The 71,010-nt window shown below is 48.5% G+C and overlaps 1 protein-coding gene and 1 long non-coding RNA gene across 2 annotated transcripts; both read left to right on the top strand.

Annotated features, from left to right (window-relative positions):
* Positions 1–22,179: 22,179 nt before the first annotated feature.
* HAND2 (heart and neural crest derivatives expressed 2) lies at positions 22,180–26,949 on the top strand. The gene is made up of 2 exons (XM_054990232.1): positions 22,180–23,253; positions 26,601–26,949. The coding sequence occupies exons 1-2, from the start codon at positions 22,663–22,665 to the stop codon at positions 26,697–26,699; spliced, it is 690 nt and encodes a 229-aa protein (XP_054846207.1). The 5' UTR covers positions 22,180–22,662; the 3' UTR covers positions 26,700–26,949.
* A 13,917-nt stretch (positions 26,950–40,866) lies between these two features.
* LOC129336435 (uncharacterized) lies at positions 40,867–70,629 on the top strand. Its single transcript, XR_008597714.1, has 2 exons — positions 40,867–40,998; positions 70,159–70,629. It is a non-coding gene; the product is annotated as an uncharacterized LOC129336435 (long non-coding RNA).
* The last annotated feature ends 381 nt before the right edge of the window (positions 70,630–71,010 follow it).

Below are 71,010 nucleotides of genomic sequence, written 5' to 3'. Positions count from 1 at the left end.
GACCCAAAATTTCCCTCCAGAGTCCCTACACTGCTTAAATACCACGGCTCTGTTTGGTCTCCTTGATCACCATGAATGTAAATCTTTAAGTCTTCTGCAGGACTTTTTTCTGGGAAAAGAGGTGGTGGAACTCAGGACCGCATAATGACATCTCTTTGGGTCAGCTAGAACAAGGGGGGTGGTTTAAAGTTTAAATCACCCTCTGCGAAAATGGTCACATGGCCGGTGGCCCGCCCTCTGATCTCCAGACAGAGGGGAGTTTAGATTGCTCTCTGCGCTACTGGTGCGGAGGGTGATCTAAACTCCCTCTGTCTGGAGGTCAGGGGTCAGGGCCACCGGCCATGTGACTATTTTCAAGAGGTGCCGGAACTCTGTTCCACCATGTTCCAGCTGAATAAAAGCCCTGGCCTTCTGACTCTGAAGGGAGACTTGTCATTTTAGGGCTGATTCCCCCCTCCCCTTTCTCCTGAAACCTGAACTCTCTTTTTTTCAAAGAAAAAGCCAACAGAAAGTGCATTAAAAGCTTAGATAATATATATATAGTTTAGTAAAAGAAAAGCATAGAAAAATATATCAAAGCAGAACTAAATTACAAAATATTACTCCTCCTCCCTTCTCCTTAATTACTTATGCCCAAAATTTTATACTTAACATTCTGTACTCAACCTTATACTTCTCAATTTATATTCAACATTTTTTAAAATCTTAGTTTTATAATTAATGTCCATATTATCTATCCTTAATTTTTCTTAATTTGCAAGTACGTAATCAAAGAAATCTCTCAATTTTTCCTGAAATTCCAGAGTTGGTCTGTTGGGCATATAAGAATTTAGTTTAGCCATAGATTTGTACAGTTTTAAGCTTATCTCTTAATTCCACCATTTTTGGTCAATTCAATGTTCCCTGAGCATTCCCAAACAATGTAGTTGGTGGTGAAGCAAGTCAAGAGCTGAGCTTGATACATCCTAGCTAGCTACTAATTTTGCAATATGTACATCCAGTGCAGTTTAGCATTGGGTTAAAATTTGGGAGACACAGCTTCAAACCCCCACTTGAGTTAGCTCCTTCACAGGGTTGTTGTGGTAAAAGTGAACAGATGAGAACCATATAAATCATTCTGAAGACAGGTGGTAGATGACCCAGCATAGCTCAGCTCCCTTGCAATCTAGTTAGTTGAAACATTGCAGTTGTTCGTTTGTTTCTGGAACCCCAAGCTTTGACATTGCATGGGAATTAAATCCTAGTAAAAATATGGGATTTATTTCAAAACAGATGTATACATTAAGGGTAACAATATAATTTCAGCCAAGTTTCATTAGTATTTGACCCCAAATCCATTTTCCGCAACAGCACTAAACTATATAAAATAATAAAAGTGAAGAGTGTGCCTTTCTGCAAACAATGAATAATCATTCCATTGTTAAGTTATAGGGATTCCAGGCTATACAGTAAAAATCACAACTGAGAATTGTGTTGGCTCATAGACAAACTCTGAAAACAGCAGTGAGTAAGCTTTCAAGTTCTGCAGAACTCTTCTTCAGGCAATATGTTCAGTATGGAGAAAGGGGGTGAGGGAAAGAAGTATCAGGGCATAAGAGCATAACAGCCCCACATTTGCAACTTGTAACAGTTATAAAATAAAATATGGTAAGGGTTACAAACTTAATTAAACTAGATGACGCTGGGTGAAAAATACATTTCAGGTTGTACAAAGAATCAAGAATGGCTCCTCTTCCTTTGAAAATATGAACATCTGCAGAAGCTGAGATCCATTACAGGCATGCCCTGAAACATCTTTCTGTCCTCACCTACCTTTCCTCACTGAACATCCAATCTAAGGAAGCATTTTGGGCAACTTGAAACTTTTCTCAGTGTTTTGAGATGCTTTTGTTGATTGTAATGTAAGGTATAACTATGACTTTCATTTACACTTGAACTTAGAAATTAAGCACTGGCAAAGGACAATAAGATTTTGCACCTATCTTTCTCAGCATCCAAACCCTATTGTTTAACCAGCATGGCGTAGTAGCTAGAGTGTGGGACTAGAAGACCCAAGTTCAAATCCAGCTGCTGTAGCACAAAGGTTAAGTGGGTCAGCTGTGAATCAGCCTCTACTGGTTTGAATCCCACTACTGCCATGAGCTCAGTAGGTGCCCCTGGGTAAGCCACTCCTGAGAATACATTATTATTATTATTTTATTATTTTTATCATCATCATTATTATTACAACTTGTTCACTCATTGGGTGAGGCACTAATCTGTCTAGAAGAATGGTATGTAAGTGCAGTTACTATGATGGTGATTGCGATTGTGATCCATGTTCTGCCATGGATGACTGTGACTGTGCCTGTGATCATGATCCCCATTCTGCCATGGAGGTGTGCTGCATAAGCTTGGGCCAGCCACACATTCTTAGCCTAACCTACCTCACCGCCTTGTTGGGGGAATTAATTGGAAGAGAGAACAATGTAAGTCACTTTGGGTTCCCACTGGAGAGAAAGGAGGGGGATATAAATGAAGTAAAATAAATACCTAAAATTTAAAATGTTCAATTGGAAGCAATTAAAAATGTTTAACTGGAACTTACTTCCAAGTTATTATTTAATTTGGAATCTTTAGGGAGCGTGCCCAAGCCAGGCTACTCAGAAGTAAGTCCCATTTTATGCAATGGGGCTTTCTCTCAAAAAGGATTGCATCCTTTCTGCAATAATCAGTGGCTGCAGCCATGGCTGCAAACGGGAACTTTAAAAATCGATTGCTCTGTACCTGGGTGGGGGCAATTAGCTAAAGGGGCCAAGTAGCCACAAGACAGGCAGTAATTACAAGGCAAACAAGAGGTGAAATATTGGATCGGTCCTGCCAGTGACAAGATTCTCGCTTTCCCTTCTGCCGACCATTTGTTTGTGCAGCTATATTTAACGGCACTTGATTGAGGAAACGTTGAAAATAGCCGTTCGGGCTCCCCTAATGAGACCTCTAGAGGAAAGTGGTGCCGTTCGGGAGGCTTGGAAAGAATGAAGAGAAGGGGGCAGGGCAGGAGCATTAACTCTTTCTGAGAAGGAAGATTTCGACCCACTGACTAAAGGGGATGGGGAGACAGATCGTGCTTTTAAAACGTTTTTTTTTTCTCTGCCGGTATCTGAAGAAGTGAGCTGTGACTCAGGAAAGCTCATCCCCTACCATAAATTTTCAGAGGAGTTAGCCGTGTTAGTCTTTAGTTGCAAAGTAGTAAAAAAATCCAGTAGCACCTTCAAGACTAAGCAACTTTATTGAGGCATAAGCTTTCGAGAACTGACGAAGAGAGTTGTGGTTCTCGAAAACTTATGCCTCAATAAAGTTGCTTAGTCTTGAAGGTGCTACTGGATTTTTTACTGTTTTGCCACAAATTTTGTTAGTCTTATAGGTGCCACTGGACTCTTGCTCTTTTCTACTGCTACAGACAGTCTAACACGGCTACCCATCTTGATCTATAGCAATGGAAATACCCATCACCGTTTTAATTCAATGGTGATTCGAGGGCCACATTTCTCCAGGACAGCACTCTTGCGTCTAAATTAATTAATGTCGACAGCCAGCCTAAGTAGGTCCTTGCAAAAATGAGTTCCAGGTTATTCAAAAGCGCATACCCTGTTCTTTAAGGTGCTTACTGAGCTCGCAGGTTATTCGCTGGGGCTTATGCCCCGTCTCTAGGCTTGCAGCCTAGAACTGCTACAGCCTTGTGGTTCCCTAAAAACCATTAGTGCCACACCCTGCGCACAAGTGAAGAGTGGAGCATCGCTGTGTTATGCTCTTTACCACCCGAGGCTTCCAGGCTACAGAGCTGATCTGAGGCACCGCCCTTCGCCTCCATCATCTCAGCTCTTCAAGGGCTCCTCTTTTTCTTGTTATCAGCGTTTCTCTTTTTCCTTAGTCCTTCTATCCAGCTCTGCTCGTTTTCTCTGTTTCTTGATCCCCTCGTTATTGCACACATCCTTCGCCGTCTCCCTGTCTCTCCCATTCTTTCATCAGATGTATGTTTATTTCAAAACACAAGTCTTATGGAACAGGGATTAGTCCTTAAGGAGATGCAATAGGAGGAGGCAGCAATCCTAAGTAGGTCTGCTCAGAAGTCTCATTCTATTCAATGGGGCTTACATTCAGGAAAGAGTTCTCAGGATCACAGCCGAACACAGCCACCCTTCTGGGATTTATTCTTCTCCTCTCACACCCGCACCATTGTCCATGTTTTCTTTCTGTTTCAGCTTCTGGTCCAAAATCCCTCTGTCCTTGGCATCTCATCTCAGATGATCTCACACTCCGGTTAAGTTTTACAGCTAACAATTAAAATGCGGTCCAAGGAGTCCTTGGGATTTGTGTAAATTATACTCCCAGGCCGAAACATGTTTCTACTTTATTTCACTTCATTTATACCCTATTGGCCTTCTTTAGCCTCACAACAGCCCTGTGAGGCAGGTTAGTCTGAGAATGTGCGACTGGCCCAAGATCTTCCAAGAAACTTCCATGGAAGAGTTGGGATTTCAACCCGAATTTCCCAAATCCTTGCCCAATGCTCCAACTACTGCGACCACCGACTCTCATATTTTTATGGATCCTAATGAAACCAGTCAAAAAACACATCTCCCTGTAGAGATGGATTCCTTCTTTTAAAGAAACAGCATTTTTAAAAAAAAACACAATGCTGCATCGAAAAATTAAATGTGGCTCAACAAAACCAACAGCAGAATTTAGTGATGTGTTCAAGATGCAACAACGCCTCACCCTTGCAATAAATTCAATGCTTGTGTTTGGGGAAACAGCTCCCAATAAAACTTGCTTCCAAGAGACTGTTTCAAATTCCAGCGTTATCCTGGCTTTAGAACCTTGTCAGAAAGGATGCTCAAGTACTTGGGTTTATTGTTGGGGGTTTTGTTGTCGTTTGCACTTTCCTGTCTCTGTAATTGAAACACGAAACCTCAGTTTTCCCAACCAATGCTTAAATCGGTTCCTTGCATTTTGAGGCCCCTACTAGTGCAAACATATGGGTAGAATGTTAAGGGCATTTTCCACACAACAGCCATAAACAACTTCTTCCTTCAATATCTCTGTGCTGCGTCTATAAATGCTACCGTGCAAATGCTCCTCTGCCCCTCCTAGCACTACCAGGATGTCTCCATCTGCAAACCACACATCTGCCGTATGGGAATAGTAATGCTGACCTACCTTACAGGGTTGTTGTAAAGACACGTGTGGGAAATACAGCCATACGTACTATCTATTGTTTTAAATATGTGCTCCTGTGTGCTACCTGTGCTTCATGTTGTCAAATGTCAGCCCTAGAACTGCTTATGCTCTTCAACTCTATGTTGGGTTCTTGCTAATGCTGTCTTTATTCGCCCTATGGCATCGTTTATGGAAATGTCCTTGATATTGACTGTATTAATCTCACACTGTGTGATCCGCCTTGAGTTTCAGTGAGAAAGGTGGACTATAAATAAATAAATAAATACTCTGAAAGCACTATACAAAGGCTAGGTAGTATTCTGAATTGTAGGCAGGAGCTCAAAAAGGCAATTTAATCCTCACCTATGGAAATTCTCTAATACTTGTTCCTTCAGCATTCTACCCTGCATTCATAACACTATCCGAAAAAAATAATCAGCGGAAGATTGAATAGGGTTGCCAACCTCCAGGTCTCCTGGGGTCAGTTCTCCCAGGGGAAATGGCTGCATTGGAAGGTGGACTGCATGCCATTCTGCCCTGTTGAGGTCCCTCCCTTCCCCAAACTCTGTCCTGACCAGGCTCCACCCACTGCATTGCCAGGAATTTCCCGACCTGGAGCTGGCCACTAAAGCTGCGCCTCTGGCGAGACACACCACGGGAATCAGCCGTGCTGTTCTCGCAGGCCGGGCACCCATCGCGGGGTATGCGAGGCACGCAAGCGAGCTGGGCTTGCCAGGCTCCCAAACCGCCTCAGCCTTAGGGGCGAAGATGCCTCTGCGCATCAGGTCAGACCCAGAAGCCGCGGGAGGGATTCCAGAGGACGCGCGGCGGGGACGCGAGGCAACCGAGGGGCCCAGAGGCGTGGCAGGTCACCGTGTTCGCTGTAGGAGGCTCTCGGCTCCGAAGCCCAGTTTCCGAAAGAGGAGAACCCGGAGAGCTCCTTTCCCTCTCCCCAGAGTCGCCCCTGATGCTGATGCAATTGTGTGTGTGGTGCACATGCGACGTGTCTCCCCTTAGGGGGGAACCCATTTATTTGCTTCCTTTATACCCCCATTTGGTGTTAGCTCGAAGGCCTCGGGGGGCTGAACCCTGTGTTGGTCACTTGGCCATAATATAAGACTTGGGTTTATTTGGTTTATTCCTCGCCTTTCTCCCCCAATGGGGACTCAAAGTGGCTCCCACCGTTCCTATCTCCTCACAACAAGCCTGCGAGGTGTGTTAGGCTGAGAGTGACTGACTGGCCCAAGGTCACCGGGCGAGTTTCCCTGGCGCAGTGAGTGGGAAGCGGAACTTCCCAGCCTCCCAGATCCTAGTCCAACACTTTTAACAGGGATCTCTCGCAGAGCCCTGTCCTATACTCTAACCACCACACAAGCTGGTCCTCTAACCTGTTGGAACCGGCAGATGGTCAAAGGCTACTCAGTCGAAACTGCAGGACTGCTGGGGCGGGCCCTCGTGGTCTCTGCCTGAGGTTCGAGAGTTCCCGCTTAGAAAAATCCAAGCTAAATTGCACTTTTTGTTTGGATCAACCAGTATGAGCCGTAGGGGAGCTTTCCAATCTGCAGGCTAGATACCGAAAAACAAAGAGAAGGGGAGAGAAGGGTCGAAAGCTCGAATGCTGTGATGAACTTATTACCTGCCCTTTGTTTCTTACACACACACCCTTCGGATCAAGCCCACTTCGATTTCCTTGGAAGTAAATTCGATGGCTTGTTCGAAATAAAAGTGTCCATTTACGCTTCGGGGCTTTATGCTACTTCGAAGGAACGTCCCTTCGAGTGGGATTTCGGTTTAGCTGCGTTTCGGTTGGTGTTGAGAAGTTGCGTCTCGAGCTTCAGTAGGCAGAAATCCATTCAGCCGACTTAGCTGCGTGACGTGACGTTTTAGCGCCTTCCAACCATTCTCCGAGGCAGTGTGATGTAGCAGTTAAGAAGAGTGCTGGTGAACGACCAGGGAGACCTGCACCCAAAATTCCTACTTCACAAAGTTGTCGTGAGAATAAAAGAGAGAAAGGGAGAACGCTTTGGATCCCCATTGGAGAGAAAGGCGGGGGAGAGATAATGTAAATAAATAAATAAAAATTTTAAAACACCGTGACAGAGTGTGACTAAATAGTGACTGCCTCAAACATGCCACCTTAAACGGAGCTAGCAGCTCTTGGGGACTGGATGCTGCACCCAAGCAAGCAGGGGTTGTAAAAAAGAGTCTGACTAAAGCCGCCTCTCCCCCTTTGTTCCTCCAGGCAGCTTCGCTCATCTGAACAGGGTCTCCTGCAGGTGCACATGGACAAATCAACTGCAGCCTGTACAGGGGCCTTCTCTGTGGTGGCCCCTATCCTGTGGAATGGCCTGCCTGAGGAGGTCAGGAGAGCCCCCACTCTCCTGGCTTTTTGCAAATGATGCAAAACTGAATTATTCAAAAGTGCTTTCTACTCAGATAGGGAGAGATCCAGAGGAGTTAGCCGTGTTAGTCTGTAGTAGCAAAATCAAAAAGAGTCCAGTAGCACCTTTAAGACTAACCAACTTTATTGTAGCATAAGCTTTCAATAATCACAGTTCTCTTTGTCAGATGCATGGAGGGCAAGAAGAAACTGGTCAGATATATAGGTGGAGAGGGGAGGGCGGAGTAGATGCAAACAGTAGCTTCTGATATGGAGATCAGTTTGCTTCTGTTAAGGAAGTCAGTTACTTCTGATAATGAGATAACCATTCATAGTCTCTATTCAATCCCATGTCAGATTGGAGGGCTGTATTGTAGGGAGGGGGTCTCGGAAGCTCTACTAACGAGTTAGGGACATAGATTTCACCACTATGTTGCCGTATGTACTACCTGTTGCTTTAAGTGTGACCCTACTGGGTAGTTCTAAGTTGTCTAATGTCAGTCCTAGAGTTCTTTTGCTCTGTTTCAGCACTTCTTCAACTCAGTATTGGATCCTTGCTAATGTTATCTTTTTGTAAACGCCTATTTATTTACCCCATGGCATTGTTTGTGGAAATGTCCTTGAAACTGATTGTACTATGTAATCCGCCTCCAGTCTCAGTGAGAAAGGCGAGCAATAAATGACATCAATAAAATAAATGAGATAAAAAATAATGACCTTCAGGGTGCCCTGCCAGACATGTAATGGCCTTGGGCATGTGCGGTGCCAGAGTACGGGGCCTGACCCACCACTAGGGCTATAGCGATGTTAAACCATAGTCAGCACCTGGCCGGGAGCTAATAATGTCTCTAAACCGTCTGGGAGTCCTGGGCTGGTAATCCCTTGCCCTTCCCTTTGCTCATACTCTAATGCAGGGCTTTTTTACAGCTGGAACATGGTGGAACAGAGTTCTGGCACCTCTTGAAAATGGTCACATGGCCAGTGGCCCCACCCTCTGATCTCCAGACAGAGAGGAGTTTAGATTGCCCTTTGTGCTGGCTCAGAGGGCGACCTAAATTCCTCTCTGTCTGGAGATCAGGGGGTGGGGCCACTGGCCATGTGACCATTTTCGCTGAGGGAGATTTAAACTTTTTTAAAAAACACCCGCGTTCCAGCTGAACCAAAGTGATGTCATTGCAGGGTCCCGGAAGCATGCACGTACTTTGCCTGTGCTCATGTGGTACCAGGGGCACCACCTCCTGCCAGGAGTTGCCCCCTCTGCTGTCAACCCACTGAGTTCCACCACCTCTTTTCCCAGAAAAAAGCCCTGCTCTAATGTAGTGGAAGAAGTTAGAGACCAACCAAGACTGACAGAGCGACCCTAAGGACATTTTCCTGGGAGTAAGCCCCAGTGAATAACACAGGGCTTTTCTCTTGCAAGACTGCCATGAGGTCCCTCAGCAGGGGTGCCAACAGGATGGGGAAATGCCCTGTCTCTTAATGCATGGAAATGAAAAGCTGAAGCCTTTCATAACATGGAGTTCAATAGCCTGGTAAATATTACATCCTATTAAGCCTCTGTTAAAGAGGCACGATCATTTTTTTTCTCCAGGTAATTGACAACACCAAAGCAAACACAAGAACCTTTTACTAAAATCAGAATTTGGGACATTCGTTCCAACTTGGTTGGTGTTAGTAAGGGATGGAATAAAACTAGAGTCACCTACCAACATCCTAAGGGGGGAAATCTTTTAATGAAGTAAATCAAGATAGGTAGCCTTGTTAGTCTGTCTGTAGCAGTAGAAAAGAACAAGAGTCCAGTAAGAACATAAAAGAACATAAGAGAAGCCATGTTGGATCAGGCCAATGGCCCATCCAGTCCAACACTCTGTGTCAAACAGTGGCCAAAACCCAGGTGTTCTCAGGAGGTCTGCCAGTGGGGAAGGGACACTAGAAGCCCTCCCACTGATTGCCCCCCCAAGCACCAAGAATACAGAGCATCACTGCCCTAGACAGAGAGTTCCATGTATGCCTTGTGGCTAATAGCCACTGATGGACCTCTGCTCCATATGTTTATCCAATCCCCTCTTGAAGCTGTCTATGCTTGAAGCTGCCACCACCTCCTGAGGCAGTGAATTCCATATGTTAATCACCCTTTGGGTGAAGGGCTGATTCTGCACATGTTGGATAATGCACTTTCAATGCACTTTATCAATCTTTTGAGGTGGATTTTTTGTTCCGCACACAAAAAAATCCTTTCCAAATTATCTGTAAAGAGGTTTGGAAGTGCATTATCCAACATGTGCAGAATAACTCAAGAAGCACTTCCTTTTATCCCTTCTAACCCGACTGCTCAGCAATTTCATTGAGTGCCCACCAGTTCTTGTATTGTGAGAAAGGGAGACAAATACTTCTTTCTCTACCTTCTCTATCCCATTCATAATCTTGTAAACCTCTATTATGTCAGTCGTGGTTTCTCCAAGCTAAAAAGCCCCAAGCACCTGAACAAGTGAGCAGCGGCTTAGGAAAGCTCATACCCCACCAAAAATTTTGTTAGCCTTATAGGTACTACTGGACTCTTGCTCTTTAATGGTGTAAAGGTAATGTTGACCTAAGCCCCCTCCCCTCTCTTGCTCTTTCAAAGTTGGCCCTAACTTCAGGGAGTTTAAGGCACTATACCGGGTTCTGACAACAGTCCCATGTGGTAGATCGAGCCTCAAGATCCATGGATTAGGCTGTGGACCCCTGACTTGCCCCACCCAGGAAGCTTCTGTGCCCAAGCGGGGATTTAGAGTCTCCCAGATCCCAGCCCGATACTTTAACCACTCCACTCCACTGTGTCCTTTATGGCAGAATTTGCCTTCCTCTTTCAATGGGCATTTCCATATGGAATTAGGAGTTCTAATTGGGTCAAAATGATTGTGAGTACAGAACTAGGGAAAATAGTAATTCCTGACTGCTGGTCAGTCCAGACTGTAATGTAGGGGAAAGGGTTCAGGATACTGTTGTGACAAATTGATGGGAAAGGAGGAAGGGACTAGACTAAGGGAAAGTGTTCTTGGAGCCCCTGTGTTAGATCTGAGTGTCTGTATGTGTCAGTCTCTGGGGGCTGGGGAGTCCCGGCCAGTCTGAGTACCTTGATGTAATGGTGGTATGACTCAGAATAAGGCAGCCTCCTGTGCATTTTCACGAGTCAAGGGAAGCTATATATAATATATAATATAATATATAAAGCAGCCGTGCAAGGACTTTCTCTGTGGTGGCCCCTGCCCTGTGGAACGGCCTTCTTGAGGAGGTTAGAGGAGCCCCCACTCTCCTGGCTTTCCACAAACAATGCAAAACTGAATTATTCAAAAAGGCGTTTGTATTGTAGGGAGGGGCTCTCAGATACTTCGCTAATGAGTTAAGGACCATAGACTTCACCGCTATGTTGCCTTAGTTACCACCTGTTGTCTTAAATACCTGCTGGTACCAGCTACTTGTGCCTCATGTGGTCTAATGTCAGCCCTAGAATTGCTTATGTTCTGTTTCAGCATTTCTTCAACCCTGTATTGAATTCTTGCTAATACTATGTCTTTGTAAAATTGGGTTTATTTACCATATCGCATTGTTTATGGAAGTGGCCTTGAAATTGACTGTACTAATCTCACGCTGTGTGATCCGCCTTGAGTCTAGGTGAGAAAGTCGAACTATATATGATATATGATATATACACACACCACACATCTCAAGCCCCTGGCTCACAATGCTGACAAAAATGTGTCTTCGATTCTACACGTAGTCCCCCAGACCATGAAAAAGTAAAATTTCAGATGTGTTTTTCGTAACTAGTGAAATGAGGAAACGGAGGAGTAAACAGAAGCGTCTTATGTATTTGTACATGTCTTTCGATTTAAAAGAGATTCCTCCGGCTTTTTTCTTTCAGTTTATTCCGTTTTCTCATAAACATATTAATGATAGTGGATACGATCTGTCAGCTTCGAAATACATTGTTCATGGTAGGTAGGCAGACAGACATCCGGGCAGACAGCAGAATAACCCCTAGTACTAGGGGAGCTCTAAAATCAATATACAATTTTCTCTCGGATGTTAGTGGGGTGTACATTTCTTCCACTGGGGCTTCCTTACAATAAGGTTTGTACCTTTTTATTAGAATGCCCGAATTGTGCGGGTGCTTGCGTGTGTGTGAGACCCACGATTTTTTATTATTATTATAGGCAGTCGGGTTATTTTTTTCCCTACGGCTATATGGTGGTGGCATTAATATTTGGTCCATTCACTCATCTGCTCGTTCTTAGCCAGATTAACATCCGGGTCCTAAATGCACGGTTCTTTGTGACTTCTCTTTACATGAACGTTCAGGACCGCAGCGCTAAAATTACTGGGAAGACAGGAGAAAACTCTCTGGGGAGGGCCCAACCTTTGGAAATGTTGCAACCGGCAGAGCTCAGAAGGTGCAAGTGCAAAAGGGGGCGGCCGCAGCCCTGGAGCTCCGCTTTGTTTGGCTGGTAAGGAAAACAGGAGCCCGGGCTAGCAAGCAACCTTTGAAGAATTCGCAGGGAAAGGCTACTTTTAAAAGGGCCGCGAAATCACTCCGAAGAGTTGCTGTCCCTGCTTCAATGCTGCAGCCGAGTTCTTCCCCTCCTGCCTGCCCACCCACTTGTCTCCACGCAAGCGCGCCCGTCTGCCTTCGTTGCCCATCATGCCTCTAGCGAAGGAGCCCCTTGCCTGGCCAAGCTCTTCCCAGCCTGCCTTCGCTAATCCTTAACGGGCCGCCTGAGCTCGGCGGGCGCGGAATATCTTCCCCAGTAGGATTAAGCCGCGGGGCTTCCTTTTATACGCTTGTTTGTTTCCTTTGAACACGAGGGGGGGGGGCGTTGGGGCGGCCCCCCCTCCAGGGCTTGCTCCAGCCACACCAGCAGCAGCATTCAAAGGGGCTCGGGTGGGATTCTTTGGTTGGAGGCTTGCAAAGAAGAGGCGAGGCCGCCGCGCTCCCAACGCCCCCACCCCCACCCCCAGCAGCCTGCGCTTTTTTCCAGGCAGCCTCCCGTGTTTGTGTTATGACATTTCTGTTTGTAATTATTTTTTATTTTAATTTATGTCATTCTTAACATGAGCCAGAACATTTCTTCCCCTGCGCGTTTCGTACACAATGGCTCTCTTTACGATAAGATGTTCTTTCCTATCCTCTGGTCGATTCCCCCCCACCACCACCCCACCCTCTTTCTCGACGTGTTTACCAGTCTCTATTAGGACTTTTCTAATATCGCGTCCCCCGCTTCCTGTGTGTGCGTGCGTGTGTGTGTTTCAAGCTTGTCCTGTCTTGCTTTATTTGTTTGTGTGAAATTTAGTTTGAAAGGAGATCAGACGGGAGCAGGAGGGGTTTGTCATGCGAGAATGACCAAGTGACCCGGCGTCTGATTATATGTCATTATCTGGAGTCTCGGCGTATCCAAATTACCAAAACGGCCTCACTCAGCCAGATCAATTACTTTTGCAGGCAGAGAGCGCGGGCCGGAGCCGAACATCCAGTCCTGCCCGGGCTGACACCTCTCGGCTCGGGGCTCAACCTTTCCCCGAGTCGCCTGCTTAGCTTTAAAACCAAATAAAGGCTTTTGTAAGATAAGCCAGCCCCCGAGAGCTACGGCGGGAACCAAGGTTCGGTTCTAGTTGGGAGCGCCGGGGCTGGAGAGCTTGTCGGAAAGGCCCTGCAGAGGCTACGTCAAGCCAGAGATGTCGAGGGAGGTCAGATACGAAAAGGCGCTCAGCGACTCGATTGGGGCAGTGGCCCTCTGAGCAAGCGCTCGGTTTGCCCCATTGACACCCGCGCGAGAAAAGTAGAACCGACCCCGTTGCAGACTGCTAAACCCGCCGGATCCCTAAGGCCAGGGACGGAAATGAAACCGGTATCTCGGGGGTATACAAAATAAAAGATGCTGCCTCCACACACCCGCCACCCCCCAAGAGCTGAACCGCTGCCGCTCAAAGCAGTTCCAAATAAAACGGCTTTGTAACGGGATAATGGATGGACGGCCGTCCTATTACTCTTGCGCGCTTTCGAGCTCTGCGAAGAAACGGCCCGGCGGCCTCCCCGCCCGCAGGCAGTTCCATCTGCAGACTGAGGGTTTGGGTTGGGCGCCTGATGAAGCGGGCTCTGGCCCAGGGAAATTCAGGCCACAGCAAACCTGCCAGTCCTTGAAATGCCTGAAGGCTCCTTTGCGGTTTCCTTTGAGCTGAGGAACCCCACCCTCACCCCCACCCCAAAAGATTCTCAGCCGGGCTACCGGCGATTCTCCGGGTCTTTCTACCTGTTTGCTAAAGCAGACCCAATGACGTCTGGTGGCACCTCGAGGCCTGACCAGGGACGGCTGACCAGTGACCGATGGCCCTGTGGGATCTTGCCGGCTAGCAGGCCTCCTTTTCAGGAATTAAACCTTCCCGGTCCCCCTCCTCTCCGCAGCCACGGCCACCTCTCCATAGACAGTTCTGTTCTGCACATGGGACTTTTCCATCGTCATGCCATGAAATGGCATTCCTCCCCCGCCCCCCCCCCCATTGTCCTTTGCAGGTTTGGACAACTAGAAATGGCAGCGATGGATGGGGGAGGGGGGCTCGCCCGTCCTACAGTCTTTAAAGGCACCAAATCAGTGAGGTGTGTGAGAGGGGCGGGGGGGGGAGTCGCAACCCCCCTGCTGGCCCAGGAGCTCCTTGAAACCCGATCCTGAACTCCAGGGTAACTCCGGACCCGAGAACAGTAGGCAGGCGTCCAAGCGGTAAGTCTCTTTGGAGAGAGGGCGTGGTTTTGTGCTCACAAGGTCCCGAGTTCAATCCCCTCCATCTCCAGCCAAAAGGACCAGGTAGGAGATGACGCTGCCGGTCAGAGTAGACAATGCTGACCCGGACAGGTCAGCGAGGGCCTGGCTCAGCATAAGGCAACGTCTGGTGTTCCTTGCCGTCACAGTTTTCTTTCACTGCTCCCGGAATAGCATGGATGGGATGGGCCTGTAGGTGAGCCCCTATTCCCAAGCTGTAGCGGGCCTAGAGAAGTGATGGGTGGGCCTGGGGGTACCTCCAGTGGCCGCTGCTGAAGCTGCTTTGCAGGTCGCTCCTAAGCATATTTGCCCGGGAGTAGCACCCCCAACAGTGCGTGTCTGGGATTGTAGCATTACTTTGTGCCCCCCGCCCCCAATGCTGCCTCTGGATTCGGTGTTTCCTGGCCGGAAGCCTCGAAGACTCTCCCAGACTGGCCTGCTTAATCGGACTGCCTGGAAAGGGGGGGGAAAGCGGCTCCCGAACAGGACCAAAATGCCAAATTCTATTCCTGCGGCTCTCGAGGGCCTTGTGGGATCGAGGACGATGCCGTTGACTGAAATGGGAGCAGAGAAGTCTTGCTAATAAAGTTTCCTTCGAAGTAACTGCCAGCTCAGCCGGACAACACCCATTGCAGAGACCGTCAGGTGGAGGCCAGGCCTTTCCTTGGGCTGCGGGCCCAGGCAGGCTTACTGGAAGAGGAGCCCTTGAAATCACTGCGACCGACACCTGAGTGGGCAGGATCGTGTCCTATTAAGTTCAACAGAAACCATCCTAAACATGTTTTACATTTTTCATGTTTGAGGTGTTTTTTTAAGTTGAATGATTGTGTGTAATTTAAATGATTTGATGGTGTTTTGTTTTGTGAGCCCTCCAACAGCCCAGGATAAATGTTCTGTCTGCAAATCGGTGATTCCTTAGAAGAAATCAATGGAACTTTTAAGTGCTTAGAGTCGGTCAGTTACTTCCAAGTAAAGACTGTTACGGGCTTATTTTGGAATAATTCGCGTCAACTGCCTATAATTGCATGTCGAGTCATTGCAATAACAGCAAAGCTTCTTTATCTTGGGCTAAAGAAAGACCAAGAAATGCTAGCAAAGAAATGATAAAAGATAAAGAAATGCTTGCAAATTTAATATGTTAATATTAGCGCTTTAGTCATAGATCTAGAAGAGTTGGCCGTGTTAGTCTGTAGTTGCAAAATAGTAAAGAGTCCAGTAGCACCTTTAAGACTAACCAACTTTATTGTAGCATTAGCTTTCGAGAACCACAGCTCTCTTCGTCAGATGCTCTGACGAAGAGAACTGTGGTTCTCGAAAGCTGATGCTACAATAAAGGTGTTACTGGACTCTTTACTGTTTTAAAACAACGTGATTTTTAAGGAAGTAAAATGACAGTGTAGCCCGAAGGAACCAGATGCCTGCTGTCCAACTGAGACAGAGCTGTAAAATGAAGAAAGCAGAGGAAAGCAATGGCAAAAGAAGGCTTCACCCTTTCCCCACGAGGCTCTTTGATACCTACAACCAGGCAGAAGGTTTAAATTCCCCCTCCTCCCAAAAAACAGTCAAAGTCTTGGACTCCAGTGCCAGCCCGGATGACTGGGGAGTAAAATCCCTTTGAGTTCCACGGGCCCTAAGACTGGTTGGGTCTAACCAGGTCTATTCACTCAAGGGCGCCTCTGTTAGCGAATCTTGGGGGTGGGGGATGTGTAGCCCGGAGTTCCTTATCCGCTGGCAGGCTGAAAGGGCCCCAGTTGTTCCGCCCAGCCGTTTCTACCACCCACCCACAAACAGTCTTTTCTGCTGCAGGTCGCTGTCGAGAGGGTGCGTGTCGGTGGTGGAAGAGCCGAGGGGGCCATGCAGCCAGCCCGATCTCACTCTTGCCTTTACAGATGTACAGATTTCTGCACAGTTCTGAAGCCTTTGGCAGGAAGACCAACCGACCTGGTGGAAAATAAAGTTGTCAAACCATAAACACAATTTTCCTTTATTTCAGTGCAGTTTCGGAGCGTATTGTTCCGAATTGCCTTGCTTTAAAGAAGGGAACTTTAAGACTGCAAGCCGCAAACCAGCTGAGAGGCGCAAAATGACCTTAAAGCCACACCGGGGGATATTCGTTTGCAATCCCTTCGCCCCACTCCACCCCCCCCCCCCACAATCAATCTGAAGTAAAACAGGAGTAATTTTAAGGGGATCTGCCTCCACAAACTGTTCTGGAGGGAGGGGGAGCAGCCCACCTATGCCCCCCAAATCGCCCCATGGCCACAAGCACAACGAATTGCAGGTCAATTCCACTGCAGCCCATGAGCCGTATCTCCAAAAAGATGCTTTAAGTTTAGGGGCAGAAGAAGGCGCCACGCACTGGCTATTGCATCAGAACAAAAGATGCCTGGGGAAGAGGCCCGGTCTCGACTCGTGTTCCATCTTGCAATTCTTCATCCTTTTACCGCCTGGGAGGCCACCCTACAAGAGCCTGCTAGCGGGATTCCCAAACCAGTTCAGCCGACGCACTTGCTCTTAATCCGAGGAATTACGGGAGTCCCGTTCAGTGGGTGGTTTTCAGTTAAACCCTTTTCGGATCAGAGTGTAAAGAGACAGGCCCGCAGTGCGCGCAGCCCCATCCCGAACTTGCGCGCTCCTCACGCTGTTGGGCGAATTTTAATGGGATCTGAGTGCGTTTAAAATTGGAGTCTTGGGTGGGAAACCGATGGATTATTTCTGAGTAAAAGTGCTAAAGATCTGAGGGTTATTTAGTTTATCAATTCAGCGTTCCCTCAGGGAAAGGCATACCAGGATATGCGGGAGAACAGGGCGATCTCATCCGGTCTCGGGAGCAGAAAATCATGTCCTGTCTTGGGCAGTGCCGCCTGAATGGGATTTCTGTGGTTTCGCTGTGACTTCAAACCGTCTCTTGGATGGGCCCCGGATCCAGACGGAGCGATCCTATGCGCGCAGTTGGGGAGTAAACACGCATAGGATCGCCCTGCCAGCTGTCTGAAGTGGGAGGTCCCGGGCCAGGGAAGTGGGGCCTGCCCTTCCCTGCCCCTGAACGTCCTTCCGTTGCTGTGCTGGGCGATGCACTTGGTGCCAGTATATTTGAGCAGGCCTCTACTGTTCCATCCACTGCTCAATAAGGACCGGGGAGGGGGGGGCGTTTTCTATCTTCCGCAGCTGTCATTCGGGCCGTCCTGCTGGGGCCTCCGGTTTGAATCTGGCCAGACAGAAAACAATGCGCGCAGCCGTTGCCTTCCCCTCCCTAAAACCGCCCGGGCCTTTCGAGGCGATAGTGGAGGGCCTGGAGACTAAGGGAAGGGACACTTGTAGAAGATCTTTTTCTGATTAGCAAAACAAAACGGGTCGAGGGCAGTGTGGCTGAGCGCGGTCTGGGCGAGAAGGCTGCGCGTCTGAACGCAGAGCCTCGGCCCGTGTTCGGCCCGGCGCCTTGCAGACGTGAGTCGTGAAGAAGCAGCGAGGGCGGCTCCAAAGCTGAGCAGCGTCTTGGGATGCGGCTCGGGGACAAGAACCGGTGGGCCCGTTTGGGCGCCCTCGGGGAAGGGGAGACGAGATGCCGCTGCGTCTGCCTGAGGACTCTCTCGGGCCTGCCTCCCGGGTCCGCCCCGAACATCTCCGGACTGGCGCCATTTGAGCTGGCCGGCTTGACGCTCCCGGCCCGGCAGGGCTGATCCAAAGGCGCTCCTGGAAGACAGCAAAGAAACAGGCAGGGGGTGGGACACTGGCATAGCTGGCAGAACGCTGCCGCCTTTCTTCCCTTCTCCCTTTTCTTTTCCCTTCTTTCCTCCCCCTTTAGTCAAAATCCAGACCCCCCTCCTTCCTCTTTCAAAATATAATTTCATCACTGAATCTTTCGTTTCTTATCAGTTTTCCCTCCCCCCCCCCCCCCACCATTTACCCAGTCAGAACTTTGGATATTTCCTTCCTTCCCTCAATGTATAATTTTTGTATCTTCATTATGGTTTACAATTTTTCTATCTTTCACACAGGAAGATAGAATAAGGGGACTTAAGCCTCCTTTATCCTAAAGTAGGAGTTTCTTGTCCCGGTGTTATGCGGCTCAGCCACCAGACAGCTGAAATGCCATAGACTGGCGTGGAGAGTAGTGGACCTCAGGCGTCTCTAGGATCGCCTCCCAAATCTTAACCAAGCAGTTTACATTCCAGACTGAGTTAGCGTGGTCAAGAACAAGCCAGAACGGCTCTGGCGACCTTCTTCTGAGGGGCAGGAAAGCCGAGAGAGACATTTTGAAAGGCCAAAACACGAATCGTTTCAGACGAAGAATGCCCCCCTCGCCTTAAGCCTTTAACATCGGGGTCCGAGGGAAAGCACAGATCAAATGCAAAAGTGGTTGGTAGGTTATTTGAGGGTCGTGTGTTGATGGAGGCGGTTTCAAAGGGGGGGGTGATCCTTAACAGATCGAGTCGGCCAGGCGGGTTTGTGTAAATAAATCAACAACCTCGGAGAGGTTTGGGCTGCACCTTATTGGCAGGCATGCAAATAAACAAGCCCTGGATATTGGCGCAGATGAAGAGGCCCTTGGCCTGGGAGCCTAGATAAGGGACGGGGCTGTGTTCCATTGAAGTCCCGAAGGGCTCTGCTCCTGCGATCAGTATCTCGGCGAAGCCTGAGCGCTCATCGCTCCACCGCCCGCTCGCCCTGCTCCCCATCCCTGGAGATATTAAGGAGCCGGTTGCAGCGGTTCACCACAGCGCAGTTATCCATTTCTCCGGCTCGCCTTTGGGAATGCCCCAAGGCCGAGAGATTTAGCCCAATTGCACAGAAAGGCAAAATGTCTTGGAGGAGAAATGTCGGGTTTCAGCCCCTGCGAAGTCCCAATCAAAACACTGCATCTAAGCAAAGCCGCTGCTCTCTTCTCCTTTTCTCCGCAGCAAGAAACGCCATATCTCTGCTAAGACTTTGGCATCCATTGGCACAGTCTCAACACGGGTGCAGGGCGGCCCCGATTCTGACATCTGACTTGGGAAGAAATATGTTGCCACTGGAAAGGAGATCCCATCAAGACTGCACAACGCTCTTTCCACAGAAGGAAGCGCGGCTGAAGAGAAGGCGGCTTTTTTCCAAATCAATATGCTTAGGATGGGGCCGACAGAGCGCAGGAACCAACCAGAGAAACAAATAACATTTAAATGGGCACACATTTCCAATCCTAAACGTCTTTGCCCGGAAGCGAGTCTCGGGGAGGTTAATGAAACTGACTCCCTCGTAAGGGCCATTTTAAAGCCTCCACCGGTAAATCGGATTAAAGTCAAATGCGAGGATTTAACCTGGTTCCCGTTTAGGCTCGGACTTCCCGTTCTGAGCGCTCTCCTGACAGTCATTTTTCACCTTAATTGAGTGCAATCGCATTGAAATCCATGGGCAAAACAAAACAAAAATTCTCCAGCGACTGTAAATAAATGGAATTGCAGTCACTGCTCTTTTTAGTGCGCTACATAACCGTGTTTTAAGAATAACATCCTACCTCTTGAAGAACTTGGACTGAAATAAAGTTGCAACGCTGCTTTCAAGTCCAATTCTTTTATTCATATATTTCTATTTACAGCAATGCTATACTACTATTTACTCTGCACAGTTATGGCCGGTCTCGGATTGAGTTGTGCACGCACCCACACAAGTATAGGCATCAATCCATGCACATTTCCAACAAATCCTTCTGTCTGACCGTCTCAGAGCAAACCAGAAGTCTTCCTTGGTCTGCGCATCAGAGCTCATCGCTTTTGGGGTTCTGAAGGCTGCCACCCCCTGCACACGTACCTGCCCCCTCCCCTCAAACTTTGTGAGGCTTACTCCCAAGAAAATGCATGGCTGATTCCAGGGCACTTCACTGCTGCCAACAGCAGTCCCCTTTCCCTCCACTTGCACCCTTCGAAAGCCAAGGGAAACGCCCCGGAGTAAGTGACTTGTGTGTCTTGCCGCGGGATTAATTCGAAGCAGGACCCCGGTGTCCAAACAGAAGGAGAAACTGGCAGGCTTTGGCCGCGATTCTGTTTACTCGGAAGGAAACCCCACTGACTTCAATGCGATTTACTTCCAGTCCTCATTGTGTCCGCTGTGATTGGCCCAGGAAGCGACCGGATCCTAGGACTGCCTTTCGCCTTCTTTCTCCCGGTATCCTCCAAACTCCAGTAGCTCCAGAAAGCGGATTTTCCACTCCTTGCAGGCTCTCGGGAGCGCGGGGTTCGGGGATTTATAGCCAGTTTTCAACCGCCTTCCCTCCCAGAATCCCTGCATCTTTTGTCTGAATCGATCTGCAATTCGTTGGCAAAGTTCTGGGGCTGCTGGACCCAGTCGGCCAGCCCGCCCGCGCCCTGGCCAGCCATTGAGACATTTGGGAAGGCGCAGGCAGTTTCTTGGCGCAATTTCCTACCTTCGTGTTACCAGCTGCCCCGGGCTCCTTTGCCTTGTTTCAATGTGCTCAACGCGCCTCAAGCACAAAAATCTATCTCTATATCTTTTGGCTTTCTGCCGGGCCTGCCTATTAAACATCTCTTTAACGACTCCCTGCCCATCAGTGAAACCCTTTTCCTTCAAGGTGCCTGGGCATTTCGGGGCGGTTTTTTTACTATCAGTATTATGATTATTGGCGAAACAAGAGAAACGCCGAGAGATCTTTATATCTTTGTTAACACAAACGAGAATAGAAGCTCTCGACATGCTGTTAAAAAGATTCTGTTACTTACCTAACTGGGCGGGTTAAGTCAAGGAGAAACTGGGCTGATGTAGGAAAGTGTGAACACCAAACGAGCTGAAAGAAAATGGTTTGGATTGAGATAGCTTTTTTTTCTTAAGCAGTCATTTCCTCCTGAAAGCCCACACTCGCGGAGGCAAATTACTCTTATAACCAATAAATGTTTGGTTCATTTTTGCTACAGGTAAATATAACCAAATTACACTAAATAAATACTATACAAACAAGCGAGTCTATTTCAGACTAGAACGGTTTGCAAAGGAAAATCCATTAACGAGGTCCATTAACAATCCAGTAACCTGGGTAAGTATATTACACAGGCACAGCCAAAGACTATTTCACTGACCTACCCATTCATATTTACTTGAAAGTTATCGTCATTTTTCTTCTAGAAAACCTTTTCCCAAGCTATAAGAATTGGGTGGCAACCTTCACTGCTAATAACTAGAGTCCACATAAAAGCACAATGAATGCACCCCCATTAATGTTTACACAAACACACATATGCATACACACATATTCTACATTAAACATTTGGAAAATTGTTAAACAAAACAGCCATTTTAACTAGGAACATGAATGCTACTCTTACCACAGCTTCAACATAGAAAAAAAATTACATTATACAGTTCTGCATGCATTGCTCGGCAATATAGAGGCACATATACGTTCTTGTATTATATTATAATTATAGCTCATGCATACCTTTGGAGACATACGACACCAGAATTGAGATGAGCCCATATACACACACAAACATATATACATATATCTGCGCACACACCCCAACATACTTACAGCAAAGCATTGTTAAATACTGGTATTAACCTCTGTCTCTGCTGGAGTGGGGGGGGGGGCTTTCCCTCGTTTGTTTTAATTACATTACGGGCAGGAAGAGCAGCCAATCCTGGCCGAGAAGCTGCGCAATTAGCAGTGTAGAGATTTTTTTTTTTTTAAAAAAAACTTTTTATGGCCCAGTGCGGGAAGCTCCGCCCCCGGCGCCGCGGATTGGCCGGGAGAGCCTCTGACGACATATATTAACCCGAGCTGCCCTAAAGATGTAGCTGTACATGGAGATCAGGCTAGGAAATTCGAGCAGCGCCCCGCGCAGCGCCCGGCCCGGCAAGGCAAGCTCCCAGAGCCGCCCTCTGCCCCCGGCCTCCTGTGCAGCGTCTCCGGCCGAGCAGGACGAGTCCCGGAGCTGCGCCAGGAGCCGAGCCGCTGGCGTGAGCCCCCCACCGTCAAGAGCCAGGGCAACGGTCCTGGTCGCCCGCCCGTGTTAGCCCCGGGAGGGGAAGCGACTGCACAGGCCGCCTGCGGAACCGACTGGGCCAAGCTGGAGGGGATGCGGGGGTGAGTCCGGCTCTCCTCCCGCAAGCCGAAGGACGCGAGGACCGCCGGGGGAGGCCGGCCGCCCGGCGAGGCGCTGCTCCCTTGGCTGGAGGGGCGATCCCTTGCAGGCGCCCCCTCCCATGACTGCGGCGGGAGGCCCTGACCCTGCCCGCGGCGGCCAGCCCATGGCGAGCCGCTTGTGAGGGCGCCGGGCGCGCCGGGCCGGGCCGGGCAGGGCCATGAGTCTGGTGGGCGGCTTCCCGCACCACCCGGTGGTGCACCATGAGGGCTACCCCTTCGCCGCCGCCGCCGCCGCTGCAGCCGCCGCCGCCGCCGCCAGCCGCTGCGGCCACGAGGAGAACCCCTACTTCCACGGCTGGCTGATCAGCAGCCACCCGGCCGAGCTGTCGCCGCCCGACTACAGCGTGGCGCTCTCCTACAGCCCCGAGTACGCCGCCGCGCCGCCGGGCCTGGAGGCGCCGCACCACTACGTGGGCGGCGTGGCCCCCCCGGGCGGCGGCGGCGGCGGCGGGGGGCCTCCAGGCCTGGGGGGCGGCCCGCGGCCGGTCAAGCGGCGCGGCACGGCCAACCGCAAGGAGCGCCGCCGCACGCAGAGCATCAACAGCGCCTTCGCCGAGCTGCGCGAGTGCATCCCCAACGTGCCGGCCGACACGAAGCTCTCCAAGATCAAGACGCTGCGCCTGGCCACCAGCTACATCGCCTACCTCATGGACCTGCTGGCCAAGGACGACGCCAACGGCGAGGCCGAGGCCTTCAAGGCCGAGATCAAGAAGAGCGACGGCAAGGAGGACAAGCGCAAGAAGGAGCTGGTCAGTGCCAGACGCGCCGGAGGGAGGGCGGGGCGCGGGGCGCGGGGCGGCCGGGACACCTCTCCAGCCCAAAGGCTACCGGGCGAGTTGGCCTGGCTGCCCGGGAACAGCGGCACGGCGCGCTTGCTCGGAAGTAAGCCCGCTTCTGTTCGGTGGGGCTTACTCCACGGTAGGGGTGCCGAGGGTCCCTCCTCCTCGAGCTCCCTGGGAATGCGTTTCCGAGCAAAGCTCCAGTCTAGAAAGCAGGCCTGGTCAAGCTCAGCGGCCCGAGTCAAATGTGCTCCACATCCGGCTCGAAAGCGAACCACGAGGAGGGAAACGCGTCTGAAGGAGGCGTCCAAACCTCCCCGACCGGGGCGACGGTCCCTGGCTGCCCTTTCTTGGGTTAGAACCAGGTGAGGACAGAGAGTTCGGAGTGAGGGTCGCTGATCTCCGTAGGGTTTCTTTGCCAACGAAGTGTTTTGGGGGTAGCGGATTTATTCCAGCATTTTAAACACATTTACTTGGACCCAAATCGCGTTCTTTCGAAGGAGCAGAGGGCGCTTAAGGATCTCTGCCTTTTAGCAGCTTGTTCCGGGTTCCTGAGATTTGGAACTCGCCGTTTGCTCCATGGAAACGACGGTCACGAAGTCGTGAATTACTCCCCTGTCGACTCTGGATTGCATTTTCCCAGTCGAGTAGGGGTGGGGTGAGGGGGACTGTTTTGCTCTTTACGTGGATGGCAGGTTTTATCACTCGAGAGCGCTTATTTGAAAGGAAGCGCCTCTTTTTCTTAAACTAAAAAAAAAATACATAGCGAGAGTCCAGCAGAAGCAGCCCCACCCGCCTCGGTTGAGACGGCAGGAAGTGAAAGAAATCTGCTTCCAAATCCCCAGCTGAACGCAGGCCATTTTTAAAAGACTGACTTGGAATGAAGTTCTATTGAATTAAATGGGGTGTTACCCGGCTGCGTTATGCCTTGACTTGCCGGCACCCTCCATTGATCTCAATGGAACTGGCCTCCAGCGCTTAGGAAGTCCTCCGAGGGCAACAGCTTTAGAAGAATCCAGGCAGGGATCTCCAGCGATCGAGCAGGATCGCTTGGGCCGAGGCTGCTGCAAGGCCGACCCTTCGAATTCTGACACCCGAAATGCAGCCGCGCGGAACCAGCTTGCCCAAAGGGGGCTGCTTCAAAGTAAATGTACGGAGAATCCTTTGGGCCTTTTCCCTGAAAAGCGAAACCTCTAGCCCTACGACGGTGGTGCGTTTTTGCTTACCGAAGTCCAGAGGTTAAGTTCTATTTAAATCTTCAACTCCTTCCCAAATATTCCAGCTTCCCTAATTTGTGGACTGGGCTTGTCTGTAGATTGAAGGTGCAGGAGAGCAGTCCACAAAGAGCTGATATCCTACATATTGTTTTAGGCTAGGCCCTAATATAGCAAATTTTGGATTGAGGCCCTTAGCCGGGAAACACAGACCACCTTCTCCTGAACTTCTTCGCTTTGCTTTCAAAGAAAGATGCGTTCTGGAAAACTGGTCAGGAACACAAAGCCCTGCAGATCTTAGGAAAAGCGGGGGTCACTATTTCGGACTTCGGTCCAAGTTGCCGAGTCCAGATTTATAGATGTGGGTGTTGGTTGGCATTGTTTTCTTTCGGCCGCTGCGAGGCTGCTGCCCAATCTGCAAACCACCCGGTTTAGTAACCCTTTAGCTGGAACCCCTCATCAAACATTCTCACTAAAGCCCTATTGACTTCCCTGCTTTTAAGCTTGCGTTAACGCAGCCAACGCGCTCGCTTTTTCGAGCTAGGATGTAGGAGGGAATTCGCGCGTGATCCAGTTCTAGCGTCTACCCTGCAGCGTTCTTGCAAAAGTCCGCTGAGGATCGCCTCCTTCCGCTATCAATAATTCACCATATCTTTCCCTGTTGCTTCTGTGAAAACCAAGAATCCGAGTGTTGCATAAAATATTGACCACGTGGAAGGAACTGCCTGCTTGGAAAGGGTGGCTGAGAAAAGGAAATTAGTTCTTGCTAAGAGTCTAGGAGCTGCAGCTCAGATCCTGCGGTGAGAGCTCGAACACACGTTCAAATACAATTCTGAGTTAGACCCTAAAAATGTGCTCTTCGGCTTGGAAGCAGCTTATGCTTAGAGTGAGTTAAGAATGGATTGGGGAGAAAAGGACGGTGGATACAAGTCCCACGGGGAAGGAAGGATCTAAAGTGATCTGGAGGTTGAAATGTTAATTTGGAATTTACTCCTTTGGTGTCCTGTTTTCAGTGGTCAGCCTGTGAAAATTCCCAGAGACTTGCTTGTGCCATTTTTTTAGCGCTACATTTATATTATCCCACAACTGGGCCTGCTTTTCTCCCGAAGGAGTTGTCTTGGAAAGATAGGAAGGCCGAAGCTGGCGCATTTCTGTCCTGTTCGAGAATCCCCTTCCAATGAATGCAAAGCCTCCAGTTTGCAAAGCAGATCTGATTTAGCTGCTTCCACCCGTGCAGGCTAATCCGTGTAACAGAAGTGGATTAGATCAATGAAAGAGTTTTCCACCCAGTGAGAGAGAGTTCCGGTGTGCTGTGCATATGTAGGGGAAATGATGGGTATAGTTATGCACGGTAATATGGAGGTTGTTTTACTGTGGAATTGATGACTTAGAACCGTTTCCCTGCAGCCCATACATTTAGTATACGCAGCTCCCGCACTGCGCCCTGATCCTGGGAGATCATGTACCCGAAGGCTTTTGTTTTTGAGATACTAGAAGGTCAGCTGTGCGCACTTTTAAATATCGCCCTAGTAGTAAAAAAAAATCGCTTCCCAGCATATTCGATCCCAGCGGATATAATCCTCAAAATCCTTCCTGAGAGTAAGCCCACCGAACCGATCTGAGTAAACCGGTTTACAATTGATTTCTTAGTGTCCAGCTGCACTGCTGTTTGTGGGTCAGGAAGATTCAGAAGGCCGTTAAGTCGGAGCAGTGGCTACGTCATGCTAAAAGAAAGTTGATGGGCCACTTTGCTTTCAGTCCCTCTCAGTCCCTCTTCCTTAAACGCTCTTTGGATTCCCTCCGGCTTAACCGCTTTGGTGGATCGCTCCAGTCCTTGCTAAGGAGGCGGTTCTGCAGACTGAAAGTTGGCGCTCGGCCCTCGATCGCAGTGCGCTTAGGCTGCGTTAGGCTTGGAAGCAGGCAGCTTTGCCCCAGATTTGCCCTGGGCTTGGGCCAAAGATCAGCTCGGGCATGTACCCGAGACTGACCCGGCGTGGTTGTTCTTCTGCCCCTGGGGCCGAAGGTGTGCGGGCGGGACCTAGGCGAGACCCTCCCCGGCCAGGAGCTAATCTCTGCGCTTCTCTTGGCCTCCTCTCTCTGCAGAACGAGATCTTGAAAAGCACCGTGAGCGGCAACGACAAGAAGACCAAAGGCAGGACTGGCTGGCCGCAGCACGTGTGGGCCTTGGAGCTCAAGCAGTGAGCGCGGCGCGGACTGGCCCAGGGAGCCTGGAGGACTCGGAAGCCTCGAGCGAAGGGGCCGAGCGAAGGACCTGCGGTGGTGGTGGTGGTTTGGGAATCGTCTGGTTTATTTATGTGCAATTTCCCTCCCCTAATCTCCCCCTTAAAAATGTGGATCTTGGAAGGAAAGCATTCCATGTTTGAATATATGAAGAGGAAAACTCCGGCGTGGTAAGGGGTAATGTGGTTTCCATCGTTTTATATATATATATATATATATATTTCGTGAATGTTATTTTGCTTTGTATAGAACACACGGGACAAAAAACCTCCTCGCAGTGCGCGTGTGTGTGAGTGTGAAGTGTATCTCTCCAAAACCTGCCCTCTTTGTTAAACATGTGGGAAGGAAGTCGAGGACGGAGCGGTTGCCCCCCCCCCCCAGGCTTCGTTCCCCGGGTGGAGCCGGGGCCTGGCTTTCTCCTCTGGGGCTTTCCATAGCTGGAAGAGGTTTCCCACAGTTCCTTGTTATTGTGCACTTCGGTCCTTGAGGAAGCAAAAAAAAATTAAAATTAGAAAAGTACTGTGGAGTGGAAATAATATTTGGAAAGGTGTAAACGCTGTAACTATTCAAATAAACCACTGTGTGTGTTTTTTACTAAAAGCGAATCGCATCTCTTATGCCTCCGTACATACTTTGTTATGGCGCAGGCCCCACTGAATAGACCTGGGCAGGATTATAGTAGCCCTGCTTGGGTCTGCTAGTTACTAGTTAGTAAGCCGAATGGCAACTAAAGCTGCCCTTTTATGCGCGGTTACTTGGGAAAGGTTTCCGGAACTGGTTGGGATTTACTTCTGAGCAAACACTGGCCTGGGACGGAGCTGCAAGTTTCTTTTTAGGGAAAGAGAACCCGGCAATGCGTGGGCGAAATACGGAAGGAGAGGAGATTTCTTTGGGGCATTGTGGCGGCGATCCGACTCACGTTTACTCACATTTACTTGCACCGAGATGAGTGAAGGCGCCCTTTAAATTGTGCCAACAGAGTAGCTATTTGTTCTAATGTATATTTAGGTACATGGACAGAAGGACAGCACTGGGTCAAACCAGAAGGAGTTTCCTTTGTTTTATTTCCTGGAGAAAATACTTCTTTTAAAAAAAACTAAACTAGGGATAATTTACAACGGCCTTTTAAAGAGTTTGGCACTTACACACGTGGAAAGGGGAAGGATACTACGAATGAGAGCGAAGGCTGTTTTTGTTTTGTCTTGTTTCCCTCCCTGCTCTCGGAAGCTGGCCGTTTTCTCCCTCAAGCTTTCCTGTGCATTCTTTTCGCAAAGGGCAATCGATACGGCGGGCGTTGCGCCGAGCAGCGGTGACGTGGCCTGGCCCGGGTGGTTTGGCTGGGGCCAGGCCAAGGAAGCTTTAGTGCCTTGGTATAAGTGGTTATGCAACCAGTCGTTTTACGTCGAGTAGGAGGGGGGGCTGCGTGTAAGATTTACAATGAGAAACGTTGACCTTAATATTAACTTTGTGGTTCCCAGAAAAACTCTCCTGGGCTGCACTTTTCCAATTCACGGCGACCAGCCCGCTCTTAATCCAGCCCTGGCAAGAGCTCCAGCCCAGAGCGCTGCTAACGATCTTGCCTTGAAACTGACTCGCAGCCGCCTCCCCGCCCAGTTTCAAAGCCGCGCAGCCCCTCTGAGCGCGGCGGGGCTGTTCCGAAGCGGAAGGGGCCTTGGAGCCGAACGCTCGCTGCGCCCCAGTCCCGAGATCGAATCCCCGATCGTTATTTTCGCCGGGAAATTCGGCACAAAACCAAAGCGAGCGTGGAAAGGGCAGTTGGCTTTAGGAGACAAACGTACTGAAGTAGTACCTTGGTTTGCATGGGGATTACGCACCCCACTCTCCTCTCGGTCTTCAGGGCTAAGAGAAAGAGTTCTCCAGCCTTCCTTCAAGTTCATTCTTTTACATCTTCGCGCCCCCGCCCCCTGCATGTAGGAAATCCGCCTTGGCTGCCCGCAGAAGTCTCTCTGCGCTGCTCTCCTTTCAATGGCTTGCTCCGACCGGCTCTGACAACCAGACAGGGTCGGTTTCCAACTGCCCCTAAAAAGATAAGCAGGGGCCTTCTGCACCGCTGGTCGGACCTCCCTGACAATAGGAAGGTTGCGAGGTTACGACAACTGGGCCAGTCGGACGTGCCCTCTCCCAGCCTCGGGGTCAGGCAGCCTGGGCCGGGCCTGGGCCGGCCAGTTGAGTTGACAGAGCCTCGCCGGAGAAAAAAAAGGCTTCTGCAGGTCCCTCTGGTTGCCGGGCGCCCTTTGGCCTGGCCTGGCTGGACTGCAGGCGGATTCCGCAGCGCGGGTTGCGAGGGATGTTTGCATTAGAGGTCGAGGGCTCTGGGCTGTGGCTGGCGAAGAGCAGGTAGCTTATCCGCGGTTGGTATCGCCTTTAGCTTGATATCCAGGGGAGAAGCCGGCCACAACGAGGAGGGAGTCTTTGTTTCCTATACGCTTTCCTATAGTAAACTCGCTTCCACCTAAGTTTTTAGAAGAACGGGGCATTTTATTTCCCTGCTTGTAGTGAGGGTTTTTTTTTAAAGGGAGATATGTGTTCCTAGATAATTTTAACAACTTTTTCCTTTTTAAAACGACCATTTCTCAAAGTGAGGAAGAGAAATCTGTGCCGGGTTACTCGCAGAGAGTAAACCCCAGCGATCCAGGCGTTCTCCTTCCCTCCCACCCTGTCGGCAGCACAGCCGCTACCGCCAATTCTAAGAACATGTCCTTGGAAGAAAGGCCGGATGGGCATTACGGCTTTGCTTCCCAAGACATGTGTATATGAGAGAGGGTGGATTAAGTTGAATCGATGTATGTGTGTATATACAAGTATTCTTTATTGCATTTTAAAGATCAAAGACAAGAGCTGGCATCGACAACAGAATAGGCAGGAACCAGTCTTTTAAAAGCTCATTTACTTGCAAGGTATTATTACGTGCTTGGATAACTGGAAGCAGTGGGATTTACTTGTGAAAGGACCTCAATGGAACTTACTGGTAGCGGGTTTTTTTGGCATCTCTGCGTCCTACTGATGTGGCAAGACAGCGCCCTATATTTTGCCTCTTAGGTGCTCTCTCACATACAACCCTAACAGGAAAGGCCTGCAAATAAACCCCGTTGTTTTCAGGGCATATTTCCAAGGGCATGTGTTTAGGATGGTCATCGCCTGTTTTTCTGATATATTCACCCCACCACCACCACCACCACCCTTGCGATCCACAGAGCTTTTTAGAAAATGTTTCTTTTTTTCCCAGACTGGCGAGAGGGCATGGGACGGCGCATGGGTTAAGAGACGAGAGAGATTGGAAGGGGTGGGGGGAGAGGGGATCCTTTTTAATTGCTCGGTAATGGGGCTGTTGCTATTTTCTCAGGAGCAATCATTCCTGGAGCGAAATCGCGAGAGGCCTAGACAGGCCGGAGCCGACAAAAATGTAGCTTTTGACGTTAAAAGGCTAAATGGGGAAGCGGGGCGGTGGAAGGTAAATTGATGGTCGATTGGGATGTCAGGAGCCCTGCCCCAGATCGGCGGCCTGGAGCTGCGCCCTGATAAGCGGCTGGCCCTGGCCGGGGATCTGGGGAAGAGCCTGGCAAGAAAGACGCGGCCACCTCTCCTTCCCTCTCCCTCCAAAGTTCTCGCGGAGGTCAAGCCTGAGCTTCGCCGCCGCCTCGTCCATCTCCATCCCCCACCCCCCGCCCTGCAGCGAGCGCCACGGGGAGGGAAGAGATAGAGAGGAGGCCTGGGAAGAGAGCCGGACCCTTTCCCCCTCGGCGGCTCCCTGACTTGTCTTTGCTCCGAGGCGACTTGGTGGGTAATCCGAGAGGGAAACCAACCAGCCAGCCCTTGCCAGGAAGAGAATCCTCAACCGCTGGCTGGGGGAAAGAGGCAGCAGAGGAAGCCCGGGTGGGGGCCAAGTGTGCGGGTGCCCGCCTAGAAAACCCGAAGCCATGGCGGGTTATTCGCCCCTTAGGCAGTGGATCGGGCCCCCAAGACTCGCCCCGCGACCAGATGCCTGGAGGCAAGTCCCTCCGAGGTGGAAGGAACTCCGCTTGTTAGAGACTGCTTGGGAGAACTTCTCTCTTCCCTGTCATTCAGCCCTGCAGGAGACTGAGCTCTTATCCTCAGTTCTTTCCCACTGGCTCGATCTCGAATTTGCGTGTGGTTGGGCGGCGGGACTCCAGTGCAAGCTCAGGGCCCAGAGCGCTGTCGAGTTGAACGGAGGGAGGGCTCTTCTTCCACTTCCTTGGGAGTAAATTTCATTGCTTGTCGGTGGGATTCGATTCCAAGTAAGGAGGCCGAAGTACTGGGCCGCTGGAGTCATTCATTTGGCCAGGGACTGGAAACAATGAACGTATTTGGAAGTAGCTGGGGGAGGGGGAGGGGGGAGATTGTAGTCCAAAGTGTTGTCAGAACTGCCTGCACATTTTAAAAGAAAATCGTAGCACGTCACATGCTCATTAAACCCTCTGAAGCTATAACTCCTAACTATGCTTTAATTGTGGAAAGCGTCCAGAATCCCTTTTTCTTGAATGGAAATGCTTTTAAAATCGTGTTTCCCAATCCGATGTAGCCTCTTCCTTATTCTTGGAGCGGAAGGTGGTCCTCTTTATTAAGCTGCGGTATAGCTTCCCTTTGCCTTTTTTTTAAAAAAGGAATACTTTGAGGGCTGTTTGTAAGGCTGCGATTCTGCACGCTCTTTCCTGGAAGTTAAAAGCATTGAGTTCAGTGGGTCTTCTAAAATAAACTTAGATAGGATCAGGTCACAAATCTTCTCGCTTTGTCATTTGAAATCCACTTCTTGAAATAATTGGGGCCTATTGGTTTCAATGGGGTTGCTTTTGCAAGAAGATGATGTGGGAATAGCAGTGCTATCCTAAGTGGAGTTATACCCTCTTAAAACCATTGACTTCAATGGATTTAGAAGGGGGTAACTGCATTTAGGATTGCGCTGTTGGAATACCGTCTTCCAACCTTTTATTTGAAATTGACAGCTCGACATAGGGAAGTTGCTGAGTTTAGACTATCCCACAGGCATTCGGATCCTAAACACGTTTGCTCTGAAAAAATTTCCTTTGATTTCAACGCGACTGAACCACCCTGTAATGTCTTCATTGTGGGGCCTGACTCTTTTATAGACGGAGCGGTGCCTCTGCAGAATTCCGCAGCAAAATTTGGGGGGTTTTGTTGGTTATTTGTTTTGTCTGCTTAGGGTAGGTGTTAAATGGAGTGGGGGCGATCCCTCAGAAACAGAGTCCATAAAAGTATCTGGAATTTACTTACAAAATAATGTTTCGGGCGGGGGTCCCTTGGCTGCGTCCTGGAATGTGCATGGAGTTTTAGTTTTCCTGGGATTAATGCTACTTTCAGTACTTAGCTTCAGCCCCTTAAATATATGTAATTGACAAGAGCCAGGATTCTCAAGATTTGGTGACTCCCAATTTTAAATGTGAGGATAAAAATAAGCTTAAATGTATAAATGTGGATCAATGCAAATGGGAGCCGGTTATTCCAACATCAGGGGGCCACAAAATAGTTGATTCAGGTCTTAATCTCGAATCCTCTGCAGTTGATGTTTTAAATGCCTTGCGCTATAGTAGCTATTACGTGCAAGATTGTTTGAACGATCAGTTTGAACGATAAAATGTTTTAACCAGGTTGTAATAATCAGGAAAAGCGCTAAAGTCAAGGTTATGGCTTATGGGGCGACCTACTAGACACACTTCAGTTGAGCTCCCAATGGTTTCAGTGGTTTTGGGTGCAATCCTATGCTCAGTTGCTTGCACATAATCCCTATTGAAAAGAATGGCACTTTCTTGAACAGTAATTTCCCCTCCTGGAATCAATGGGATTAAAATTGTTTTCCTTTGGCTGAATTGAGTCTATCTGTCTATCTCGTTTTTATTCTGCTCTTCTTTCAAGGAGCTCGGTGTGGATTAGATGGTTCTTCCGAAGATCACTTGAATTCAATTCGATTAACTCCCTCAGTTAAGATTATATTTGGTTCCAGAGAAGCAATTTCACTATAACATCCAAAAAGACTGTTTAGCCGTTTTCCCGAGTACGTCTGTTTGGAACAAGTGCCATTCATTTCAGCGGGACATTGCCATTATAAGAAGTGGAATGTTTGATTGGCCTGGACTACCAGAACCATCTAAACCGAATCAAGTCCATTTGCTCGCCCCTTTAGCTTCATTACGTCTGACCACATCAGAATGGCCTCCATTATTATAGTAGCATATTTGTCGTCGTTGCTAAGGTCCCGAGTAACTTTACCTGGAAATAAATCCCTGCTGATCTGTAAGCAAACGGACCACCGAATTGAAACCCTTCTTGAATTCACTGGGCGCTTTGAGGATATTTAATGACACCAAGGTGTACACTGTTGCACTTAAACTGTGCTAACATAGCTAGGAGTGAGTCTCAGTTGAACAAAGTGGGGCTTACTTTTGAGCAAAACGTGCATAAGGCCGAGTTTCATGTTCAGTCGTATTCTTCTTTGTTGCAAATGTTCTTGCCCTGCTCTGTCTGAACTGAGCACAATGCAACAGGGTGGGAAGCCCTCTGCTAAACGAGGAGGGGCTCCAGATCTATGAACTAAGATGAGAGAACCGTCCGTTTCCAGTTGCAATCAAGGGGGCAAAAAAGGACATTTTCCTGGCCCTAAAGAAGTAACATTGTGTGCTTCTTTATTTCAGAATCAATATAGCTGTCCTCTTATTCGACGACTAGATAAGAAGGTCAGGTTGAAAGGAAATGTTCTATTACTCTCCCCTACCTATTTAGAAAACAACAGATGGCGTTAGTAATGGGAGGGAGAAAAGGAGTTTTAGGGGCGGCTAGATCTCCTTCAAGCGCTTCGCGTGACCTTTCCGATAGCTTCGTAAGCTGATTGTTACAGAATTTAGCCTAAATGGGGCTCGCCTTCACCCCGCCTCGCCCCCTGCCTGTCCAATTTGCCGGAGTTTTTACTTAGAACCGGATAATGACACTTAATCATGCCTCTTCTTAACGATGGCGTCAGATGGGGGTTAGGAGCCGTTTGGTGGTCCGTTTAGGCTGACCTCTCCAAGTATACCGACAGGCCGATTGGGCCGCTTGATTTCATGTGGATTGACCTGGTGGGAAATCGCTTTGTGGTATTTGGAAGTCTGTCCGGCAACTAAATTGCCATCCCAGCTGCGCATATGCGGCAGCAAAATACTATCTAGAAAAGATGGAAGCACAGTCCAAGATCAAAAGCCATGTAATACTTTTGATCAAGACCGACCCAAATAGTACAGCCGGTTGTGACCAGCCATGTAATAACGTGCACAGTGTGTCGTGTTTTGATAAAAGGCTTCTTTTTGCCAACGAAAGGGCTGGCTCTGAAGTCATCAAGGGAAGAGGGATTGCGTTGGGCTACCAAATTTATCTCAACTCACGAGAGGGTTGTAGAGAGGAAACGAATTTCATGTTCCTGCCACTGCAGCTACTTTCTGTTCTACCAAGGCATCGCGCATTCATTCTCATTTACAGGTTATGAAATATGGGCTCTTTCCAAAGCAGCTCCAATCTTCCCATTTTCTAATCGGGCAATTACGGTTCAGCTGTTTCCGCATTCCCATTCTAATGGAGATTAAAGTGCAGTTGTTATCTGAATTATACATTCACATAAATTCTGGGAAGCCAAGGAGGCTGGGGGCGGGGGGGAATCAGACTCGCTGTTTTAAGAGAAGGCCTTCCATTTCACCCCCATTTTCTCCCCAAAGGCAGGCTGGGGGGGGGGGGCTCTCTTCCTCCAGCCCTCCATATTCCTCATGTGATGCTACTTCGATGCCGGGTTTGTGGAGCAGTGATTACAAATTTATTCTGAGGCACCCAAGACGTCTTGATATTTGCTATTAAGGACATCTGGCAGTGATTAGAGCCTTCCTCCTCCCCCTTCTCTCTTTCTATCTTGCAACTAGAGGCTCGGCGGACACCCTGACGTCAGATCAGACGGCGAGGAGCCATCCTGCTCCAGTCTTGGGTGTAATCGCCAAGCTCCTTTCCAAGCGCCAACTGAAGCCCAGGCCACCAGCTGGAATGCGGATGCGCCGGGAAGGCTGCCTTCCAGGCCCTCCGAGTCGAAGCTGCGCTTTCATCCCACCCCACTTTTTGCTGCTTGAGGTTTTGCAGCCTGTTAACTGGATAGATTTTGTTTTATTTTTATATAAATGGAAAACGAGTTTCTGTTAATGAGCAGCTCCTGTGGAGGAGCGCAGAAATATCTCCAAGATTCCCAAGTGTGTGTGTGTGTTAAATGGGCGGATCCCATGGTGCATTTATTGAGTGGACAAACAAAAAAACAGTTTGTCAGTTTGATGTAGTGCTTAAGAGCAGCAGGACTCTAATCTGGAGAGCCGGGTTTGATTCCCCACATCTCTCCTTGAAGCCAGCTGGGTGACCTTGGGTCAGTCACAGCTTCTCAGAGCTCTCTCAGCCCCACCCACCTCCAAGGAGGTTCTCCTGAGGATAATAATAACATACTTTGTAAACAACTCTGATTGGGCGGCTAAATTGTCCTGAAGGGTGGTATATAAATCGGTTGTTGTTGTTGTTGTTGTTATAAAGCCTGCCCCTAAAGCAGAGCGTATTCTGCCCCCAGGCTTAGTCCCAGAACCTCATGCCAGAGATCTGACCAAGAGGGCATGTTATCATGTTTTGCAAGAAAGATCTTTAAGATGGGCAACGGTCACAGAGAAAGAGGGAGAAAGTAAACACTATTCAGAACCCTCTCTCCCTATACAGATACACACCTGGGATTATAGAACATGTATTTTCCAATTCGGAAGGTTTCCGGACAGGGTTGAGTTCTGGCATCTCCTTGGGAGTCCTAACCAGAGTTACACCCTTCGAATCTCATTGACCTCAATGGATGTAAACGGGTGTAAATCTCTTTAGTCATTCCTGGGCCCACATTAGTTTTACACCATCTGAAACACATATTTAGAGATGCCAAATTCCAACCAGGTGACTGGAATGCAGGATTTTCCACAGAACTCGATGGAAGCAAAAGTGAGGTCCGCGCCTCTTCTTTCTCAGCCCATCGAATATAATCAATCTTCCTAGTAAATCGATCCACTGCCTGCTTTGGTCCGCAAGACTAAAGCTACCTTAAGTAGCTTTCTGCTAACTTCAACACTCTTCAGCCCCTCTTCATTTGAATAGAAAATAATGCATTGAGAGCAAGAGTCCAGTAGCACCAATAAGACTAACAAAAGTTGTAGTAAGAGTCACAGCTCACTTCTTCAGAGGTGAGAAGGTGCTCTGAAGAAATGAGCTGTGTGACTCGGGAAAACTCATACCCTATCACAAATTTCGTCAAAAAGAAAGGAAATTTTAAGGATGGAGAGGCGGTAGTTTCATTTTTCTTGGGTGGTGGAAAGTACCATTAAGTCATAGCAGACTTATGCTGACCCCTGTTGGGGTTTTCATGGCAAGAGACTAACCAAGGTGGATTGTCCGTGCCTGCCTCTGCAATCCTGGTCTTCTGTGGAGGTTTCCTATCCAATTACTAAGCAAGGCCGACCCTGCCTAGTTCGGACATCTGACAAGATCGGGCTTGCCTGGGACATTCAGGTCAGGATATACCTGACTACAGCTCTAGTCAAATACTTTCCTCAAGTGGGTGGGTAAGAAGAGACAGAGAGATTTGGCAAGGCGTGTCCCCCCCCCTTCTGTGAAAGGCAATAGTCAACCTTAATTTGTGTAATGCGAACTCCCACGGTTAACCTGTAATAAGAATGAAGTTTCATCGACGAGCTCCTATTAACAAACCCTACCCACTTTTCTTTACCTATAGCAAATCCAACACAAACCCGATATATTAGCGGAAGCAAAGAAATCCGGCAAAATCTCCCTTTTAACAGATGTCGTTTTATTTGCACTTCATAGTTGCAGATGAGGATTTGGAAGAGGAGGAGGCAAGTTGGATTCTGCTGAAGAAAGAGGAGGAATTCTCTAAACAAATACATGTCATCAAAGGCAGGCAGGGTGGCATCTTGAAGTGTTATGGCTCATATGTAATCCAGGACTGTAGTTGCTGGGGGGGGGGGGCGTTGCTAACAATATCACATAAATTGCAGCTTCTGGCCTGTTCTTCATCCCACCCCCAGCCCATGACATGAAAATAGCTCAGCGAAGAGATACCTTTTTCCTGACCACGTTTCTGTGCTTTCAGCACGCAAGGCAGAAATTCAACAGGTGCAGCGTTTCTGATTTCTGCTGCTCAAGGTTGAGAAAAGCTGCCTCTCCTGAATTTTAACCTGTGGCAAAGCAAAAGTCACAGAACCCAGCTCCTCCGGGAGAAACTCTGCTTTTGAACTCAACAGGCCTTCAGTACTTACACTCCCATTATTTTCACATTGGGCACCCATTTAACTTCCCCTGTCTGTAACTCTGGGACACTGAAAGCTCTGATTCTCGGTGGTGGGGAGAAAGCTAACCTAGCTACCCATGCTACAATGCCACATGAGTGGCAAGTCTTCCTATTTCTAGGAGGCCGGCCTGTAGCCATAAACCATCCTAACTGCCTTGCTGTACAATATTTACTTTCTGCATCAGCGAGTCCCGGGGAGGGTGGGGGGGCAAAGTGCTGTCAAGCAGCCAAGGACTTATGGCGACCCCTGCTGGGATTTTCCGGGCAAGAGCCTAACAGAGGTGATTTGCCATTGTCTGCCTCTGCATGGAGGCCTTGCTTGGTGGCCTCCCATCCAAGTACTAACCAGTGCCGACCCTGCCTAGCTCCCGAGATTTGACCAGATCGGGCTAGCTGTGCCATCCAGGTCAGAGCGACAGGAAGGGACAGGTCCCTAAAGGCCACCCAGCATCTTCTGGGCGTTGCGCTCGACCTTCTCACTCCCTAAATCCGGGTGCGGGACAATCTGCTGAGGCCAAAATGCTCTCCGGGCAGACTCTCGTTCTACCCCACTTTTCAGCCGAAAATTGGCTTCCAAACCGGCTAAAAGGATTTTTAAAAAACCCAATAAAGCGTAAAGTGAACCGATGATGAGGAAAAGCTGCTCGGCTCCGGTGCAAGAAAGGAGAAAGGATGCTTCTGTCTCTAGCCTGGAAATGGGACTGGGGGGAGAGGGGTTGGAGGCTCCCTTAGCTAGAAGTGGATCCAGGCCAGGTGGCGGAGGGAGTGCCTGTGTCGACTTCTCGAGGATGACTCCGACGGGCAGTAAGAGATAGTGGGTGCTTCCTCCGAAGACATTCCCGCCGTTGCCTCCAGAGTTAAGGCCCCACAGCATAGACCACTGTGCTGTGAAGTCTTCCCTTTCTTCGCTACTCCGTCTCCCCTCTCCTTTTCTTCTAGATTCGCCCCACCTTCGGCTCGCTGTGCTCCAGCCCTATCTTTGCGAACAGCTTCCGGGCCCAGCTCTTTCTCCTTTCCCGCCCTCTTTTTGTGCTGGTCCTTGGTGGGAACCAATAGCCGAACCTGGACCGCCCGAGGCCTTTGGCGCAGCTGTTCTTCAGCCACCTTTGCAGCAAAGGGCACTTTGTCCTCCTGGCGGGGCGCGGGAAGATGCTGTCTCCAGGCAGGAGCCAGTGGCCGGAGAAAGCGGTACAAGAATCTGTTCTGGAGCAGGACTTGGATGGGCCAAAGAGATGAGAGGCTCCATCCGTGATATGGCCATGTCCCACTGTCTCAAATGGAGAGATCTTTCTTGGATATGTGAAAGAAAACTCCGGCAGGATCCAACCACACGCACCGGGAGCTTTGTGGCTTGTCAAGGGCAAAAAGTGTGTGAGTCTTAAGAGTAAGTCTCCAGATCCAAAAGGAATCTAAGTGCTGTGAGAGAGAGGGTGACTTGCCATTGCCTGCCTCTGCAGCCCTGGTCTTCCTTGGAGGTCTCCCATTCAATTACTCAGCAACAGCCACCCTGCTTAGCTTCTGAGATCTGACAAGATCGGGCCCTCCTCGGCTACTCTTGGCCTGAAAACCCCACCAGGGGTCACCATAAATTAGCTATGCCTTGAGGGCACTTTCCTCCACCACCAAGAGAGGGATCTGAGATCTTTAAAACACTGAGTCTCCCCCCCCCCCACACACACAATTTAAAAAAAAATTCCTCTCCCCAGCCGCTTTCACGGGGAAATAAGTGCCACGGAGCTTAACGTCGCGTCCACCCAAGAAATGCGCAAAGGTTGCAGCCGGGTGGCTCCATCGTTTGGTCAGGTTCCAACTGGCCTCAGTCCCTGCTAGCTGCGCTTGCACAAAGGTGCTCGCCTGGGGACCCCGACTGAACCCGCCCTCAGCCAACTCTCTAGACGACAGTGGCGTGCGCCCGGTCTCAGCGCTCCTTGCGCGGTGCCTGAATCCCGCCCTCAGGCCCCAGCTGCTGCGGCAGGGTGAGATCCAAAAGCCAAAGCTTGAGTGCGAGTGCGCAGGCGCGCCAGGGACAGCGGACGGTGCAAGGGAGGGGGGCGCTGCCTGAAGGAGACGAAGAAGGGAGGGGCCTCCGCATCCCTTTTCTGAGCCCAGACGAAAGCTCCGCCTCTCCCAGAAGCCCTCTGGAGCCCACGCCCCGAACCGGGTTTGCTGAGCCGCGCCTGGGAAAGGGGGTTCTGCTACCAGCACCCGGACCAAGCGGGAACCCGCTTCAGTCTCGTTCGTCGTGGCTGCCCAAACTGGGTCCTGCGCCCGTCTCTGTGGTCGCCAGACCTGCCGGGGCGCTTTCCTGCATTTGTGCAGGAAAGGGAACAGCCCTCCGGCCATGTGGCCCCACATTGCGAACCCAGGCCAGTTCTCGCAAAGGGGCTGTGTATAAAACCACGTCCAGAATCCTTTAGGCGACCCCGAAACGTCGGTGCTGCTTGGCACAACCACGACCTGCAGGCGCAGCAATCCAATGGGAGCCACGGTGGTGAAGGTGTGTGTGGGGGGGGGGGTCTGATTAGGCAAGCCGCAGACCCGGAGAAGCTGCGCCCAGCAGTGGGCACGGGCATTTTGCGCGCCGCAAAACCCTCCACAGGCTGCCCGGGTTGGTGTACGGGGGAGGCGCCTGGAAGCTTTCGAGGTCTCTTGGCACTCAGGTAGCCAAGGCTCCACTGCAGGCCCAGTTCTGGGAAACAAAGCCCGGCTCCTTTAAAGTCAGCCCTCCCTGCCGTCCAAGGCGGTGTTCAATTTATTGGATACAACGGGACGATCCGGAGGCCCCTTCACCACAAACGTGCCTGTGCTTGGAAGTAAATTTCGGCCAGGTTGGCTGGTCTGGATCAGGCCCAGGGGGACTCGGTGCTGGAGGGTTCTGCCACTCATTTCTCCAGAGAAGAACGGGAGGCGAACGTCTCCGAGGGGATGCTCTGGCCGGCAGAACCCCTCCTGACCTGCAAGCCTTGATCTTGGCCTGGGGCTGGCGCTCTGCGTTCGCCTCCTCCGGACGTGCTCCCCTAATTGCCTCAGGCGCTTCCAATGGTGGCAGACCCGGTAGGTTACGGGACCTGACCGCGGAGAACCCTGAAACGCGGCTTCTTGGCGGGCTCCCGTCAGCTTGCAGGGACAGCTCTGGAACCAGAGGGGCTCGGGCCCCCTTTGCCTCGCTTTGCTGGGGTGCAAGGATCGGGACGCATTTTCGGCTGGCGAGCGAGCAAGAGGACCTCGGGGCATGTGTAGAAGGATCTGGGAGTCCAGCGCCCGTGCCTGGCTTTCTGGGGTCGGGTTCCCTGCGGGGGCTTTTCTCCTTCCGCTGTCCGGTGGAGGCAGGTGGCGGCCGGCCTGACAGAGCCTCCCCCCTCCCCGCTCCCGGCCTGCCCCGAATCGGGGCTTCACGGAGCGGCGCCGCAATTGCGCAGAGCCGGCACAGTCTCGGGGCCGACGGCCTTCCGTGGTCGCGCCAGGGCGTCGCTTGCAGCGTCCCGGACCGCCCCGCTTCCTTAGCTGGGGGCTTCGAAGGCCAGGAGCCCCCAAAGGCCGCCCGCCCTGGAGCCTCCTTCTCCCCCGGCCGGAGGCAGCGAGGGCGGGGCCGGCGGGGGTGCCCAGCAGAGGCGGCTGTCAGCGGTGACGGATCCCAGACGCCGGCGCTACTGGGAGGCGGATTGGGTTTCCCGGCTGAGCCAGGCGTCCTTCCGCCCGCCCGCCCGCCCGCCTTTCTCCGCGACGTCGGGCCAAGGAAGCCTTCCCGCACCCCGCAGCCCCACTCGGGCCGTCGAAGGCGAGGCCTGCAGGAAGCTGCGACGGGCGGGGAGGCCTGTCGCCAGCCTCAGCCCCGGAGATCGCCGCCTGGGAAAGCCGAGGGAGACCCAGGTAACTGCGCCCCCGGCCGACAGATCCTGCTTGCCTCTTTTCCTCCCCGCCAGCCGGCCGCGGTGCACCAGGCCACGCGGCTGGAAACTTGCCCTCTCCCCCTCCCCTCCCCCTCCCCTCCGCCCCGCCGGCCTCGCCTCCTCCTCCTCCTCTGCTCAGGCCCAAAGGGCTCGGCCGTGACGATTTGGAGGAAAGAAAACCGAGCCGGAGCGAGACCTCGTTCACCTGACCAGCAAAACGGTAGAGGGGGGGGGGGGCGTTGAGAGGCTCCCACAGCTGACTTCGCCGCCCCCAAGTCCATGAGAGCCGCCGCCAGGCCCTCTCCGACTCGCCAGGAGCCACCCCAGAGAGAGAAGCGCAGCCCTTGCCTGCAACCGGAGCCTCCCAACTGCAGCTCCGGCTGAGCGGCGGCGCGGTTCTTCTTGCCGCCCTCTGGAAACCTGCGCCACCTGGGCCCGCGGATTCCAACGCTCTCTCCTGACCTGGGTTTAGGCTCGACCTCGGCATCCCCTGACTAGTTTATTCCTTAGACTGAACGCGCTTTAACCCAGGCTGCGGCCCCCTCCCCCCGCCGCCCTCGCCTTCCCCTAAGAAAAGCCCCAGGATTTGAGATCTAATAGGAAACGCGGGTTCGAGGAGGCGACGGTCCCCACATGTGTTTACTGGAAGGGTTCAAGGACCACAGCGAGAGCAAGCAGTGAAAGGGGGGAAGCTGACGAGGCTGTTTACTCCCAAGTAAATCATACTGATTTCAATTTTTTTGAAAGAAAATCTTCTTGTAGAAACGTGCATGCTTCGGGCTGAGGGCTTGCTTGGAAATCCCCTTCACCGAGATCAACAAGGACTACAGAAATAAACTGGTGCAGATTCTGTGAGCTATGGGGGTGGGGAAGGCATGGATTATAGACAAAGCATAGGCCATATTACGTCGTTACTTCCGAGTAAGCGCTCTGAGAGGATCCGAGCCCTCGTTTTATTTGGCCCTGCTTAACTACCTCGGTCCGTCCGCTTTGAAAGTGGGATGCTTCGGTCTAGATTAAAGGGCCCTTTCCTATTGATTTCTCTGGGATTCCGCCCCGTTAGACTGCGACCACAAAACATGCTTATTGGGGGAGGGGAGATTCTATTGCATTCGACGTTCCCGGATCTCTTCGGATCCAAACTACTCAGCGTGCACACCCCAACACGTTGTTTTGAATGGGTTCCTCAAGAAGTGAAACCTGAAACTTAGCACTCGACTTAGCCATAGATTTCAAGTATAAATAGGGAAGGGTTTACCTTTTACTCTCCGTGCTCAGAACGTTTGCTTGAAAAAGTAAGTCTCATAGGTGGCAACTGAGAACATTGTTCCAAGTGGGTAGCCCTGTTAGTCTCTGCAAAGTTCATACCCTGGAAATCTAGTCGGTCTTTAAGGGGCTGCTGGACCCGAATCTTGCTCTTCTACTGAGAACATGTTGTGTTCCAGTAGGTGTGCTTAGGAGCTGCTCGGATTGTGCCAAATTCCCTTTGAACTCAGTGGGGTTTACTTAGAAACCCGTTAAAATAGCGCAGTATATCCGTCTTTCTTTCTCAGCCCCTGGATGTGACTATCCTTCCTTCGGTTTTCAGCAGGTTGCATTTGGTATGTAATTCCAGGTCTGTATATCCCCCGCCAAAAAACCCCCAGGAAAATTAGTTGATGAATATTTCCTCAGCATGATCCTCTTGAAGGAAATGAGGAAAGACCGACACTGTTTAAGAGACCAAATCCAGTGGCACCTTAAAGGCCAACAAGATTTTACAGGTGTAAGCTTTCCAAAGTCACAGGTCACTTCTTCAAACTCCTTCTTCAGATGTTTAATGGTTGTATCTCTGGTATTTTGCTAAGCAAGGAATGCAAGGTCGGCTCCCCCATCTGGGTTTTGCTGCGGGCCTATCTTGAAACTGGCAAGGCAGTGAACTTGGTCCCAATTTATAGATTTATTTATTTGTTATCTATAATCTGCTTTTCTTGTTGAGACTCAAGGCTGGTTACACAGACTAGGTCAATACTATCAATGGCTGGAACATTCAATAAGCAATACAAGAATTGCAGAAATTTGAAAACAGTTTTCAGACAAAAGATAAGCAAATGACATGACAGTTCCGGGCTGTATTGCCGTGGTCTTGGCATTGTAGTTCCTGATGTTTCGCCAGCAGCTGTGGCTGGCATCTTCAGAGGTGTAGCACCAAAAGACAGAGATCTCTCAGTGTCACAGTGTGGAAAAGATGTTGGCAGGTCATTTGTATCTACTCAGGAGGGGTGGGGTTGAGCTGAGTCATCCTGTAAGAGTTTCCCAGGGTGTGGAATGCTAACATCTTTTCCACAGTTTGACACTGAGAGATCTCTGTCTTTTGGTGCTACACCTCTGAAGATGCCAGCCACAGCTGCTGGCGAAACATCAGGAACTACAATGCCAAGACCACGGCAATACAGCCCGGAAAACCCACAACAACCATCGTTCTCCGGCCGTGAAAGCCTTCGACAATACAACAAATGACATGACATATTACATGATGCTGAACTATCCGGTAGGAGCATAGTTACAGCAATGGACAGTACACAGTAGTACAGTCTACAGTCCCCATCCCTTTACTAAAACATCTCTCTGAACCATTTCCTTATAGCACAGCCCTATTACCTGTGTAAAAAGCTTTCTAGGATAATTCAGTTTTGCATAGTGTGTGGAATGTCAGGAGACTGGGAACTATTCTGACCTCTTCAGGTAGACCATTCCATAAGGTGGGGGCCACCACAGAGAATGCACATGTACCAGCAGCTGTCAATTTTGCCCATTTGCAAGGTGGAATCTGCAGAAGGCTTTGTTCAGATGAGCCAAGCTGCCTTGGTGAAGCAGAAGGGGAGGGGAGATCCTGTAGAGACCAAGGCCATGAAAAGCTTTGTATGTGATAGCCAAAACCGTGACATGAGCCTGGTAACTGATAGGAAACCAATGGAGTGACTACAGAATGGGAGTAATATTCCTGCTCCATTTAGCACCTGGTAGTAACTGAGGTGCAGCTTTCTGCACCAACTGAAGTCTCCCATGGAAGATCTATGTAGAGTGCATTACAGTAGTCCAGTCTCCATGTTATCATGGCATTGAGCCAGATGGCCAGATCATCTGTGTCAAAGTAGGGGACCCTCTTCAGAGCTCAACTAAGTTCGGGGAAGGCATTCCCCCCCAAACTTAGTTGCATTAACTTAGTTGCATTAACTTGCTTCTCTAGCAGTAATGCTGGATCCAGTATAACCCATGCAAGGGTCAACTGAACCTCACTTGTTGGGAATACGAAGCCTTTAATATCTACCCCTTCCCAACCAGTATCACTTCCATCTTGACTAGTTTCAAGTTTCAATTTGTTCGCTTTCTGCCTTTGCTGTCAAGCAAAGAATCAGGACCTCGGGATCACCAGGGGATTTGGATATTGGAGTGTAGAGCTGGGTGACATGTATGTACTGATTACATCCAGTTCCATAGCTATCAAAGGCAGAGGTTGGAAAATATGGCGGATAAGAATGCACTCTCATTTCCTTAGTCTCTTCTTTAGGCGAGCCAACAGCAAAAATCGGGGCAGGAAGGCAGGACTGAATTGCCTGTCTCGTTCAGGTAGCCTTCTCGAATATAAATTCCATACTTTATATTAATTGACTATTCCTTTCCACATAACCTGTCAGAGGCTGCCACCGCTTCGGATCTTTCGTGGTTTTTGTGTAAGGCAGGGATTCGACTTTCCCAGTGCAGCCCTCAGAACAATTTCCTGGAGGAAGCCCCACGGAATAGGTCTGTGCAGACCTGCTTCGGATCTAGGATGGCAGCCCCGGACAAGGGAGCTGCTTGAAAGAGACGTTGAATATAGGGGAAAGAGCGGGGGAAGACGCACTCCACACGGGCTCGGTTGTTTCAGTCAGTTCGAGGCAGTGCTGGTAGCATTCAATCGCTTGATTCCGAGGAGGTGTGCCATTCTAATGGCCCCTGCTTGCTCCAGGCCGCTTGCAAAAGGGGTGGATGGAAGTGGTTTGTAGGAGACCCCCAGCCACCCCCCCTTGTTGTCATAAAAGGTTCCCACTAAATGGGCGGGTGGGGCGGCGGGCTTTGGCCTCCCTGGCCTGGGATGAATGGAAGGGCTTTACTTTCCAGACTCTCCCCCCCACCCACCCCAAGGGCTTGCCTTTAATTGTGACCCTGGGCCGGTCCCCGAAGTCTCCTGTTGGGAGTCGTTAGCGGAGGCTGCAGTCGCCGGGCAGACCTCCCAAGTGGCTCCGGCCGGCGTGTCAGCGCAAGAGGGGCTCTGCTCCTTGTCCAGCCGCGCTCTCATCAAAGGCCCTGGCTCCACCGAGCCCATCGGGCTCTCTGGCGGCGTCCGAAGGAAACAGTCAACAACCTCTGAGCCTCCACTACCCTCCCCTCTCTCTGTGTCTCAGCCGCCCCCGCCTGAACAGCCACGTTTCTTCAGAGATCCAAAACCTTAAGCCCCGGTTTGTTCATAACCATTCTAAGATAGGGAACGATCTATATACATTTCCGACTGCCTTAAAAGAAGGTGACAGTAATTTACAAGGTGATCTTATAAAACTGTTGCAGACCTGGATCATTTTAAAGTAGGATACTTTTAGCAAACAAAAGGTAGGAGTGTGTGGGTGTGTTTCTCTGTGTAGGTATAAAATTGATTTATTTTATCCCCGCCACCCACCCAAGAAAGTTTTGCAGCCGCTGCAAAGTGACCAAGAAAAAGACTCGGTCCCAGCTGATCCACAAGGCGCTTAAGGCCCAATTGCTTGCCTTTTAAGTCGATTTCCTCCCGTAACAGCGAGGCTGGGAGACGACAGAGGAATTTCTTCGTCGTTATTCGTTAGCTGCTATTAAATTATTCGTTAGCTGTCCAGCGGGGCAGGCGGCCTGTTCAAGTGCAGCAGCTGTAAATGCCAGCTGGCAGGAGGGTCGCCTCTGGTAGAAAACTCCTTGCCAATTGAAATCAGGTGGAGCTTCGAGCTCTATCGAAATTCTTGATATTTAATCCAAGCAAGAGTGCTTAAGATCAAGGTGCCGATGAAACTGAAGGAGTATAGTATTTTAAGTGGAAATAAATTCAGCCGACTTTCGGGGGTGTTCCCCGCCCCCATCCCTTATTTCAGCGTAAAAACATCTGCTGGGAAGAAAACCCCTTTAGTGCCACAGAATTTCCCTGCTCACACAAGCCTGCTCTAGAACAGCAGCATTTCAAGTCCTGCAATCCCCACATTGAGGACGGATTCACACCTTCACTCTACACCAAACCAAGTGTAGGGAGACGCAATGCTAGCCAGGAAGCATAGTTTAAAAAGACAGCGCCAAAGGTTCTGTCAATTTCACCTCTCTACAGAGCCGGCAAAGAAGGCTCCTGAGAGGGTTTGTTAATTTCCTCTTTGCCTCCCAGAAGGCTCTGTTAATTTCGCCTCCCCTTCCCTCCCTTTGGGGAGAGGAAATTAATAAACCCTCTGAGGAGCCATCTTTGCCGGCTCTGCAGAGAGGTGGAATTGACAGAGCCTTCGCTCTGTCTTTTTAAACTAGGCCTCCTTTCTAACATGGCGTCTCTCTACAGTTGAGAGTTCTCCTGTAAGATGTCTTTGTAGAGAGGGCCCCGAGCTGGGGCCAACGTTGTGTCGAGCAGAGCTCCAATAGGAAGATTGCGGGAATGAGGCCTGCGGTTGTACTGCCCTTGACTTCAGTGAGTCTCTGCTTCCAAGCAAACGGCTTAAGATCCCAAGGGAACCCCCAGTTTTTGGGGTCCCAGCGCGTTGCAGTTTCTCCAGATCCTCAGAATGGAGCTTAGAGCATTTTATGGTGGAAGCTGGTTAATTTATCTGCGTATCAGCTAAACTCCAGGCAGCCTTGTTAGCGGATCAAAACCCTGCTCGGTTGACACAAAGATGGTCCCCTGAAGACATTTATGTGATTCAGTGTTTATCGTTGGTGAAACTGTTACCATTTTAAAACAGCCTCAGAACCCTTCCTGGCAGGCTCAGTTAATTGCTTAAAATAGTAGGTCACACAGCTAACGGTGCTACATTTCTTTTTTAGTCCCAGTTCAGATAGACTGAGTTTGGGGAGGCTGAGGGACAGTTTTAGAGGTGTTATAAAAGCGCCGTTTTTGTTTAGAAGCCATTTCCATTTGAAACCCAAGAGCGTTTTAAAAGAGTGGTAAAGTCAGTGCGGCCAGGCTGAAAACGGGTTGATCCATTGCAAGCTCTTGAATGCACGATGGAGAAAATAGCGTCTGGGCAGAGTTGTACGAACTCTCAAAAGGAGCCAGAATACGGAGACCCCGGAGGTATCCGGACCGCCAGGTCTTAAATGAGCCCACACAGCAAAACCACACTGCAGTCAGCCCAAGGGATCGGTTTTCCACTCAGTCTTGTCAAAGTAAACTGGACTAGTGTCCTTTCGCAAGCATATTTACTTGGGAGTAAATCTCAGTGTTTCTACTGATTTTTCAAGCGTATCCGAAGTAAACTTTCTGGAATCGGTGGCTGATCGTAGAGTTCGGAATCAAATGTATTTCACCTCTGACTCTGTTCTGGTTTGTAAAACCAAATTATATGAAGTTGACACACGACTAACAAATCGCATAGGGTGTGGAGGTGGAAGAATCACATTGCATGAAGCAGAAGCTCTGGACACCTTTTTGTAACCAGTTGCGCCCGGGGAAGAAATGGTTTGCTCCGGCAACGATTTGAAACACAGCCTGTCCGGTAAAGAGGCTGTATAAAGATGAAGGAGCTTATGGGGCGATTCTGTTTGTTCTGAATGCCCATAAAATGCCGTAGATTAAAACATTCCCCCTGGAGTTAGGAATGCCAATATCCAATTAAATACAAAGAACTTTTGCGAAATGCTTGTACCTCTTTGGCAGGATAGGAAACTACCTCCGCCGGGAAAGAGACCCGAGATAACCCCGGCTATTCTCCCAGAAGGGCCGCTTGTTCGTTTCACGCCGTTCTTGTCAATTTCATACCTGCAGCTCATAACCTAGCAAGTCGCAGACGGTGCTTTAAGGCGGATTAGAGGCACTTACTTCCAGCAGAATTTACTTTCAATTGTATCCAGGGCTGGAAAAAGAAGATCACGTGGTTCTGATCACGTCACCTGCCTACACGAAACTTTACAGGAGAAGCCGAGTTCGAAAAAACCCAAAGAACAGGTTTTCTGGAGGTCGTTAAATCTTTCAACGCTATTTAAATTATTTTCAGGGGGGGGGGGGTTACTTTGGATTTTAGGTCGGGTTTGATATCATTTCTTTCTGTGTTGCATAGTGGCCACTTCTGCGCTTAGCTTCGGGCCGATCCTCTAGTCCCTTAAGCCCGTGCCTCAAAAGGCACGATTTGAAAAGTAGCATGTCTGGAAAGTCCCGAAGACGCCGCTAGCCTTCGTTTCCCCCACTCCCACTTAGAAGCGCGACGCTCGTGTCTTAAAGACCCCACGAACAGCAACCGACCATCTCCGAGACCAAAGATCTCCATATTTCATTTCTTTATTCAGAATATTTATAAACTGTAAAGGTCCTCAAAGCTGCGTACAATTAAAGAGCAACAAAAAACCTCCTCCAGTGTCAATTCAAAACACAATGACAATAAAAAGAACCATTCGCTGCCACAATATAAAGGCAAGATTCGAGTCCAGCGGCGCCTTAAAGGCCAACTAGATTTCCAGGGTATGAGCTCACGCTCGAAAGCTCATACCCTGGAAATCTAGTTGGCCTTTAAGGCGCCGCTGGACTCGCATCTTGCTCTTCTACTACAGCCCAACACGACTACCCACCTGAAATACTACAAATGGGAGGAGACAGAAGGCAGATTTAAACAAACAAAACCACAGAAAACTGGCAGTCGGAGGTGGCTGCAGACCACAAGACCCCGAAGAAAAACCATTCCGAGACAGCCCTTGGAGGCTTTCCTAGGCTTACGGGCAAGGGCGGCCGGGACTGTTTCCAGGCAGCGCCTCGGTCTCACATAGCCAAGCGAGGCGGAGCTTGCCTCGGAGCTGCTGCGGGTCGACCTGCTCTGCAGGGACCGTTCGGGCTTTTGCTTCGAGGCCTTAATCCAGCGATCTGGTCCGCGGAATGCAGCTGCCTCGCTCTCCGGCGACCGAAGCTCAGCCCCCGTCTCTTCCTGGACGGAGACCCCGAAGCTGTCGCCCTCCTCTGTGCTGGGGATCAAAGCTGCACCCACAGTTTCCCCACGCTGCCCTTCTCCGCGAGCCGCCGGATCTCAGGGTGCCGCCCTCTCGGTTGAGTCCACAAGGCGCCGGCCGCTCTTGGGCGCCGCGTTGGGCGCGACAAGGATCGAGGCGCCCCGTTAGGTCTCTTGGCAGCCCCTCTCCAGGTTCCTCTCCCAGACGGTGCCTACCTTGCCCATTATGGCCGCTTGGAAGCAGGATCGGGTCAGAACTGTAAGATTCACGTCTGAATGGCTTCGGGTGAGCTCGCAGGTGTTCTGCACGGGACTCTTCAAGGAAGCATCGGCTTCGAAAAGGTCTGTGCGACCAGCTCCTCACCTTCTTCCGTGATCCGCTCCCTGATCCAGGCCCCCCTTTTCTTCGCTCCCGATTTAACCTTGAGCGGGCAAGGCACAGAGGATGGGGGGGGGTTGCTGGTGTCCCCAACACTCCCCTTTTTGTCCCTTGCGCCCCACCATTTGTGGAAGCTGCCGGGCCGGCTGTCACCAGGAGTTACCATAATGCGCAGCCACTAGCCGGGCTTCCGCTAGTCGGGGCCGAATGTCCCCCGCTGTCCCCTTAACTGTAAATGAAGAACCGCGCAGTGTAGAACTGATAGGGAGTCTTTCTCGGCATTTTGGGAAAGGCACTGCAGCTAATGGCCACTTCCTACATTATATCCAACAGGATGTGACTATGGATACACAAGAGTGCACCCGTGCGCCTATCAGTTGTGTGTGGACTGGATCGCACTAAGATCTGTCCGACCGCCCTCCACTCGCCGCTACGCGCGGAAGGCAGCTGAGATCGCCTGCTTTCTCGGCGAGCAGAGAGCCTGAGAAGATCCCGAAAGTACCTCCACTGCTCCCTTTCCATTCGGCGCGCTAGACCTTCTTGGGTCAGAGGGTATGGTCAAGCAGTGTGGATGGCGCGCTTTTATATATCTCATAGGTATTTGTAGGCTGCCTTAAACCATAGAAAGGCAACACAGAATAATGTACAAAGTCAGCTGTGCTGACAGAGACGCCTCTCTGGGTGTTCATTACAAAAACACAGCACAGGTCTGGGTCCCATTCCGCCACCCCTTGCAAAACCGGGAGTAAGGTCCCTTGATTTCGCTTCAGTACTTCATTTTTTTTTGCCATTACTGATTAGACAAGGGGAAAACACTCTGCACATGCTCAGAGGCACTATCTTTATCGTTGCTTCATATATTCCACGTTTCTCTGTAGCAATCAAAGCAGGCTTGGAGAGCGTGTCCCGAAAAATACCTAGGGAGGTCTGTAGAAGAGAAAACTCTGGGGCTCACGCTACTGCTTTGAATTTTTTTAAGCGCCTACACAAACACACACACATACACACAATCTCTCAGGCGATCTGAAACCCACAAACAAAGTAGCTATTTGCCCAGTTACTTTCGAATTGTCTTGTTTCTAAAGGGGGGAAGTCCCACCACGTTAATGCCAACCATTTGTCTCTTTATCATTTATTTATTTATAAAAAACTTTTGTGGTGTTTGTTTCTCTGTCTGTAGGTGAGATGCTGTAAGTTCTGAATACACTTCAAAGATGCCTCGCGGGGTTGTTGTGAGGATAAAACGGAGGAGGGGAGAGCGAGGAGAGCCGCTTTGGGCGCCCACTGGGGAGAGAGGCCGGGTCTAGATAAAGTAAGCAAACATAAAAGTAAATAAAGACGCCGCAGAAGCGCCAGAGGGAGCCTTTAGGAGCCGGTCTTAAGATGGGCTGTTGCTGACATATAATACACGAGTCCGCTGTGAAACGGTCGACGAAAACAGAGTCCTGCGTACATCGTAGTTGTTGTTAATAAAGCGAATAGTTTCGACGCTGCTCGCTCCCCTCCCCCACCCCGTGAAATAAAGAAACGGCTCAATAAACCTCCTCCCAAGCGGGAGCCCCGAAGGCAGCTTCTGCCCAGACCGATTTTTATGAGTCATAAACTTCGATAACTCGACTTGAAGCATCACGAAACCGGAAGGCTTGGCATCTCCGAGCCCGGCTGACGGGCGTTGGGGCAGCAGCGTCGCCCAAGGAGGTCGGACTCTGCGGCCGAGGGTACCGCCTGGGAACCCGACGTCGACCGCCTTGACTTCCCTGGCTGCGAGGAAGGCGGGTTTGAAACGCAGGAAACTCCCGCCGCCAGGAGAAGCCACCGGGCCCGTTTCAAACACACGCGGGGCGCTGTGAAGCCGGATCGGATCAACTGGCGGATCCAGAGCCAGGTTAGAGCCGCGAACCGCATTCGGGACGTTTCCCCCTCTTTCCCGGGAGACCCGGTTGCCTGGGAGGCCTAAATGAATGACCGTGGAGGGCCCCGTCTTCGGGTTTGCAAGATCTGAGCAAGCCTGCTAATGAGAGGACATTTTGGAGGCCTTTCAGTAAACCTTCCGATTGGTGTTGGAGGCATCTTCGAATATGGTAGCTTTGACAACTTCGAAGTGCCTCTGGCCTCTATGTCGCAGCATATCTGGGGATTATTTATTTTCCCCGCATTTCTCCCCAGTAGAGGCTTCCGTCATTCTCCTCGTCCATTTTATCCTCACAAGTTACCCTCGGTTGGGCTGAGGGTGTGTGACTGGCCAAGGTCACCCAAGCAACCTTCCCTGGCAAAGTGGCGATTCGAACCTGAGTCTCCCCGATCCTAGCCCGTCACTCGAGCCACTATAGCGCGCTGTGCACGCTTCACTCCTATGCCTGTTCATTGGGCAGAGTCCCTCTAGGTTCAGCAGGCCTTACTTCTGAGCAAGCGAAAAGAGTAACAGCCATTAGTTAAGACTGTAGCATTGCCCAGAAAGGGCTCGCTTTCTCGCCGCAAAGGCTTTCTCTGGCCCCTGCTTTGTCTCTCTTTTGTTTAACCTCGAGCCTGGGGCGAAATGCTGCGCCACTGGAAGACTGGCTCTCCGCTTCAATCGGGCCTCAGAAAGGCAGCCGCTCCTCCTCCGGCCTGCAAACAAAAGGCCCTTTCCCATCGCCTCGGCCTCGCCCCGGCTTTCCAAAGGTCAAAGTTCTCGCGTAAGGGCTGAGTTTACCACTCGAGACTGAGCCCCACGGAATGCGTAGCGGGACTTCTGAGTCAGCACGCACCAGGTCGGGCTGGGGGTGCCGTTTTTGTCGAACTGGCTCTGCTCGCGTTTCCTTTGCAGGTCGAAAGCTTCAGGCTAACCTGGGGGGACTTTGGGCCATTCCTCGGGTCTGATCCAGTCTAACCGTGTTGGGAGGAACGGGGGAGGGGCAGAGGGTGATCCTTCGCAGCAGTGTCTTGTAATCCCGCAACACTTCCTGGGAGACTGGAAGTGAAAGGCGGCTCAGAATTTGCGAACAGCCTCCTCGGGCAGAGGCTTGGGCGCTCCAAGCTCAGGATCGTTTCCAGTTCGGAAAGGCTGGTTTCAGCGCCGAAGCACGCACACGTCGTCTCTCTGCCACCGGCGTCCCCGGGCGACCCCGGTCAAGTCCTGCCCTAAGACGGTTTGCCAACGTCGTCACCTTTGCCAGCCAAACACCCTGGACTGGCCCCATGCGACGCGCAGCCGGGCAGAAGGGCTTCCGGGCCCCCAAAGAAGGCAGAAAGAGATGAAATTCGAAGGTAGTCCGAGCCAAGCAGGTTGGGGTTGACCGCCATAGTCCTTTGCTTCCACGCAAAAGCAGAGGGAAAGGAGGTCGACTTATTCCGGAGCATTGACCTAATTTACGGAATTACATAACAATAGTTTAAGCACACCTGAGCTCCGATCCGCTGCTTGGTTATTCGGAAACAAACCTCGCCTTTTCCAGCGGTGGTTACAGGTTTCCTCGGCGAGCAAGGGATTTTGAAGGGATTTGGACAGCGGATCAGGCGTTGTATCGCCGTTCTGATCAATGTGTTCAGGACAAAGGTGTCAGTTAGCAATGGAATTTGGTTTAACTTAACTGTTCTCGATTCAAGGAGTGTCTTGAATTCAGGGCTCACCCGGGTAGCGCCATAAACATTTTATGAATTTTGTTTACTTTATTGATACCCCCCCCCCCCACACACACACACCTGATACAACCCCAGTGGCTGGCATCATTCTCCTCTCCTTCATTTTATTCCCACAACAGCCCTGTGAGGTAGGTCAGGCCGAGTGTGTGAGACACACCCAAGGTCACAGCAGAGCGGGGAATGGAACTTGGGACCCCGGATCCCTGCGCTCTGCTTTAACCAATGCACCACCCTGCCTCCTAGGGCGAAAGAAGCTCCCCTGAGTCTGTCTACCGGATTTGGTGGGCGAGCGAGACTGAAACCCCAGCAGGCGCCTCCGCGCTATGTGTTAAAACGGTGTTAAAACTGCAGAAGACATTTTCACTCCCTGGCCCTGCCTTCTCCTGCCCCTCCGGAGAGTCTTGAGGTACTAATTGAAAAGAGAAAGAAAAGTGGCACCTATAAGTCTAACAAAATTTGGTATCTGAAGAAGTGAGCTATGGTTCACCAAGGGTCATACCGTGCCACGATTTTTGTTAGTCTTATAGGTGCCACTGGACTCCTGCTCTTTTCTAATGCTACAGACTAACACAGCTACCCATCTTGAGGTACGAACATTGAAATTCTAAGCACGGTTACTCCAGTGTAACCCCACTGAAATCAATGGGCTTAGACCGGAGTAACTCTTCTTAGGATTTCACGGTTAAACTCCTACATTGGTGACCAATAAAAACGTCCTCTCTGCTTCCTTTGGAGACTGCGGCCCTGATTGGCGGGGCTTTGAGGAAAGGAAAACCCGGCAGAAGATACAAAGAAGGACCTGGATCTCCTAATCTTTTCCATCTCTAGTAAGAAAATGCCACTCCTGGTCTCTAGATCGGTGCAGGAGAAAATGGACGTTTGTTTGGGGCCATTCCTGAGGCCTGAAAGCGCAAACTAGGTCGGTTGAGTGAAGAGAAGGACCTCCCACTTTTTCCACGAAGGCAAGTGAAATTGACAAGGCTTTCCCATTCCCACCGCCACCACGTCACCCAGAAATGCGTCTTCTGTTGCGTCCGCCTCCTGCAGTAGACTGTACGAGAGTTAGAAGGGCTGGGCGACGTCACGTGAGCTCTCCGCTGTTCATAAACGTGTTCAGATGTTGGCTGTTCCACTGGCTCCTTTCCGAAGATTTCACGCAGGGGTGTTTTAATGGCCTGGCTTTATTGAGCCTGATGCCTGCGAGGTACTTAGGATTAAGGAAGCAAATGAATCGTATGATGACCGGAAGATCTGAAGAGAAGGTGGATCCCACCCTCCTGGCCTTTCGTGTGGAAGTAATTATGTTAAACCGTCTCCGAGAAACGATTTGGGAGGCCTTGACTGCGCTAAGGCCTTTCTACCCACATATGACTTTACGGGTGGCTGTTGCGCAGGGTGGGAGGTGAAAGCCCGACAGCATCACTTTTTCGTTCTCCCGGTGAATCGGTTGCAAGCTAATGCGGACACGAACCTTGCCCAGTAAATGCTGAAAGCTGGCTGCAATTGAAGACTGCGCGTCTCCTCGCAGTCTCTATGAGACTGGAGGTCTCAGGATGGTTTCTCTAGGAAATAAGGATTGGGAGGGGACGGGTATTGGTAGAAAAGCAACTAGCCCATCATAAACGCACAAGCCAGCCGTGGATCTGCATGTTACACGGATGGCAGAACACATAAAAAATATTCTTCGCCCAAAGGCTGTGTATATTGCTTATGCTCGGTTTGAGCATTTCTTCAGCTCTGTATTGGGTTCTTGCTAATCCTACGTCTTTGTAAACTTGCATTTATGGCGTTGTTTATGGAAATGTCCTTGATTTTGACTGTACTAATCTCGCACTGTGTAATCCGCCTTGAGTCTCAGTGAAAAAGGCGGACGATAAAAATAAATAAATAAATATTAGCTAAAACGACTCCCGAGTGTGTTAGGCTGCAGTCCTAAGGGAACTTTTCTGTAAGAGCCGCATTGAATAACATCAGGTTTGCATCCGAGTAGACCTTAAGTTTGTTCCCTACAGGAACAAGGTGGAAGAAGGTTCCGAACTGTCTGCGGCCCGAGGAAGTCCCATCTACGGTTTTACTCCCTCATTCTGTTTAGAAGGGTTAATTCTCAAAGAGTTTCAAAGAACCGAGTACAGAATCTTCACGTTTTTTCTTTGCCTTGCCTAAAATTCTCTCCAGCACATCACCAGTTGCGGGAGAGCTCCTGCCGCAGTCTGCAGACATTCCCGTCCACTGCAGAAACTCTTCTCACGGATTTTATATATTGGGTTGACCCAAGAACAACATTTCCTAGAATTCCAGCTCCCACCGCAGAAGGAGAACCGGAAGAAAAGGGAGAGGGAGAGAAAGAGATAATTCGGAGAAAAATGTTAGCAATTTTTAATAACCGTTATCTGCTGGGACTGCGATCTTTGTCTTTGTGTTTTGTTTTCCCCATAAATCTCCCAGCTGTCCCTTGCTGTGGTCTCGGCCAACGGCTTGTGCCAATCCGCAGCACGCCGCTCTTAAAACCTTGGTCGGGTTAACGCGAGGGAACTCGAGCGCCACCCACCGATCGCTTTTGGAAGAGCAGGGACAGCAAACAAGAGTTTGGGAGCGCTGCGAGCTGGGCTCGAAACCAACCGAGTTTGCCAACTCCAAAGATCTGAGAGGCTCTCCAGAGAGCGATTTGAATGTGAAATGCATCGGATAGACAGCAGTAATCACTTCGAAAGACCCTGCCGGCATCAAATCTGTGGGAAAGGCTCAGCAAAGGTGTTAATGGCGAAGCTGCGATTTCCCAAATTCTGGCATCAGAAGTAGGCCACATTGGTTTGGGATCGAGGCAGAAATGAAAAAGTGTTAAAACAACAGAACTCTCCAAAAGGTGGTGGGAGTGGCGGAGAATTAAAAAGAGACTCATGGAACAACAGGGCGAGCAGGACGACAGCAAAGCGCCAGGAAGAACTTAAGAAGAGTCCTGCTGGATCCACTAGTCGCTTCCTGTAAAAGATCGAGCCACGCGTCATGATTCTTGCGATACATTCCTACAAAGACAAGGAATATCCTGATAACCCTCAGTTCTAATCTAGATCATTCGCCTCCGTTTAAACCCTGTTTGAGATCACAGAATTTATTTCTACATCAGTTGACTGAGCAGGAACACCTTACAGTGAATGCAGGTGTCTTCAGGGTACACTTGAATTTCCTTTGAAGGCACGTTGAATATTTAATTCGGAACGTTTTAAGCAGGCATACTTGAACGTGCAATGTAAACCCAACGTTTATGTAAGTGTTGGTCCCTGGTTTTATCTTTAAAGAGAAGGAGAGTTGGCTCTTTCTTGCAAGCAGAACTCTGCACACGAGATATCTTACAGGGGGACCTGTAGGGAGAAGCAATGTTAGCCAGGAAGCGTAGTTTTAAAAGACAGCCAGTGAGATCGCTCCGCAGAGGGTTTGTTAATGTCATCTTCGCCTCCCAGAAGGGGAGGGGAAATTGACAGAGCCTTTAAGGAGGCGAAGATGAAATTAACAAACCCTATGCCGAGGGGTTTGTTAGCCGTCTACATGCAGGGTGGGCGTCCATCCATTGTAACTTGTGGAGAGTGCCGGCATCACGTCTTCGCTGCCCTTTCCTGGGTGAGTGGACACCCCGTGAAAGAAGGCAGTCCAATGGTTCTGCGGTGGAGGGGGCTGCTTCTGAGATCTCAGACTTACTCTTCCACGCTCCAGCCAAGCCCGGGCGCTTGGTTTGCTGCCTAATTCTTCGGCTTGAGCGCTGCTCCTGCAGCCTCCTCCCTCTCATTTACTCAGAAGTAGCCCCATTCATGTCTTTGAAGCAAGGCAGTCTAAACCGTTCTAAGGCGGAGCGCATCGGATCGGGCGCCAATGGAGCTTTTGGAAGGCCGTGGGATGAGGGACGGTCGGTTCCCAGCGGGTGGAGAGCCTATTGACACGAGAATCACCCCGGCCGGGCCCGCGCCTCACCCCTTCTCACACCCACGGAGCCTTCCGTTAGCGGCCTGACCTCGCTCACTGATCATCCCAGCCAAATTGGCTTCCTCTTTCCCTCCTTCTCTCCGGAATGACATATCGCTGGAGCCTTAATGAAGACGAATAAGCTGTTCGCAGAAGCTGATGACAGATCGTCCCCATAGAAAATGAAATAATTGCTCCAAATACCAGAAGACATGGTTGGGCCGGGGAAAAACAAAACAAACATCTCCTCAGGCGGTTCCTCTGCGACCGAGAGCCACAGGGCTCATGCCAGCAGAGAGACCGCAAGGAGCTGACTGCGGTAAAATGCCTGGAGATAAGCGCTCAGTCCCCGGAAGGATGTGTCGAAACACAGATGTTTAGGCACTCTCCCTCTGCATAGGGTCAGGAGAAGGCCTTGTTTTCTGGCGGCCAGCTCTTCTCTGGGTTGGATCACTTCAGACGTGCTTAAATTCTCCTCGGATAAGCAAACAAACAAACAAACCAAAAACCCCTTCACATAGAAAACTAGAGGGTCAGGGAGAAGGGAAGAGGCGTAACCTCCTACATCTAGTTTTCTACATTCAGGGATTTTTTTCTTCTCTCAGCCATTGGAGCCCCATGTGTAGTTTGAAGTGGTACGTCCCACCCAGGCAGTAAACACTGAGAAAGTTAGACCAGCCAGGCATCCTGTGTAGTTCATTGTGACTACCTCAGTGAGAACTAGGGTTGTAGACTGGCAAACTAGGAGACCCCTTTTCCCTTTAAAAGCATCACAGTGGCTGATGAGGCACACAACAGGAAATTGTTGTGTGTCCATTTTCTTTTGTCCTCACAACTTCGAGACATTAGTTTGATAGTGATTGGCCCAAGGTCATTTTCTAAAATCTGTAGCTGAGAAAGGATTTGAACTTGTCCCTTCCTACTATAAATCCAGCACTCTAGCTGCTGTCTTACATTGGCCAGTAAGTGAGAGAATAGGTGCTAACGGTGGTGGAACACCTGAGCGAAAGATGCCAGAACCAAACAGGCATGCACTTGTCCATATTCCTGCAGGATGCAGCTGGTTATTGACTGGGCTACACAGCATGTATGTTTATGGCAGCCAACTTCTACTTCGAACCCTACATCTCATTCTAGGTTGGTGTAGGAGGAGGCTGAATTCCAGAATTTCACACAACTCCATCAGGGCTACTGATAATGCAGTGAAACTAAAAATATGTCCCCCATTTGATCTGGTTCAGTGAAATGATTTTATCCACCTCATATTCATTATGACCAACACACCCCTGCTTGGGTGAAATGACCACAGAAGAAGAAAAAATGATAACGGGGAGAAAAATGACAAATTCAAAGACTATCAAAATCTCCAAGGGATGCTGAGATTCACATTTGCCAATTTCGGTTTCCAAAATGTTGCTACAAAGAATAAGAACTGGCTTTTGGTTCCATAAGGATAGAAAGCTCAAATGTCGGATTGCTTCCACACAATACAACTTTTGATAGTGAACGCTTCCACTCTTGAAAGTTATGGAAAGTTCCACTACCGAAAGCTCCAACTCTCTCATTAAAACATAGAGCAAGAAGTACAAAGGGAATGGGTCAGTCTTCATGTTCAGTAGCTGAAACCTAAAGGTCATCCTTTACTCTATTGCATGTAGAGCCAAAATAATAACAACAACAACATTTGATTTATATACCGCCCTTCAGGACAATTTAGCACCCACTCCTAGTGGTTTACAAAGTGTGTTATTATATCCTCATGACAATCACCCTGAGAGAGCTCTGAAAGAGCTGTGACTGGCCCAAGGTCACCCAGCTGACATCAAACAGAGGAGTGGGGAATAAAACCTGGCTCTCCAGATTAGAGTCCTGCTGCTCTTAATCACTTCACTACACCGCTGGGTCCCAGATCCATCTCCTAATTCAAGGAAGTGGTTCTTTGAACTGTGATCTGGGTGCCATTTGTGGTGTTCTTTCTATTGATCTATCAAGGCCAAATAACACATAACACAGGAGAAGGTTAAGGATACCCTCTTCTGCACTGCCACTACTTAAATCAAATTCATTGTCCATTGAGGCTGCATTTCAAGTTCTTTTTTTAAAAAAATCAAGAATGTTATCCAATGTTTCCTATGAGGATATAATTAAAGCAATCAAAGGAACTACTTCAGCTAAATTCAGGTGTAGCTGAAAATTCTTCTATATCCATATAAAAATTTAACATGGAAAAACAGCTTGCCTCTTCTGCATCGGAAGAAACTGCAGTGGGAAGTTCAATGCCAAAACTCATCTGCTCAAAATAAATGTGTGTAAGGTTGTGCTTCACAGAATTTTTGGCAGCTCAGGCCACAAAAGAAAAATGTAGCTGCTAGAAGTCTTTACAGGAATACTGCCACAATCTATATTTTTTAATTTTTATTTTTTTAAAAAAATAAAAATAAAAAAACACGTAGACTGTGTTTTCAGAAGAAGGGGAGTATGGGCTTTTCTTAAGTTTTTGGAAGGGAGCACTCAGACTTTTATAGAAAGCCAGAATTTTTGCCCTGGAAGGAAGTTATGATATCTTAATTCCAAGTATGTGAGATAGGCTCACTTTGTTTAGCAATGAAGGAAAAATACTCTGTACATGCTCAGGTGTACTTTACAGTATAATATGACTTTGCATCTTTTGTAAGAAGTTTGGAAATTACATTTCATTTTTAAATGCAAGCTAGGGAGGAGAAGGGATGACACGTATGCTTTTTTGTTTATAAACTCATTTACATATTCTAGTGATCTCTGTATAATTGTGTTTCTTGTTCCTTTAATCTGTTCAAGGGTAACTAGGGTGAGTTTAAATAAAGTTCTTAAAAAACAACATTGAGTGAACATTAGCAGGGATACAAGATTTTCACCAGGATCTGGAAAAAGTAAATTTCTGACTTCTCTTCAGTCAGAAGACTGGTACCTGGACAGCATGATCAATGAAGAGATTCATCTTCTTCACACAGTCTCGTGGTTTAGTGGTTAATTATGATTTAGCGTTTAATGTGTTGTTTTAAAGCAGTCAGATACATTTCGTTTTCCTGTGCCTGTTTTAAGTAATCTCCCCCCCCACCACAGGGTTAACTCTGTAACACCTTTAAAAACTAAATTTATTTATTTACTTAATATATATGCACCTTTCAACCCAATAGGGAACCAAAGCTGCTTACATTTCTCCATTTTATCCTCATAGCAACCCAGTAAGATAGGTTAGGCTGACAATGTGACTAGTCCAAGCTCACCAAGCAAGCTTCCATGGCAAAGTAAGGACGCAGACATGCATGTTGGGAAAAAAGAAATATTTCTCAGCAGGGCTCATTTCGAGGAGGAACGCACAGGAACGCAGTTCTGGCAGTTCCCCAAAGAGGTCACATGTCAGGTGGCCCCACCCACCTGACTCTCGGCCATTTTGGGCCCATTTCAGCCTGGATTGGGGCCGAAACGGCCCAGATTGGGCCTCTGATGGGTGGTGGATCACTCTCCCACTCAGCAGCGGCCTGATCCTGACCATTTTGGGCCCATTTTCGGCCCACTTTTTGCCATTTAGGGCCCAATTTCGGCCCTGAATGGCCAGGATTGGGTCCAAAACAGCCAGGATAGGTGATGTCAGGGGGTGTGGCATATGCAAATCAGTTATGTTAATAACACTTCCAGCAATGGCAAGGGGTATGACATATGCTAATGAGTTATGCTAATGAGTTCCTCCAGCTCTTTTTCTACGAAATGACCCGTTTCTCAGAGATATGTTATAACTTTATTTGTATCTCACTTTTCTCCCCAGTGGAGACCCAAAGTGGCTTATAACATTACTCTTTTCTCCATTTTATCCTCACAGCAACCTTGTGAGGTAAGTTAGACTAAACAAGAGTAACGGGCCCAAGGTCACCCAGCAAGCTTCCATCGCAGAGGGCAGGTCTAAACCTGGGTTCCTAGATCCTAGTCTCAAACTCTCGCCACTTCTCCATGTTGGCACTTTTTCATTTTAAATGCCGCTGGAGGGGGGGGAGAAAACTGCTAACTGGATCGTGAAAACAGTACATATAGCCCCCCCACCAGACATTTTCCTGATTTTAACTGCTGCCTCCAGATCCTGTTTGCTTTGTGTGGGGAAAGGTTCTTATATCCATCCTGTATCCCATAGATCAAAAGAGCATTGATGCCAATTTTGGTTGGGAAAGCCATGTAGGGGTGAAGTGCCTGTGCAGCTCACCCAACAACACACACACACAAGCACTCAGCCAGCAAAAACTAAACAGGTAATCAACAGGTGTTTCCTGGCATAACATGAAGTTTATGAGCTATAAACCAGAAACCCCGGTTCAAAATCTCGCCTTTGTTATAAACTTCTAAGGTTGGTTTCGACAAGCTGAACTGCACCTCAGTCCTCCCCCCTGCCATCTTTATCTACAGAAGGGGGATAAGAAAATGTCCCGCATTACAGTAAGGTTTGCAAGAGAATATATGTGAAGTATTTGGAAAGTATTGTCTAAATGTCTAGTGCTGAGTCTAAACACTTCTGCTGTTTGGCTACAAAATACATCCTCTTACTAGCATTCAACAACAATAGCAACAACAACAACATTCAATGTATATACCACCCTTCAGGACAACTTAACACCCACTCAGAGCGGTTTACAAAGTGTGTTATTATTATCCTCAAAACAATCACCCTGTGAGGCTGAGAGAGCCTCACCCATCACTCATTCTAAAAGAGAGCATATTTTCCCATTTTCCCATGAGATTTTTTTTGCCCCCCCCCCCAATTTCCCCCATATTTTTTATATTTGTGTGTCATTGTACCATCTTGAACTAGGAAAATGTGGGACTAATGTATAAAGTGATATATAAATATATATTCTATAAATATAATATTCAGATACACATATTTATGTCAAAAGGGAAGCAAGAGTCATTAACCTCCATAAACCTGTCAACAGTGTTTAATTTCTGTTTTGTTTTTGAAATAAGGGTGCTATTCTGTGATATGAAAATTTAATTCCTAATCCAAAATCTTGAAATGAACTGTAATGACTAAGTGGCTAGGGAAAAGCACTCTGGATGTGCTCAGGGTTGCAACCTTTATTGTCCCTCCATACATTCCAAAATACATTTTAGGATAAACTAAATGTGAATGTCGTTATTTAAAAACGACCCCACTTGAATGATTTTTTAAACCAAATGAATGATTCCCCCCACCCACCCTGAATTTAACTTAGGCTGGCTGTGAGAAAATGCCTACAGAAGTCGTTGTTTAAAAAGGAAAGGAAGGAATCTATTAGGAGCACAGCGAGGATTATGGAGCAGCTAACCTGAGGGTGAGTGTTTAAACAGGCTCTCACAGGAGAGCGGTGGATCCTTGCCTGCCAGTCTGGTGAGCAAGCACTGAGCACTCTACATTAGTTCAGTGAACTAACTTAATCTTTTTTTTTTTTACTGGATTTACTGACTAGTGGATTGAAGGATTAATTCCTGGATAAACCCATTAAAGCAACAATTAGAGTCTGTCAGTGGAACAAATATCCCACCTCATCCCAAAACACATGTTGATCCATTAAATCCAAACTTATTTAGGAGTGAGCTGCCAAATATTTCATGAACACAGTTTATATATATTATATAATATATTATATAATATAATAAATAATAATACATAATATAATAAATAATAATAATGTGCGCACCTGCTGGTGGTCCCTGGCCCCAGAGAGGCTCGATTGGCCTCAACTAGGTCCAGGGCCTTTTCGGTCCTGGCCCCGACCTGGTGGAACTCTCTGTCTTAGGACATCCGGGCCCACCAAGATCTTGTCTCCTTCAGGCGGGCCTGTAAAATGAAGATGTTCTGCCAGGCGTATGGTTGAGGCCATCAGGGTTTCCACCAAATGAGCCTCTCTCCCAGTCTCTGCTATGTCTGTAGGGAGTATTGACCATCTACCCCCTATATATTAGTGACCATGCATGGTTAAGCTGCACCTCAACCTCCGTCAGATGTTATATGGTTTTTATACAGTAAGCGGGTGTTTTATTAGAAAGCTGTGTTAATTTATTGTGATTTTACCTTGTATATTTTATCTTCTGTTGTAACTTGCCCTGAGCCCGCTTGCAGGGAGGGTGGGATATTAATATTAATATTATTATTAATAATAATATGGGTTATGAATTTTGCCCCTTGCAAAGAGCAGCTCTGCTTAAAGTCTACTTTCCAAAATGATCCAACCGCCTTGTGAATGATGGCCCGAACTCTCTAATGCCACTAAGAAGCCTTCATGTAATGACTGACCTGTCCCATATCCTCAGACTGGGGATCCTGCCACCACCACCAAATTCTAAATGCCAGAACTTAAAAAAATCCATTTACATTCCTCTGATATGTTTAAAAAAGGGATTTTGGTCTGGAGTCTCTGAGTAATCCTGTGCAAAACGGTGGAGCTGCTGTGCCTCACTTCTTGACTAGGATGATTTGAGGATATAAGGTTGTAATTCAAGCCACAATTACGAAGGAGCGAAACCCATTAAACTCATTTAAATATACTCCTGAGTAAACTTGCTTAGGATTCCATTGGACAAACTATTTCTAGGCCAAGAAGTTTTGCACCTATGAAATCCATCACAACCCAACAATGCAAAGGACTTTGTTGAGTTTTATGTATGAATTCTGACATATAGAAGGGGTCAAACATAACTTATGAAGATACAGTTGCAAGAGAAGCAGTAACATCAGGCTTATTCCTTCTATATTGGCTCCTAACTTGCTTCCAGACTCAATTCGAGGTGTTGGTCTTGACCTTTAAAGCCCTATATAGCTTCAAGCCAGGATAGCTTAAGGTCCACCCTCTCCCATATGAACCTCCCTGTTCACTCCAGTCATCTTTAGAGGCCCTGGTTTGGATGCCTCCACGATCAGAGGCTAAACAGGTGACCATCTGAGAAAGGACCTTCTCAGTCAAGGCATCAGGTATTTGGAACACCCGCTTTCCAGGGAGATTGCTCTGTCCCCCTCTGTTATTGTCTTCTGCCAGAGGGTAAAAATATTTTTTGTTAGGCATACTCCAAATAGCTGTTATTGGTTCTCTTTCCTGGTTTTGGCATCGTGTTTTTATGTGTTTATACATTCTTATAAAATTATTTTATATTTTTAAATATTTTAAAGCATTCACGTTTTCATGTTTACCACTTTGGGGAAACCTTATTTGGGTGGAAAGGCAGCATAAAAATGTTTTAAATAATATAAAACTAATAAACAAATAGGTATGCTACAAAATACGCAAGCCTCTCTCAAGGGGTGGTCACCGAGCCTGATTTTGCTTTTGCAAAGAGTACAGACTAGAACTACTTGAATATGATCTTGCCAAAATTAAGCCCTTTAAAGCCTTAATGCTTTGAATAGGATTCAGGCAGGGCCTGTTTCTGTACATCCTTATAGAGATGGCCCACTCACAGAAGGCTGGTGGCTTTTCACGACAATTCCAGATGTTTCTATTTGCAAAATGCTTGCAGACTGCTTCGGCACCTTTTCTGGGACCGCACTTTCCCTGGTCTTCTCTTTTGCTGCTGGCTGACGGACTGCTTCTTCTACGTTCTTGGGCATGTGAATAGTTAAAGCACTTTGAGGAATCCTCCGATCACAGCCCAGCTCCTCCCCCGAAGCTCTTAGCATGCAATTGCACATGTGCAGAGCAAAAAAAAAATTGAAAGGGAGGTGGGCAACAATGACGAAAGTGCCTAACCTCCCCTCCCAAACAGCAAGGTAAGAGCTTTTGGGGAGTGTTTGTGGAGGCTGAGTTTTTTGGGGTGACTCAGCAAAACACACACACAAAGCTAGCAAAGGGCAAGAAATACCAGCTGTGTGGAAACGGCCCATATTTACTCACTGTGTTGAATGTGCTTTGCTCCCAAGTAAGCATGTAGAAGATTGTGTCCTTACGCACATGCCAGTTTGCTACTACAAAAACACAAAGAAACCTTGGGGGCCTTTAGAGCTCATCTTTAAGTCTGCGATCCTATATAGTAAGTCTGGGAGGAAACACCTAGTTCCCCTTAGAGCCAAAACACACAAGAAGAAATAACTAGATTCAGCACGTGTTCTCTTACCTCAAGGTTTGCCGGGATCTGTAGGTGTCCTGGAAGCTTAAAGTTTAGCATTTACAGAGCAGCAGGAAGGGAAATACAGGCGCCTGTATTTCCCTTCCCCTTCCTGCTGCTCTGTAAATGCTAAACTTTAAGCTTCCAGGACACCTACACTTCCCAACAAACCTTGAGGTAAGAGAACAAGTTTAGCATTTACAGAGCAGCAGGAAGAGGAAGGGAAATACAGGCGCCTGTATTTCCCTTCCTGCTGCTCTGTAAATGCTAAACTTTAAGCTGCCAAGACACCTACACTTCCCAACAAACCTTGAGGTAAGAGAACAAGTTTAGCATTTACAGAGCAGCAGGAAGGGGAAGGGACATACAGGCGCCTGTATTTCCCTTCCTGTTGCTCTGTAAATGCTAAACTTTAAGCTTCCAGGACGCCTACAGATCCCGGCAAACCTTGAGGTAAGAGAACACATGCTGAATCTAGGTATTTCTTCTCGTGTGTTTTGGCTCTTAGGTGGATATTTACGAGACTTAATGGTTTGGATCCAGAGTAAATGAGCAATTTCTGCTGATTCCCACTTCCTGCTGCAGACCCCGCCTCATGTTGTTCCTCAGGGCGTGCTATCCCCCAGGAGCAGCATTTCATGGGGATCAGTGGGCTGCACTGGAATGGAGGAGGCAGGGAAGTTCCAGTCTGCCATTTGAAAATTTAGTTTGGCTGCAGCTAAATAGCCTTTATGGTGCTACAAGATTCCTTTGTATTAAAGCAGTTACATAACTCTGTCACTGAACTTCATATGGTTGGACTTGAAAGGATGCTCATGGAATGGATCAAAGTCCTAGGTCAATCCATTGAAAAGTCTTTTGCGGAAGCTCTGTTTGAATTGCTACCCATGAATCACTTGCAAGGTGATTGTAGCCATGACGTGTGTGTGGGTAAACAGCTGGGAGTGGCTCTTGATAAAGTAAATCACTATTCTGGAGCCTACTGTAATACGAGGATATTGTGAGGATAAATGTAGTAGAATTATTAATGAATTTCACTTTCAATAGGTCATTTTAAAATTTTTGTAGCATAACAAGGTCTTAGAAATTTGTGCTAATATGCTTAGGACAAGAGCCTCCATGTATTCTCAAAGTTTTAATGTCTCTGGTTCATTATGCAGTAACAGCCAATCTTGTTTCAACCAAAATCCATGGAAGTTTGCAAATCACCTCGCTGGGAAAAGGATCAATCCTAATGTCTTTATGTGTGTGCAGGGAAGCAACATCAAAGGGTGTATGAGGCACAATGTGGAACACATATGGGAAGCTCGAAGGGGTTTACCAGCCAAACGTGTTTTCTAGCCGTTTCCAGCTCTTTTTTCTTTTTTGGTCAGAATGGCTCAAAGCCGTAAACACGCCATTACTGTTCTGTTCAGAGGCAAGTGAAAGAAAGAGCACTAAATAGACTTCTCAGTTCCAACCTTTCCATTAAGTGAATGTTGCCAAGGCATGGGGTGGGGAAAGCCGCCGGATCCATTTTTTAATGTGGTTCACAGATCTAATGGAGACAAAATATGTCCTTGCCACATTTTTTTCAAGTTGAAAATGGTGCTTTATTGAATGGATAGGCTTTGTAACAAACTTGTAACTCCACAGAGAATATAACTAAGTAGTTACACTTGCTCTTAGTTTAGATCCAGAGGAGTTAGCCATGTTAGTTTGTAGTAGCAAAACAGAAAAGAGTCCAGTAGCACCTTTAAGACTAACCAATTTTATTGAGGCATAAGCTTTCGAGAATCACAGTTCTCTTCGTCAGATGCATCTGACAAAAAGAACTGTGATTCTCGAAACCTTATGCTACAGTAAAGTTGGTTAGTCTTAAAGGTGCTACTGGACTCTTTTCTTTTTTGCTCTTAGTTTAGTAATCCTATAGAGAACATTATCTGAGCAGGCCCTGGAGGATCTAGTGAATTTTCTTGTGAGGTCTTCAAGATTACAGATTTTATTTTAATGAGTTCATTGTCCAGACACTAAAGAACAGCTCATGTGAACTAATGACGCAGAAGCCCTTTCTACATCACCTGGAAGATGTTTGAGGAAACTCTCATACACGCACTCTATTTATGCCTCCAAGAAAGTCAGTCTCTTGCCATGAGAACCACGAAGTAGAAAATAATTCAAGGATTTTGCTGTTACGAATGCTGCATTTCTCAATAACATGGCACATGTTTCTCGATTAAACCAGAGACCACAGGAAAATTTCAAGGGAGTAGTATCCTCAGAAAGTTTTAATAAAAGTGCCATATTTTGTTTATTTGTTTAAATATTCAATGGTTCAAACACTGAAAAATATAAACCACACCACAGTATGTTTTCCTACACAAAGCTTGTGCTTTGAATGCCTATATATCCATATTATAAATTGGCAAACAAAATATATCAACAATAAACATTCTGTTGACAAAACCTTAGCAGGGAGGCAATGAAGAGAGAGGGGTGTGTGTGTAACTTTCTGCTTTCCAGATCCAGAATGTTTTGATGTCAGTTCACAGAACTTATGAAATGACTAAAATTATATGGCTTATTTTTAATTGTATTGTTTCTATTCCTGTCATTCACCTTTATATTTTATTAAACATATATATCATTGAACCAGCTTTTGCATTCAAACAGCTGATGTATGGATTTAATATTAGTAAAGGAAAGCAAAATCCAGGCCCTAACATAGTGTCTGCACAAAGAGTTTCTGCATGAATGGGCTTCCCTTTTGCTCCAATATGAAGAATAACAATTTAGACCTATATATGTAACAAGCACCATGAATGTATGAAATGTTTTGTAGAGTTATAACTACCACAGACTTTGTGTCAAATGTGTTTGAAAGTCAAACATATCCAGTTCAAATGAGACAAGCTGAGGTGAGCTGATCACCCAGTCTGTTCAAGGGTGTTTTACCTTCAGAGGCCAAACCAGGTATAATCTGCTTGTAGGTTCAAAGGGACCCCAAGCACAGACCAATCATGTGTGCTCAAGATGGTGTTTATTAAAGTTTATTAGTATTTATTAGTATTAAACTACTTCAGAGGTGCTGGTTACCAAACACATCAAAAAGCAAAGAAGGCCCTTACAACATCCCTTTAGTTCTCTGGAGAGCCCTACCAGAGGCAGATGACCACCTATGATGTGTACTGAGGCACCTCTCCACAGATCTAGACCTGTCAGCAAAGTCTCAGAAGTGCTCTGGGTGTGTTGTGTGCACGCATGTGTATGCGCACAAAGATTTAATACAGATGAGCTCTAAATACACAATGAATATTCTTTTCTAACTATATTCTAAGAATGCAGTAAATCAGCCTGTTGAACAACCACAAACTGGTGAATGAGCAGTCAAACTGATAATGGAAAATTGCTTCCTCATTTGTGACTGGCAAACAGGATGTGAACCAAACCAGCGGGTGTTTAAGCATCCTAGCAACAGGTTTCTGACCCAAGGAGCTTATGATATAAATTTCAGTAATGGGGGAGACGCCTGGGGAGTGGGAGGGAAGGGAACAGTATTTGTGACTATCACACAAATGCAGAGCAGTGCTTCCCCAGGACATCTGAAGTTTGCAATGTACACCCTACTATTAACATTATGCTAAAGATGAAGAGCATATGTGGAAAAGCCTTTAAAGTTGTTGGCATTTGTAACTATTGAATTATGTAAAAAGGTTACATTGTGCATATGGGTAAGGAAGCTTTGCATATGTACATGTGTGTGTGTTTTGTTAAATTCCCAGCTCCATCTGGGAATGCCACCATCACTTCTGACAGCTAAGTGGAGATACAATAATTCAATTTCACAAGTATGTGTGTGGGCGAGGAAAAGATGAGGAAGCATTCTGAAAATATGCCATGGATGGAAGAAAACACCAAAAAGCAGATGCTGTGAAGCAATTCCAAAAAGAGTGTTTGGAGCATGCTTAAAAGTTGCAATGAAAGAAGGCTCCATGGATCTTTTCTCTATGTAACAATTCACATTTTGCAGTTAGCACACCAGTCATGTGAGAATGTTGAGTTTTTACTCGTCTTAGCTAATCAATGAGCAACCATGTTAGGCAACAGCCTCTTCATTGTTCAACAAAAAGAACAAAAACATTAGTGACCAGCATAATATGGTGGATTGCCCAGTTTACGTGACACTTTTAATGTCACTGCCAAACCTCCATTGGGGCCGCTGATGCTGGAATAGAAATAATAACATAATGGCCATTTCCACACACGTTGAATAATGCACTTTCAATGCACTTTTGTAATCCTTTAGAAGTGGATTTTTTGTTCCACACATGGAAAATCAGTTTCAAATCTTCACTAAAGAGTATTGAAAGTGGATTATCCAATGTGTGTGGAAGCAGCCATTGTTTTATTTATATACTGCCCTTCAGGACAACTTAACACCCACTCAGAGCGGTTTATAAAGTGTGTTATTATTATCCCCACAACAATCATCCTGTGAAATGGGTAGGGCGGAGAGAGCTCTGAGAAGCTGTGACTGATCCAAGGTCACCCAGCTGGCTTCAAGTAGAGGATTGGGGAATCAAACCCACTTCTCCAGATTAGAGTCCTGCCACTCTTAACCACTACTCCAAAGCAAAGGCACACTAAGGACACGCCAAAAGACCACTGCTGCAATCCAAAGCTTTATTCATAAATGTCGAGGGTCAAATCAATCTCCGGCAGGAGATTGGCAACGGGTTTGCCTGGCTAAATTGTCCCGTTTCGCAAGGCTCACAGCTTCTTCAAAAGCCACAAATAAATTCTTGGTGTAAAGCGTATTCCTTTACTACAAAGTAACCTGCTGGACAAGAGTCAAGTTTCTTCTTAGTTTTAGTTCAACAATATTTCCTCCCTTGTCTCATTTTGTTTGATTCCACCTAGCATTACTTTTTTTCAGACTGGTTCATATACTGAAGGCAACATTGCAGACAAAGGGGCGTGCCCTGACATCTTCAGCTCCACTGGTAGATTGGAAACATTAGAGAGAGAAGTACAAAGCTGCAATTTCCATAGTTCAAACTGCATGGAAGAATGCAAATTCAGAGTGCTGAAGAGAAGCCCAAATCTCCAGACATTAGAAAAATGAGACTTCCCGTGCCTCAGTCCAACATATCATGCTGGGTTGATGAAGAACAGGACCAGCATTTGAAGGAAGGTTACTGATGGATATGCAAATTAAATTAGGAACACATTCAAGAGATTAAAGAGGGACAAGCAATGGAAAAGAGAGCAGATGGACCAGCAAACATTAAGTCAAGAATCTCAGTTGTCGGTACATACTTTGGTTGCTTTCAAAAGTGATGCTTAAATCAATTTTTTGTACTTTCCACACTTGCAAATTGCAAATAAAATCCTTCTTTAGACAGAACGGCAATTTTACTTTTAAAAATGTCTGTCTCTGGCTTTCTCCATTGCGTTTACAATGTTGTCAAGAGAGACATTCCAGATTAAACAGTGTCACTTGTGAAAGTAGTTTGGAGCTAGATACAGGCATTAGTCGCAGTAAGAAGCAGAGCATCTGTTACTGGCGTGTATTCTAAGGTCTCTAAGATTGCCTTGACTTGCTTTCAGAAACTAGTGTTTTCCAAACAGTGCAGACCTATATGTCATTTGTTCTGGCTCCCTGTAGATTCTTTTGCCTGTCTTGGAACTCACCCTTTCTTTTAACCTCTTTTGTAAGAGCACCTTTTGCTGGCACCACAGGTTCTCCTAATGATCTTTCTTGTGATCTCCTAGATGACTGAACTCA

This window comes from Eublepharis macularius, chromosome 10, assembly GCF_028583425.1.
Source record: "Eublepharis macularius isolate TG4126 chromosome 10, MPM_Emac_v1.0, whole genome shotgun sequence".
Lineage (NCBI taxonomy): Eukaryota > Metazoa > Chordata > Lepidosauria > Squamata > Eublepharidae > Eublepharis > Eublepharis macularius.
Note: the sequence above shows the minus strand (reverse complement) of the source record. Positions and strands in the feature narration are given on the sequence as shown.

Coding starts and splice junctions, on each gene's coding strand:
- HAND2 (XM_054990232.1), top strand. CDS start 22,663: ATGAGTCTGGTGGGCGGCTTCCCGCACCACCCGGTGGTGCACCATGAG. Junction 23,254..26,600: donor ACAAGCGCAAGAAGGAGCTG/GTCAGTGCCAGA, acceptor CTCTCTCTGCAG/AACGAGATCTTGAAAAGCAC.